Source organism: Amphiura filiformis, chromosome 10 (genome assembly GCF_039555335.1).
Source record: "Amphiura filiformis chromosome 10, Afil_fr2py, whole genome shotgun sequence".
NCBI classification, from domain to species: domain Eukaryota; kingdom Metazoa; phylum Echinodermata; class Ophiuroidea; order Amphilepidida; family Amphiuridae; genus Amphiura; species Amphiura filiformis.
The window spans coordinates 18373859-18435881 of record NC_092637.1 but is presented as its reverse complement, the minus strand read 5'-3'; the positions used below and the strand labels follow the sequence as shown (position 1 = coordinate 18435881).

Sequence of the window (62023 nt, the reverse complement as noted above, 5' to 3'; positions counted from 1 at the left end):
TAATCTCCCACACAGGGTATGTGAATTACAAATGGGGTTACCTGAATGAGTGACTCCATTTGAAGTCTACACCCCATGTGTCAGAGATTGCAGTCATGTCTTCCATAGGGGGTGTATGATACATTGGTTTGTTAAAATGATTGTGCCTCGAGTCTGCACTGGATAGTAAAATTAACCAGCACTCGACTTAGCTATAATTTGGTTCACCTCAAGTTCGGTATTGACGTCAATGCTCTTTTGCGGTTGCGCCACCAGCGTGCTGACAAGCCACACCTGTACGCGTGTGTGTACATTCAGGGTGCTTAACTTTAAGCACACGATTCGATACTGTCACCAGCACAATATGCATGTGCATCACTACAGAACATGAGATGAACCAAATTATAGCTACATTGTACAACCCTGACTCCCATGTGGATCAAGATGTAATGGTCTAACCTGTTAGAGTTAAGGTTAGTCCGAATCACCGTCATTCGGACTGACGGGGTGTCCCCATTACAGCAAGAGAAACCAAGGGACACCCATTACATCTAGGGAAGATATGGCACCTTCAATCTCCTTCTATTCTGTACCTACATGTAATATGCTCTTATATATTATTACTAACCTACACTGGTTCTCTGCAGTCTTTTGGTTCCTCACCAACTCCTCAAACAGATGCAGGGAAGGCCAGCTGGAAAATGGTACCAGCGACTTCTCAGGAAAAGGTAGGTTCTTGAGACCTTTCTTGAAAATAACTTATCCCCCCACCCCTCGAGAAGCCATCTTAAGAACTAATGAGATCACCAACGAATTAAGAATTTGAAAGGACAGCTAATCTAAGGCAATTTGAAGAGGCCACTTAGGCAAATGCTTTTATTCAAATTTAGGGCACCACAGGGCACCCACAGCAAATTGTCTTGGTGCCTTCGGTTAACTTGAGGGCTGCATGAGATAATCATATCTGGATGACTCCTCATGAATGAAGTTTCATACCACGTAAATTGCTGTACCCAGCCTTTCACCAAAAAAAATAAAAAAATAAAAACAAAACTGATTTCAAGTTTTGAGTTCAATTGCTTCAACAGTTGTGAAGTTTAGGGTTAGGTTAAGGATAGAGTTAACTTAGTTATTGAGTTTCCTGACTATAATAGACTTGTAACCCTGATAATTGGGCCACCCACCTGCTAAGAGTACAATGACAGCTGCATATCACCCTGATAGGATACAGCTGAGTGAGGAGTTGGTGAAGTACAATACCACTGAAGCCACAATCAGTGATCCACTAAAACAGAAAATGTAAATAATTATAAAAACAGGTTTGTGCATTTTTTAAAGAATCTTGTGTGTGCGAACATACTCTACAAGTGATAAGAGTGAAGGCCACCTAATTAGGATACAAATTGATATTTTAATCAATATTAGAGGCTTATATCCACAACACAGTATAGCAACACACAATTGAAAGAAGCTTTCACATAATTCTTTCTCCCTTTTTGTCACTTTTTATATGAAAATTATACCTAAGGCAATGAGAATTTTATATCCACCACAGCTTAAGCTATTCCTACTAATTTCAAAAATATTTTCACTATTTTTCTGGGATCACTGATAGGGCCATTAACCCCCTGAGCACAACCTGCCGATCTAACATTGCCTCTTGATTGGTCAATTACATGATATCTTCATTTTAATCACCAATCAGAATAGAGCTTTGCAAATAATTCACCCCAATTTTTTTGTGTGGTGAAATTATTCTAACAATGTTGCTGATTGGTCCAATTGATAATGAAAACTTTTTTTTGGCCAATCGGCAGGTAGTTCTCATGGGGTTAAAGTACAGAGACAACAGAGTCACAGGTTGGTTACAAGTGACGTTTCTAGTAATACTACCCTACATTAGCTACAGGTCAGCTGTGCAAATCCTATTAATGCTTTATCATTAGGCACTTCGTTAGGGTCATAACCAGAATTCTGAAAAATAAAGAGAAAGAAACAATTACTGTTAGTCATTAATTTATTTAATAGTGTCATATTTGTAGGCATGTTCACGATAATGCTATTACCATCTATCGCGATAAATTTTCATTATCGTGAGCGCGATAATAGTTTGACAGGCCACAATATCTTGATGGTAAATATGTGTCTTGAAAAGCAAGCAGATGACACCGAAGGTGATACCGAGAGTGACCAACCTGACAATGGCGCCAATGACAATACCGGCAATAGCGCCACCAGATACAGACTAACAATATTTAACAATATTTTCTTGTTTTTTCGAAACAGAAACTTGGTCAAATAAAATGTTTTTAAGCTGACCTCATGGCCATTATCGATTATCACGATAAATTTTGCTGGCGATATACGATATTGACGATGAACATGCCTACTTATTTGTGTATGTTTAGACACTATGCAGTGATGCAATTTCGTTGAACTTTGAGCTAATCAAAATTGATTCTCAGCAATTCACCTTCAGGGTTGTTTGATTTAAATCATGCCGATTTAAATCAGTGATTTAAATTGCGTTTAAATCACTTGATTTTTTATAAAAATCACTGATTTAAATCAACTTTTTCATTTTTTACCATTTTTGATAATTGTAATTTAATTTCTTGCTTAAATTGACTGTTTTACTTCATTCTTATTGCTTCTACAACTTTTGGATACAATTAAAATACCTCTATGATGTCACTTTGTTAATTGCTAAAAATTCATATTCAAGGTGCAGAATTCAACAGGTTTTTTCCCATGATTTTACCAAATCTTTTCTTTGAAATTTTCACATGTAAAAACAATTCACCTGGTAGGATTGTGCATATGACTAGCATTCCAATGGTACTCTTTTGACTTTATCATGGGGTATAGCAGTTCTTGGAATCAAAAAAATCAAAAAAATCGATTTAAATCAAAAAAATCCGATTTTTTTTTATTTAAAAAAAAAAATCAAAAAATCAACAACCCTGTTCACCTTGCAAGAATCCAGTTAACTAGTTCTATCTGTGGAATATGCATGAATTTAGAAGGATCGTTGCGAGAATTGATTCTCTGAATCTCAGCGAATTTGCTCAGGGGTATCATACCACTCATCAAACACAGGCAAGATCATGCACTAGTAGGAGGGAGATATCTACAATCAATAGCTAGCAGCTGGTTAAACCTGAATATATTTTCATTTTGCTATATTCTGAAACGAACAATCTTTGTTCCATTATAATCATTTTCTTTTTTTCAATTTTGAGTTCTTGAGTCTGGATCATGCTGATCACATAAGACTGGCAAGATCATGCAGAGGGAGTGAGGTAATTACAATCAATAGCCTGCAGCTAGTTGAGCCTGAACAGGGTTTTGTTGTTGGGGGTTTCCCACAGGCATGCACCACATATTCTCAATCAATTTCAAAATAAAAGATTAACAGTAACTGGTTCGTTACATCATTTTATCTAATTTTGTAAAAAATTGTTTCTGCATTTATCTTGAATATAGGGAGTATCATGCAGAGCATATCACAGGCAAGATCATGCAGAGGGAGCGAAACAAATGCAAGCACTAGCCTTCAGGTAGCCAGACCCAAATAAGGTTTTGTTGTTTTAATAATCCATGTTATAGAAACTAATTTTGACCCTTTATTCATAAACAAGCATCACAAGTTTGTCTATATCCTCTTGTAAGTCCAAAATCAAAATAAGAGATTCACATAATTTGTTTTAATTTTTTGTGGAAAATTTTATTCTTCAATTTTCTTGAGTCCAGTACATTATGCTAAGCATAATATAGAGCACAGGAAGATAATGCAGAGGGGGTGAGATATGCAGCTGGCAAAACCAAATATTGTTTTGTTATTCAGTCCACAATAAAGAGTTTTTTTTTCCTTTTTAATGTTGAATATTTATCAAGTTAGGAATACCATGCTGGGTACAGAACACACACAAAATCATGCAGAGGGAGTAAGGTAACTACATTCAGTAGCGTGCAGCTGGCCAAAACCCAAACTGGGTTTTGATGTTGGGTAGTTCATTACGAGCATAGCCTGATCTTTATTCAAAACTAGGCATGAATTCCAGGGCATGAATCACAAATTCGATATATTCTCAATCAAGTCCAAAATAATTAAAGGATTAAAACTGATCGGATGAATTTTTTACATTTTTTATTTGGAAAAATTGTTCTGAAATTCTCTTTAATCAGGAACATAATAGAACACAGGCAGGATGATGCAGAGGGAGTGAGGTAAATACATTCAGTAGCCTGCAGCTGGCCAAACCCAAACTGGGTTTTGATGCTAGGTACGTAGTTCATTATGAGTACCGTCTGATCTTACTTGTTCCTTTATTCAAAACTAGCCACGAATCTACTATATTCAGGCCTGAGAATACACATTCATGATAAAATCTGGAAAAGCGCGTAAATTGGACAAAAACACCTGAAAATGTGCTGAAAATAAATAAAATTGTGTGAATTTTGACATCACAAAAGTCTTTTGACTTGAAAATCTCATGCCTGTATATTCTCAATCAGGTCCAGTTCAAATCTTTTTCCTAATATGTGTGGTTCTGTTCTTTAAAATATCATTTACAATATTTCTATCATGTCAAGCATCTAGAACACAGGCAAGATCATGCAGGGGGAGTAAGATAACTACATTCATCAACAGCCTGTAGCTGGCCAAACCCAAACAAGGTTTTGTCGTTAGGGAGCTCGTTATGAGCACACCCTGAATTCTGGAGAAATAAATGGTTAGCAACAGTTGGTTAAACATGGGTTGTAGATGTGGCAAAGGTGTGCTTGTAAAAATGTGAAAGAGATGGTTATAAGGAAATTTATCACATGATAGGCAAATCGGGCTATTTCAGTTGAAATACATTTCCTATGGAAGACACAACCCTAATCTCCCACACAGGGAGTGTAGATTTCAAATGGAGTCACCCATTTTCGGTAACCCCAAATGAAATTCACACTCCCTGTGTTGGTGATTAACCATAACCCTTTCTATTTCAACAAAATCCAACAGCATAAAACCACTGTGCATCCCAGGTGAGTGGTTGACACAATCACCCCAAGTCATATATAGTCATGCTTTCGCTGGCTAGGCCAGCAAAAGACCTATGGCCACTCCCTGTGTTGGTGATTAACCATAACCCTTTCTATTTCAACAAAATCCAACAGCATAAAACCACTGTGCATCCCAGGTGAGTGGTTGACACAATCACCCCAAGTCATATATAGTCATGCTTTCGCTGGCTAGGCCAGCAAAAGACCTATGGCTACCGGTCACCGATCGAGTGGTTGTCACAGATGGGTGTCTGGGATTTGAATTCCCAGGGGAGCAAACAATCATAGCCAAAAAGCATGGGAGAAGTTAGGGTTAAGGTCATCATGGGGGGGTAATGGATTTCAACTGTAATACCCCATTATGAATAAGACAGACAGCTGTAAATACCCAAACACATGTATGAACATTCATCCATCACACACACTGAAAGAAACACAATAGATACAAGAACATACCCATCCTAGCACACGACTATACAAAAGCACAATTTTTCACCAATTTCAAACCAGGTGAATTAAGACTCCCACACACACCCACATGCATGCCACTAAATAAGGACTTTTAATTTAAACCAGTAATGTGTGAGCAGTGGCGGAAGCATTAAAATTTAACAGAGATGAGCATATTTTGTGCTAATTCAAGCGAAAAATTTCAGACTATTTTGGCCCAAATTGGAGTAAATTTTTGTATTTGATGGGTCAGTGCAAATTTGTGCAACTGATCCTATTTTTGTGCAATTTAGGGCCCCCTTCTGCTGCCTATGTGTGATATTGTAAAGACACTTTCCCAAAGTTAATAGCCATACCATGTACATACACTTCACACATGAAATCATACTTCTCACAGTCAGTTCATCTCTGGAGTGGATGCAAACACACCCCCACACAAAGTATATCATGCTTACCAGTTTAAATGTACGTGACTTGATACTGGGATCATCCAGAACTTTTTGAAGGTTGGCTGCAACTGAAATATAAAATTCAACATGAAATCAATTTATAATGGCTACAAAATTGGGCGATTTACAATTGTAGAAGGAAAAATAAACAAAGTTAATGCATTTACTTTTGTACAGACTTGGATCTGAATATGAAATACAGATGTTGAGGGAGTGAAGCATTGCAAGTGTTTTTCCTCTCCCTTATCTGCATTTGCATGTAATACTATTGGTGAATTCTGTTTTGTGGGTCCGGTAGTTTGCTCGCGTTTTGGACGTCTCATCTACCGATCGGGGGACATTATTGGTGATGCGGTGTGGGCTGGCGGCACTCCTACTCTCATTCCGGAGTGTGCAGTACTTTGCGGTGGTTGGTCATATGCATGATTTGGTGAGTGTGTCCCTTCATCACCGTTGTTGGCGTTGGGCCAGCTGCCTTCCGATCGGTGTCTTGGTTTTGCTGTGACTCATGGTCTGTGATGGCGGACTTGTTTATGAAGGGACACGATCACTTAGTCATGCGTATAGCTGGCTACTGCGGGGAGCTGTGCGCTCTGGAGGTGGGAGTGGGCGTTGCTGATGGGGTTTTCCGGTCAGGGGATGGGACGTCTGGAGATGTAAACGTTTTTAAATATCTAATTGTTTTTGATGTAGTGTAATTTCCTCTTACAATGTGCTAGTGTGTGATGAGTGGTTCTTCTTTCCCATCAACAAAGGGAGTTTTGGGTCTGACTTTGGTCTGGGATACTGGGTCTAATAATAAGCGCAATGACTTATAGTGCGCTACGCACATACACAACGCCTAGACGTTGATCCACAAGCCTCAGCACACCTTCGCTGACCACTAAACCATTTACGCACAACTTTGGGCTTCTCAGTCAGGATCAGCTCCCCAAGTTTTAGTACGGGTTACAACAAGACAGTAAGTTCGTCCAGGGGAATTTCAAGCTAACTCAATTTTTCCACGAAAGCGTGTTTAACCACCACCAGGGTTCGAACCCGCAACCTCTTGCACCATAGTCGAACATTTAGCGATTGAGCTAACTTGACTTCCATATGATGCAACTCTGTTTTATCTGAAGGGGAACCTCGCCTAACTCAACCATTTCATGTAACGGTGGCGACTTGAACTCACATCACTACACACTAATGTATCGGATATTTAAATCTAAGTTACCACGGTTACTTACCAACTATTACATCTCTACCATCAACGAGTCCAGCAGCAACCAGCTCCTGTGAAACACTCTCTGATGTGTCTGATCCGGGCGTAAAATCAAACCGGATGTCGTTTAATTCCTTATTTGTATTTCTGCGAAAAAAAAAATTACAAATCAGTTATGATACATTCAATGTTTGAACTCAAATCATACAATGGGATGCTTGATTCTTCTATAGTTCAGTGTGTGTGTGTTTTAGCCAAGGCATGTCATTACAGCTCCACTTTAGGAACCACTTAACCAGCGACCAGGAAAGTATGGGTGTCAGACAAGTGAAAATTCACTGTTGGTGTAACACACATTCCCAACTCCTATGGCTTCTTTCTCATCAGAAATACTTCGACTGGACATTTCACAACATATTCGTTACAGAGTTGTTGTTGTTGCTTTCTTAAGTAGTTTTTACTTGGTCCTTGTAGTTTAAGAACACCGAGTCCTTATTAATGGTCACATACCAGTGATTTTACAGCTACGGGAGGACAAGATGTTGATTCAGCTATCAACTAAAGTATTTTGACCAAATACCTCATAATTTTTAATCTAATGGCATTTTTCAAACTGTATACCTTATTTTCATACACACGTACTGTACTCTTTCTTACCTTAACCTGAGAACGAAACTCCTTGTTGGTCCTTCTGCTGCTGGCTGTAAAAAGACATAGGCAAAATATTTTTAGCCAAGAACTAACTTATGCTTTGAAAATATGGTCACAAATATATGACTATCCACCACAAATGGACTGTAATGTCGGAAGAGCTTGTATTGAAATAATTACGGCTCATTGTAATTATCAAAAAACAATAGAAAACAAATTCGAAGGATTTCCCAGCTAGTTAACCAATTATTTACTACCTTCCAAACAAGCAACAGGGGTATGTAATATTATCAATGTAAAGCTTATCTTGAGGAAAATTTGCCTGTCCAATATCTCAAAAAGTGAAAATCTTAACATTACAGCCCACTCTTGGTGGATGGTTTACATATTATGATACAATATAAATTATTAAATAAAAGTGCACAAACTTTGTTACAAATGATTTGTCCATTTGAGTCTTCATTTTCATTGATACATTGTGGGATATTTGATAAATTTTGGGATATTTTTGAGTCCAATACTTTTAATGCTTTTTCCTGCGACAAATTCTGAACACCCGGATATTCAAAGCAAGTTTAGACATGCTGAAAAGCTGGCCAGTGTAGCATGTTAGCTATTCCCATACAGTAAACAGTAACTTACCCAATGATGGAATAGGTCAAGAATACAATACATTTTTTAGGCCATGTTCAAATACCGGTGTTCTTCTAGGCAGTAGTATCGTTTGATGCGCAGTGGCAGCACCAAGGGGATGGGGATCTACCCCCCTAATCTTAAGCTTTGCCCCCATAAAAATTTGTGGCAATTATATTAATGCAAATTTATGCCAGATATTGCAGGCATGAGACTGCACACTTCCCCCACCCCCTCCAAAAAAATGAAAATGTGGGTGAAATTGGGCAAAAAGTACCCAAAACAGGCTGAAATTAAATAAAATTAAATAAAGCTGTGGAAATTTTGATTAAAAAAACCCCGGAAAATACTCTCATGCCAGATATTGATTGTCTGTGCATATGAGATGTTTTGCAATGGGCTATTCCAGTTGAAAACCGTACACCCCTTATGGCAGATGTGACTATAATCTTCCACACAGGGAGTATGAATTTGAAATGGGGTTACCTGAATGGGTGACTCCATTTGAAATCTACACCCCCTGTATGGGAGATTATTAAGGTCATATCTTTCATAGGGGTGGACGGATTTCATCTGGAATAGCCCAATGACACAACTCCTTATAACTATGGAAGTTGTAACAAGTGGACAACATCCCAGTCTCTGAAGTAACGTAAGCTGGGGACATCCCGTCAGTCCAAAACACTGTCAGTCCGAAACACCATCAATCCGAACCCCCTGAAAACTTGTTAGGGTTAACCCTAACCCTATAACCCTAACCAGTTTTTCGGACTGACGGGGGTTAGGATTGATGGAGTTTCAGACTGACGGGGAGACCACACATAAGCTTACCTCAGCTGGGTCTCTCATCTCAGTGCTGGATTTGCCCCCTACCCTCGGTGAGCGCCCAATACTCGCTGCCTTTCCTTCTTCGCTGTTCTCGTCCAGCTCATCATCTGACCATTCCCATCCGCCATCCTGCGTGCGATGAAGCCTTCCGCTAGACCCTGGCACACGCTTTATCTGAAGGTAATGATTACATATATAATATAAAGTCATTGTACTTTTAGATTATTGTAACATTCAGACAAGTCTAGTAAGACAACAATAAAATGGTACAATCATTTACAACAATTATGGGTATAAGCCCAATCACCATTCTAACTTCTGGTTTTTGAGAGCAGTTTTGGGACACTTTGACCTCTGACATATCGGGAAAATTGACGTAATTATTATTAATTTTCTTATTATTGTCACAATTTTGATCATTAAAAATACCAAATAATTAATTTATAAAATACTAATATTTTTTATATTTGTTTTAGTTATTGTAAAACATTTTACATTATATTTTGTACGTACAAAAACCAAATATTTCTGAATTTTCTGAAAGGTCAAAGAACAAAGTGTCCAAAACTGCAAAAACTGTCCTACAATGCATTGCAAACTTCCAATGCCGATTGGGCTAATTGCTTATTGGACAATAGGGCACCAGAACCAAGCTTATTTGACCTTTCGATCGACTGTTGATGCTGCTTTGATGGTTCCTTTTAATGAACTATCACCTAATTAATCAGAATTAATGGTAAATTTGTATTGGTCAATATCATTACATGCAAAGATTTGTAATGTTATCACAATTAACAATAGTCAATTATTTGATTTTATTAAACAATAAGAATCAACCAAGCAACAATAGTCGATTGAAAAATCAAACTAATTTGGTTTTATATACCTCATATAAAGATTCCTGTCATCTGATTGGTTGAAAGTGCAGTCATTGAATTAACTATGCCCGCAAAATGAACTATGGACCGGTCCATGGAAATGAACTATGGACCGGTCACGTGCGTCCGCGATCAAACTGCGCAGCGTTTTTCCCAGCATAAATGATATTACGCACGCGTTAATGTTTTCACGCGCTATAATTACGCAGAAAGCGCAGATTGTAATCTGTGTGCCGTTCGCATTGAAACTATTAATTTCTCTTCCCAAAATCGATGCTTTTAACCAAACAGGTGACAAGAATCTTAAGATTTGGTATATAAAACAAATATTGACTGCTTTTTATTCGAGGCATGGTTAAAATTATAGGCCCGCGGTGATCTCAAAACCATGGCTACGCCTCGGGCATAGTCATGGTTTTGAGATCACCTTGGGCCTATAATTTTAACCATGCCCCTCATAGCAGTCAATATTTGTATACTATTGCCTAGACACCAAAAGCAAAGTGTGAGGAGACACAAGTGGTCAACGAGTATATGGAGGGTCACACAATATGCATTTATACTCCTAAAAACTTAGGTCTTGAAGTCATAAACTGCAGAGGAGTCTAGCCTGGAAGCTTCCACACAAAGATGACCAGACTGCCCTGTGAAAACAGGCATAAAATTTACGTCATAACTTATCGGCTTTGTGCACAAAACAACTCTGCATAGGGCCATTCCAGTTGAAATCCCTACACTCCTCAATTGGCAAATCCATTGGGTCTTTCACACGCAGATACAACATATCGCACCACGCTGACACAAGAGATACACATACCATGTTACATGCCACGCAAACGACACATTCACATACACATATTCAAGAAATGATGAAATTGGATGGGCGTTATAAGGCTTTATAGCCTTCCAAAAGAGTGCCCGAGACGACAGGTAAACCCACGCAGTTCAACAATTAACACACACCCAGGTCTACTGTCTCAAATAACAATTTTAAGAACCAATGAAATTAAGGGGAGAACAACAACTGTTAAAAATACATTTTACAGTTCTACCTATAACAACAGTTTTACAAGTTATGGTCATCATTTGCAATCAAGGTTATACATACAAGATTCATAGTTAGTTTTGAATATTATACATAGTATTACTATTTGGGTTACATAGTTCAGTAGGGTATTAACTATCACCTAATTAAACTATCACAATCTTTTCTACAATTTGATACTGGTAGCAAGAATGAATGCCTATAGATGAGGTGACTGGTGGTTATGTCCATGTTTACATTCAAAACACCCTCTGTTGATTCCCGCAGGGCAAAATAACACACAGTATCTCAGTATCTATGGCAGAACACAAAAATTCATTTCCAAACCCAACTTTCAAAACCTTTGTTGTTTTAATTTTGTGATATGTACCTTGTGGCACCTGTAATAAGATTTGATAACAATTTTGGTATTATTTGCTTTAAAAAAGTTAATGCAAAATATAAACTTCCTCCATGCCTGGCAGTTGTCTACCTTTGTTTGTTTGTTTTTCTTCTTTTGCCTGGGTTACTCATTCAGTGGATGTTTTAAGGTATCCTCTGTTCTTCCATGAGGCCCAGGGAAAGACCTCAGACCAACAGAGGGCATACTAATTGTAAACAAATGTCACCACATCTATAAACATGCAGGATTTTGTTGCAGGATTTAACAGACACACTAGTCCTGATATCAGGTGTATAAGATTAAACTAGGAGAGTAAGGGTCTTTCTGCTCTTCTCTGGACCCCAGACCTTGGCAACTAACCTTGTCACCGACTTGGACTGGAAGTTCCTATTTGTAATATTTATGGAAATAAGCAATAAAGATAGGTCAGCATCCTCGGGTTTAGGATTTTTTAACCTAATGAGAACTACCTGCCTATTGGTCAAATAGAAGTTTTCAGTATCAATTGGACCAATCAGCAACATTGTTAGAATAATTTCACCATGCAAAAAATTTGGGTTGAATTATTTGCTAAGCTCCATTCTGATTGGTGATTAATGTGAAGATATCACATAATTGCCCAATCAGAGTCAATGTTGGATTGGCAGGTAGTGCGCAGGGGTTAATTAATTATTTAGCATATTTGCGTTAGGGTATTGGATTAGGGTTAAATAAATAAATCATATGGATTTGCCCTACATTGTTACTCAACCACAGGGGGGTTATCTTTAAAGGCCCATTCAGCGATTTGCTCATCCGGACGATCGTAGAAATCATCAAAATTCATATTTTTGTACCTTTCAGGGACAAAAACAAGTACTGACATAATTTCCTGAAACTGCTTTAACATTTCCTGAAAATGTGTATTTCCCTATACTTTGTACAGGGAAGATCAAAGCAAAATTTCCTGAAATCAGGAAATTTCCTGAAGATTTACATCCCTGTACCTTTGTCATTGTCAATGATGTACTAACATAGCCTGCTAGTGGTTCAGTCGAAAGGCATGTATTTGAGACATAAGGTATTTTACATGAATCTGTAATTTATACTGACCAGGCATGTATGTGGGGTGGGGCGAAGGCGACTCCCCGGGTAAAAAAAAAGAGAGGGAGAGAAAGGGAAGGGGAAAGAGAGAAGGAGAAAGAGAGAAGGGTGCAAACATTGTGAGTATTCATAGGCTATGGTTGTTTCAGCACTTGCCGTCCTTGAGTTAAGGGCAATTATATCAAACTGAAAGTTTTGGGCATTTTCCCCTTCACAAGAACAATCATGCACACGGGATTAAATGACACCCCTTATATCAAAGTCTAGGGATCTCCTTTATGCATTCCTCTTGTGTGTCAGCTTTATTTATCTGAATATTTGGGTGCAAACACTGCTAGGCCATGCTAGGACTGCCTTAAAGGTAGCATAATATTTGTTACTGGCCGTGCATGTGTGCCTACAAAAATGAAATCAACGCTGGCTCCCAGATATTTGATCTCACACCATCTTACTGTCCAGAAATGCCGATATCCGATACTGAAATTTGGCGGTTTTCCGATAATGTCTTCTCAACTTGTGTCGACGTTATGTTACTCCACATAAAGCAATCATTAACAAGGTTATAAGTTTTTCATGTACAGAGGAATTCTAGGTTCCACAGAGGCTGAAAAAAACTATAAAAAAATCCTGAAAAATGCTCAATTTGTTACTAAATTTGTCTCAGATATTTCTTAAACCAGGTAAGGAATTGTTTGCATTGCCTTAGGGATGCACCATTAAATATTATCGGGGGGCTAGGGAGTTTTTGAAGAAAAACAATTTTTGCCTCACTGATGAGTAAAAAAAAATTTTGCTTCACTGATGAGTAAAAAAAAAAAATTTCCCTACCCAGCTCTGTAAAGGTATACATTAAAATTTTAAAAAGACAACTTCGCCGCTCGACAGCGAAAAAAAAAAAATTCTGCCTGATCCCAACTCCCTAGCCCTCCGATAATATCTAATGGTGCGTCCCTTAAATGCTTTAATTTGTTACTGTGTGGAATAATAAAGCAAGAAAGGTCAAACCCCACTGAACCCTTTTGACCCCAACCTAGTTTGCAAGGGAATCCCTCTGTAGTGCAAACTATTCCTTTTTCTACATGACGAACAATTTGAGACAAGTTCTGTTACAATTGGAGCCATTTTCATTTTCTAGCTTGGAGCCTCAAATACGAAATTTAAATAATGATGCTCGAAAAGGTCATGTTCTCTCCCATTACTCTGGCCTTAAATGCTTTAATTTGTTACTGTGTGGAATAATAAAGCAAGAAAGGTCAAACCACACTGAACCCTTTTGACCCCAACCTAGTTTGCAAGGGAATCCCACTGTAGTGCAAACTGTTCCTTTTTCTACATGATGAACAATTTGAGACAAGTTCTGTTACAATTGGAGTGGTTTCATTTTCTAGCCCATTTGTGGAGCCTCAAATATAGCAGCACACCTACTTCTGTTGTGAATGGAAAATTTGACCTCATTATTTAGAGTGTGTTAAATGAAGTGTAGCACTGTGTGATTCTCACAGGATTAGCAACATTTTCCGCCCACATGATGGGGCAAATCACCTTATTTTTCACCCAATTTTTCTCTTAACCATTGGTTTCTATGGGACTTGAAACTATGATATTTTGCGTTATCGGTTGCAATGTCAAGTGTGTGCATAGGACTTTGTGGAAAATAATACGAGCTACACAGTTCACAATTAACAAAATAATATACCAACAACTGCACTAGCAATGTTGAAAAGTTTTTCTTCTTTATTGATTTTTATGGGATAGGAAATTGTGGTCAAAAGTTGCAGGGAAAATCCTTAACAGTTGAATTGTGAGTTTGGCAACCTGGGATTAAATTATTAACGTCTGTTAAAAAACATTTCAAACAATCATGCGTTTAGTATGTTATCAATCTGTTTCACACCTTGCATTTGCAATACTGGTACTTGTTCATCAATAGGTGAAGTGACAAGCACAAACCTGTGTAAGAGACAGTTGATATTTAGCACCATTCTGATCAACCCATGCTTCAAAATGAAGAGCAGAAAAAGTTCCAATATTTTTTGCAAATGAAGGAAGTTGGCAAAAAAGCCTGAAATCAATTAAAAGTAAGAAAACTTGTATCCCTTTCCCTAACCCCGGCAAACCTTGGTCAGTTTAAGCTCTCATGGGTAGAGTAGAAAACTGTAGGGAACCAGCGTACATATCACCTGTGTAAAACACAACTTACGCTGACATTTTTATCCATAAGTGAGATTCCATGTGGTATCAGATGCTCCATTAGGAATGCAGTGTTCTTTGCTTTCTTGAAGATTGGCATTTTCAGAAGTTCAGAAGCTGTGGGCCTGGAGAGGAGAAAAAAACCCCAAACATATCGTATTGTTTGTATTAATTAGGGGTTCATTCATAGGATTGAGGCATAAATCAATGATCATGCCGAAATCCTATGAATGAACCCCGCTCATACATACCAACATTCTGAATATTGTTAGCAATTCAATACAAATGAAAATAATAAGGGATTACAAGTTTAAATAACATTTCCATACCGTTTTCCTTCAAAAATTGGGAGAAAATGAGTAGGCCTACTTGCAGGAAGCAGCTCGGCTCATGAGGTCAACGGCCGGGAGTCAACACGTTAATCTTTTGCGCTCCGCGTGAGATAGGCGCGGTGACATTCGCGTGTACGCAACACTAGCAAATCGTCAATCATGTTAATTGGGTTCCAACGCAGCTTGTTTATACCCTGCATACTGGTCATAAAGCGGAATTTATGACCAGCAAAAAAAACGCCCAAATCCAATCAGAAAGCGTCATTATATCGTGAGTATGTATGAAACGCATTTCATGGAACAATCAGCCCTCATTATCGGGTGATGCTGAGACTTTTGACTGCTTGTACACGGTCTGTTATCTTTTTCATCTATACACAGCGCTACCAGTGATGCACTCGTTGAGGGGGTACTACACTCCTGGCCAATTTTGTGCCTATTTTTGCATTTTTCTCAAAAATTATAGCGCATTGGTGACAGGTAAGATATGTATATTATAGGGGCAAAGACTACAACTACTGCGCTGAAAATTCAGCAACTCAAGGCAAGTAGTTATTGATTTATTGATCAAATATTGGTTTTCCCTCATTTTTGACTGTAACGCATACAACTGTTGTCTGTGCTGAAATAAAATTTCCAGTGCAGTAGTTGTAGTCCTTGCCCTATAATATACATATCGTACTTTTTGAGAAAAATGCAAAAATAGGCATAAAATTGCGCAGGGGTGTAGTATCCCCTTAAAGAAATCTCTTCAAATAATTCGTTGTGATTACGCATACTGCAAAATTTGCAGTGCAGTAGTTGTAGTCCTTGCCCCTATAATATACATATCTTACTTGTCACCAATGCGCTATAATTTTGACAAAAATGCAAAAATAGGCACAAAATTGGCCAGGGGTGTAGTACCCCTTAAGGCCAAGTAGGCAACATATTTGTCCAGTTTTAGTCATTACCGCCATTGTTCACAATTTTCTGCAATTCCTTTTATCAGATGGATTCACCAGAAGAATCTACCTCCATTTTATGCGCTACTAACCAATCACAGCCTGTGGTGAGTTTGATTGACAGGGTCATCAGATCTGAACTAGTGTTTTTATCTCTGGCTGACTGCCTCTGATTATAACATAAATCTGTAAAACATTGCTCACCTTTTTTCTGGTTCTTTTTGAAGACATTTGTTAATCATTCTTCTGAATTCTTTGCTGAATTTTTTAAATTCATCCTTAGTTTCAGCTGCTGTATCAAGACTAGGAGGGTCATTCTGTAGAGTCAGCATTAAAACCTGAAAATGAAGATTCAAAAGTTATGAAACGATGTGCAATTTGTCAATCAAAATAAAGAGTTTTTAGATCTCCAATAGCAAATAAGCTTAATCCTGTTCAGTCCGAATGACTATATTCTTACCACTCTTTGATTGGCTAAAACATGATATATTCCTCTTTGTAACCAATCAAAATAGTTCTTAGAGACTGAATTATTGGAATTATCCAATAATTCAGCAGGTTGTTTTTCGGACTTTTTGTTTTTGAAGTTTGGTAAAATTATGTAACATTAGGGCAAGAATCTGGGTCTCATAATGGGTCAAATATTCTTGGAATCTGCAGCAACTTGCCTATACATACCTTCATAGGAGGGTATTTAGCGTATGGTGCCTTCCCTGTGGCTAACTCAATAGCTGTGATACCCACACTCCATATGTCTGCTTTAAAGTCGTAACCTTTGACCTGAATCGAGATAAAAAAAACCCATAAAAATATGAAATAGAAATCGAAATAAGACATTTGGCAGAGATGCCAACATTAATATCCAGAAAATAGCGAGGATTCAAACAAGAAATAGGGAGGTTTTCAAAATTAGATGCAACTTCAATGGCACATAACTTGTCAGAAATAGGGAAGTTGCCAAAACTGGGTGTCAAAATGGACAAAAATGTTTCCAAAAATAGAGAGCCTCTCTCTAAAATAGAGAGGGTTGGCATCTCTGCTTTTGTGTAAATGAGCAGCTCCTAAACTGGATATATGTTTTGGAAAAAGAAAATCCTTAACAGGCACAAACATGGACTGTCTTTTGGAATTTGCATGAGAGCATTAAATAGCTCTTCTGGAGCCTTCAAGGAGAGCTGTTATTTACAATACATGTACAGTATGTAAGAAGAGAATGAAACTATTAAGGGAGATAAAAATCACTCTCCTATATCAGATTGAAGGAGAGCAGTGCTCTCGCTCTCATCAAAAGGCTTCACAAAGGACCAAGAATTGGGGATGCTGAATCACATGTCAAACTCAAAATACACATAATTATTATACACACATTTAAAAATTAATGTTAGAACCTAACTTGTTTGATCTTTGGATTGACCGTCGATGCTGCTTTGATGCTAGTTATTAATGAACAAAGTATGAGAATTAATGCAAAATTTATATTAGTCAATATCAATACATACTAAGATTCATACGTTATCCCAATTAACAATATTCCATTAATTAATTTCATAAATAATAAGGATCGACCGACCAAGCATCGATAGTCGATCGAAAGATCATACTAATTAATTTTGTATCTATTGCCTTACAGAGCAAGACAAATTTTTAGTAAAAGTAAATTAGTTTTAAATCTATTAAAATCATCACAATGGCATTACTACTCAAAGCTACTTATCGTATCATTAAATCTGCTGAAGAGCCAATTGTGCTGCTACATGTATATATAATCCACAACCATGGCAATACTACTAGTAAACAAAATAGTCATAAGAGTCCAATCTGGCTATAAAACTGGCAACACTGTGAGCTATAAAGGGAATTTAAGGTCAACTGGGGGGAAGTTATAGTTAAGCCCCACTATCCTGTCAAGGTACAGGATAGCAACGATATCTTACACTCCCCATAAAGCATTTCTCCAATTTCAATTTTCTATACTGATTTGCTGTCTAGCGCACCGGGGGGAGGGGGGTGATTCCTTAGTGTCAATAGTGAAGAAATGTATCTCAATGAACAAAGCACATCCAGATCTACCAAAAAATATTTCTTTGTTGACTATTCTGTCGGTCCAACATGTGGCTCACGGTTTGTTATGAACAACAGAAACCGACTGTGAAGGAGGCTACATAGCGATGTTGTTGGAGTGACATTCAATTTCGGAAAAAACAACACTCGACCATGGAATTTAATTTTAAGTTTGTCAGTATATAAACGGTAAATCAAGTAAGCTTCTTCCACTCTGAAGACTTAGAAACGGTTGTGTGATTCCACTGACTATTTGCGGTCGAAATTTACATAACACCAATGACAGAAATCATCAACAAAAATCGAATCAGGGACTTGTTTTCACTTTCGAACATCATCAACCGGAAGTGACGTGACACGGACCGACAGAATAGACCAATTTTTAGCCATCTATTCTCAAAATGAAAACAAGGGAACCTGTACAAAGTAATGAGTTTTGTTTAATGAAATGAGCGGATGTATCATGTTGCAAAGGATTCTGGGAAGGGAATGATATGTTCTATGGTTACAGGAGTACCCTATAAAAACAACAAAATGCATACTTTAAATGCTCTTATTTTCACAGGGTTATATTATTGTGAATTAATATAGGAACAGTAAAATGACAATGTGGGAAAATGACAATTTGAAAGCTGTGAAAAAAATCTTATGACATCATATATACATGTACCATGTTAAAGTACATTTTCACTGTTGACACACACCACATGGAGTGGAAACTCATATTGGTTTTAGCAAAGGTTGATGAATATTTGAATAATTTCAAATTGCATCTAAAAATCTGTATCTACACTGCAGTAAAGGAAAGGTCCACAGGGTATTTTGTACCATCTAATTTTATATTTGCTTAATATGCACTGGTAGGGTTCAAATTACGCAGGGTTCAATATCTTGAGCTGCGAAAATGTCAATCTTTGCAAATGTCAATCTTTGCAATCTCTCCAAATAAGTGTCGACTGCAGACGACAAGTTCTAAATTTGCTTTAAAATTCAAAGAAGTTCAGAATTGTTAATTTCCATGACCACATTAGGAATCTGCAAAATGCATAAAAATGAGTACAGACAAGCCCGGTATCGGTATAGTGGTTCTTGAGTTAGTTCTTAATATTTTAAGAAAAAAAAAATATCTCAAGATTTTTTATGTTGAAGACTATATGGCCATCAGCATGCAAAGCATTAATATTAAGAAGCAGAAAGCTGATGAAATTTCTTGATTAATTCAAAGGTTAGAACTAGGGTGTCCCAAAAAAAGGCTACATGTAGATTTTTGAAAATAATCTAAGTTCGATCTTTTTTCAGAATATACCTTTATTTTTTTCAAACCAATTATTTGGCATATTTGTAATACTTACACATGTTCCAACTTACATCTATGAGCAAACTGTCAAATTTGCCCTATTTGTAGTAAAACGGGATGATTTTCTGTTGGTCCGACATATTATCATAATTTTTCAGATTATGATAATATGTCGGAACGATCGCAAATCGTAGTCTCCTACAAAGCCAGTTTGGTTACGCTCCCTCCACACATGCGGAGGGAGCGTAACCAAACTGGCTGTGTAGGAGACTAACTCTGAGGCCGCACTCGCCGTAATCCAAAAAGTGTGACATATTTTTAATTTCGAGTGATAGAGGTGAAGTTTATGATGTTGTTTCTTTGCAAATTTCCAATGTTTTTCAAGCGTCCAAATGTATTGGGAACTTTCATAATGATTGCATATTATCATTTTGGAAGAAAAAAGAAAAATCTAAAAATTTAAAAAGATTGTACATTATTAAAGGCTTTAACTAACAATGTCAATTTCCTTTTCATGATATAATCTCTGTAATACCTATAAAGATTGAGATCAGCTTTTTGAGAATAACACCCACAAAAATTGATCTCAACACACACCCACCCCTTCCCCACACACAAACCTGTTCCATAACTTCTGGTGCCATCCAGCATGGTGTGCCCACAAATGTCTTGCGTACTTTGTCCCTGGACATATCCCCACCTGTAGCTAGCCATGAGCTGACTCCAAAATCTCCCAGCTGAACAGAGCCATCTTTGCCTAGAAGAATGTTACCTGCTTTGATATCTCTGAAATGGGAAATTGAACATAAAGAAAAAATGGTAATTAGACAATAATAACTGCGCACCATCTATTTTGAGGTCATTGTGTGAAATCGGAGGGTTTTGTTTTGGGCTGAGGTATTTTTCCGAGGAAGCGGTAGCTTCCCGAGGAAAAATACCGAGGCCCAAAACAAAACCCGACAATTTCACACAATGACCACAAAATAGATGGTGCAAAGTTATTATTGTCATTCATTACCGTCGTATCTAATATTTTGAACAAATCAAAATGGCATTTTATGTTATTTTATGCCATAAAACGCTGTTAAATATAACCAATTTTAATCATTGTTGTAACCTACCCTACAAAAAAATCAACCAGGCGAATATAACATTCGCGCCAACAACAAGAGCTACCAATCACAGAAGCGCTGACGGCATCGCGTAGGGCGTTGCCATAACGTGTAGCTTATACGCATGCCGCTGCAGCTATCAGAAGTCATTGTTGCGCGTCCGGAGTCATTGTGAGTTATTAATGACCTCGCAATTAGTGCGCAGTCAGGCAATCAATTTCTTCTGATTGGATCACAGGCTTCGCGTATATTAATGAGGTTATGAATTAAGGGTAGACGAGGTATTGTTGGTCGAAGCAGCAGCAAAAAAAAAAGAAAAAGATTTTCATTATCCAAATCAATATTATTGAAAAATAACATCTTGATGTTTTGCAAACGTTCATTCTACAAATCATATACTTTGAAAACTTGCTTGATTTATTGTTGTTAATGAGTTTATGTACGTTTTACAAAAGTGTTGTTGTTTCAGCCCTCTTACAACATCACTCAAGAATCACAAGACCTACAAAAGTATATCTTTGATATTTGAATTCTGCTACACACTCGCTATGAAATGATCAATGCAATTTTAGCCAAAGCTCACTACCATTCATAAGATGCTGTGAACTACAAATTCGCAACAGTTTAAAATAGTTGCTAACCTTAAGGGTGCATATTTTGCTGGATTTAGAATTGTATTGTGCACGCGTATCCTGCAGAGCATACACAACAGCATTTAGCAAATACGTATTACAAAGTTTGATTACTGGGGTGTGTTTATATATCACAGCTAGGTGGTTTTCCTTGTTTTAGCATTCCTCAAATCACAGCGAACAGTCACTTTCCATTTCAAAACGATGCACATCCAGGTACGTACATTTGTAAAAGTCAACAAAATATTATTGCCGACTATAGAAGGCATCCTACTTCATTTTCGCAAGACAGATCAGAATTGGGATTGGTATATTCAAGAAGAAATTATCGGTGATCGGCCGATTCAGAACTTGGGGTGATCGGTTCTTACTAGACCCTTAGATCCTTTCACATACGTACCTGTGTATTTGGCCATTTTCATGCAGATATTCCAACCCTTGTAATGTCTCCTTTATTACTGTAGCTATTATGTTTTCATCCAACACTCCACCTTTTCCATGGCCACTTTTTATCAAATGTCTGATGATATTTAACATGGAACCTGTAGGAGTGAAAATAAGAATGGGTCAACCTTGAATAACAGGAACTCGGGTACCCGGGAAATGGTGAGAGCCGTATTTCCAACTTGGAATTCTGTGAAATTTCTCTGTTTTCTGTAAAACTGAGCACTTCAGGCTCTAGTTTAATTACAATTATCTTATTAATTAATACATACATAATATTGTATATGCATGAACAAGTGTAATGCTATGCGTAGAATGTGTTACAGTGCTTGGCCCATTATTGCAGAATAAAGGGCTTTCACAATTCACATCAGGCAGTGTAATTTTAAACAGTCGCGGCAATAGAATATTTGGTATACATTGTAGCAATTAGCATTAACTTTTAGGCCTGTTATCGACACATGATTTCTAATTCAACACTTCGTCAGGGAAAAAAATACGACAATCGACACATGTCGAGCAAACTCATAATCGTAATGAGATTTAAAAATGCTGCAAAAAGTCGATAGATAAGCTTAAAAACACGCCGATACGAGTTACGATTGCCGACTTCTGGTGTAAACATACTTCCTGGTTCGTTCTACTTGCGGGTTCGGGTAAATTTCAGGAGGTAATTTTTGACTTTCTGATGAAAACACGATCGTACGGTAAGCTTATTTGGACAAAATAGCATGGAAATTTCATTTTTTTCCCTTTTTGATATGTGTCGTAAAGTGTCGAAAAAGGACAATTTATTTTGACATGTCGGATTTAGGGTCATATCGATGATAATACGACAGTCGATAACAGGCCTATTAATTTTGTTTAATAGCATTGTCCAATTCCAAAGATGAACCTCTCATATTAAAGCTCATGTTTTTCAGGATATAAACTTAATTTTGTGATAAATTATTTGGTTTTGTAACTAGTGTTTGCTTCCAATAAAACATCATAATGGAAGCAATTTGAATGAATCATAAGTTCACATCACTGCTTCAGTTCAAAACTTTTACAGGAATATTGCTGCATTTAAAATGGTGCAAATTTGTGTGACTTTGTTACACTTTATCTAATGTAATATGAGCAAATTATTATGGAGGTTTTATTTTCATGAATTTTGTAAATTAGTGGTTAAGGTTGCAAATTTAATAACACACTTAATATACGACGTTTTGTCTATTACATTGTTAAGGAATTAATTTTGTGAACACATGCACGATGGTCCCGTTGTTGGAAATCACAAAAAATTCTATACCGGTACATGAAAATAACTAATTATATGCAGTTTTATTTAGCACGGAAATTACAAATTATACAGTAGACTCTTTTTGTTTTTAAACAACGACTGACAATATGCAATAATAAAATATACCAATTTTAAAAAGAAGCAAACCCAATTCATTAACATACGAAAAATAAAGTTTTATGAAAATTACACTGTAGAAGTTATGTTTGTGAAAGGTTTTCTTCAAAAGAAAAAAACCCACAAAAATATCTTAGAATACAAAATTTTGACCGGTGACTCAAAGTTATGATTTGACAGGAAGAATCACCATGGCAACAGTCAATGAAAATTCCCAGAGGAATGTTTAAAAATAGGTTAGTGTTATGAAGAGCTCTTCTCATACATTGTACATGGGTTTTTAATGTCAACACACAAAAACAGTTTTTTCTGAGGCATTTTTATCATAAATACAGTAATCAGGTAAAAAAAAACCCATTATTTTGTGACTCCATACTGTATGTTATAGCTAAATGTAGCATTTGTTTAAGACTAATTAAATGGTGTTTTATTAGATTTATTAGATTTAAGTTTACGACATGGAACAGCTTTATTGGAATGGTGTTAATGGCACATATTTAAAAACACTGGGCGCAATCGCAAATGATTTTTGAACTGAGTATTCCACGCACAAAATGAATGTGTATTAAAGTCAAGCCCTCACACAAAAGTGAGGTCTCATGTTTTATAAATGGTGAACAAACAAACAAACAAATATATATCTCTTACTTTTGGGTAAAAACCTAAAAAATCAACCCAAAAGATTAACAACACTGTATAACCAAAAGTGTCTGCTTTTGGCCAACCTGTCTCGATTTTAAGAAACAAAAAGATCTATTGTTCCTTCTTTGTCTCTATGACATGTTATTACATTAGGCAATCGTTGTAATTCACAAAACGAGACTAGAAGAATAGACCAAAATCAAGACCACCGAGTCCAATCTTCACTTGGGAGGCTCTACCGGGATAAAATTAGAACAATTATTGTGGCCTAAAACCAGGCCAAAAGAAGATGTACAAATTTTGGTCAACCTTCCCTCCCCCAGTATGCCTCTGACTACACCCCTACCCCCAGGGAATAATTACCTGCTGCCAAGAGCTTCATCACTATCCATAATTCATCTTTGACTACAAATGATGTGTAATAAGTAGTGACATTCGGATGGTGACAACCTTCCCCTCCCCCCCCCAGTATGCCTCTGACTACACCCCTACCCCCAGGGAATAATTACCTGCTGCCAAGAGCTTCATCACAATCCATAATTCATCTTTGACCACAAACGATGTGTAGTAAGTGGCGACATTCGGATGGTGACACAGACACATCAACTGGATTTCTCTCTGTAAAAAATAACACAAATAAACATACAAACATACAGGGTTGTAAACAGCTTTTGAAAAAAAGCTGGGGATCGGAGCACTACATGTATCTTTTTATGGACATTCCTGCATTTTCGTCACTTGGCGTTTATTAGAGGGGGATCAAGTAGAGAAAATACAGTAGGGTTAAAGAATTCTGGCCAACTGTGTTTCACTGTCTGTGGCTTTATTGGAGTTGGGAATGGACTAGTAGTCTTTGTTGGCACTGGAAAGCCAGATGCATAAAATTTATTTTTTGTGTACATGCCTTTCATTAGTTTCATACATGGCCACACGTTTTGAACTCGCCACCCAAAAATGGTGGTTTTGTTACGCTTTTCCAAATCGAGACTCGTTCAAATTGTTATATCTTTGCTTAAACAAAAGGTATTGAAGTGTGTTTGGTGTCATGTTGTAGCTAAATGTGTGCCCTAACTGACCTCCAAAGGAGAATTGTTTATCAGCTAAGATAGTGGAGTTAGAGTTGTTTGAGTTCAGAATGACCGAGGTGGGGGATGAGGCGGTGGCGGATGAGGCGGTGGCGGTATGTGCAAAGTCTATGGGAAATAAAGATTTTGTGTATGCGCGTTGAATCAACTGATCATATCTTTGCATCCATATGGACTACAGACATGGTTAAGAGCTCTTTTGAAAGATTATTTATTCTGCTAATTGTTTTTAATCATTTTGAACTCTTTATGATTGGTTTAGTCTATGAAATGCAAACTTTTATGTGCAAAAAGTACCTGTTTTCATATTAAACACTGTAGTAAGCAATGCGGATGTCTTCAAAATCTAAAAGTTGCCCTAAATTTTTAATTACTTATCCTATCATAGTCGAAGTTTACAATTTCTGAGAGGAAATTTGATGAGGAATCTAAATATGGACTTACTTTTTTTGTATGGGTTAGGGGTAAAATGTTTCAGTTCAAAATATGTTGAATTGTAAAAAAAGTTGAACATATTTTGGGACACCCTGTATTCCGAGATTAGCAAACAGCTGTGATTTTATTTCTTCCAAAGTAACCTCTAACCAAATCAATGTTGTTTACTTTCAGTTTATAACTGCAAGTTAGTAATAAGCAATGCATTAAGTGACCCATTTTTTATTTGAATTTTTTATTCCACCCTGTATAACTTCAAGGTCACCCTGTACAATGAGTTGAAATGTGTATATTTAAATTGTTTTTGCCTTCAGCTTTCCAAAAATGTATACTTTTGCTAGTTTAGGGTTGATAGTTGTGGAGATATTCTAATTTGAAACTTGCTTTTGGTGTAAAAATTCATAATATTTGTGATGTAACGCTAAGGGTGGCGAGTTCAAAACACATAGCCACATGTACAATGTAGGCATGCTTTGATGACCATGTACAAACTGTATACCAAACGTCATGTGAAAACATTTTGGCACATTGTACACTAAACTATGTGAATTCATTGGTTAAGGGGGTACTACACCCATGCCCAATTTTGTGCCTATTTTTGCATTTTTCTCAAAAAATTATAGCGAATTAGTGACAAGTAAGATATGTATTATTGGGGCAATGACTACAACTACTGCACTGGAAATTTTATTTCAGCACAGACAACAGTTGTGGAGTTACAGTCAAAAATGAGGGAAAACCAATATTTGATCAATAAATCAATAACTACTTGCCTTGAGTTGCTGAATTTTCAGTGCAGTAGTTGTAGTTGTAGTCCTTGCCCCTATAATATACATATCTTACTTGTCACCTATGCGCTATAATTTTGGAGAAAAACGAAAAAATAAGCACAAAATTGGCCAGGGGTGTAGTACCCCCTTAAATTAGTGCAAGAAAGGAAAAATGGCAGATCGGTGTAAAGGATCAATTGAATCACATGAATTTGTCAGCTTACCGTGAGTTCATCTACAAATGATGGTGAGCCTCCTTCCAGGGTGATCACTTTGATTGCACACTGTTCATTATCACGTGGGATACATTTAGCCGTGTACACAACAGATGTAGCACCAGAACCTATAGGGTGAAACAAATACAGAAATAAAACAAATAATGTTACTTATAATGAACACTGTTCATTATCACGTGGGATACATTTAGCCGTGTACACAACGGATGTAGCACCAGAACCTATAGGGTGAAACAAATACAGAAATAAAACAAATAATGTTACTTATAATGAACACTGTTCATTATCACGTGGGATACATTTGGCCGTGTACACATAGCACCAGAACCTACATATAGGGTGAAACAAAATAATACAGAAATAAAACAAATAAAGTACACTTAAAGGCTTATCCAGTGATCCCAGCACCCCTGAATCTGCTGCACATCCCCATGTCCTCTATTCCATTAAGAACACCCCGGGACAATCTCCATTACTTTATAATATACGCAATGCACAAGACCCAATCAAACTTGTTTATTTGACAAAACACAAACGCGATGCGCGGTTAGCCACCAAAAAATCCATGACGTAAGAGCAACAACATTTGTTGATTATACATTTGTAGCATGCTGGTCTGTAAAGAGAAAAGAACCAGATGGCAGAACTGAAGGCAAAGAGTGAAAGAAAAGAAAGAAAAATTTTGAGTTCTTAAGCTGAATTTATACTCGATCGCGAAAACGCTTTTGGAAAGCGATGGGCAATCGCCGAATTTTGCGATGCATCGCTTGTCGCTTTTGCATACATACTTATCACGGCTATAGCGATTGCAGACGATAATTAAAATATTCTAAATGCCACATTTTTAAAACTTACTTTGTTTCTAAAATTGTTGTGATGAAAAGACAGAAGTTCTTGGTTAACATTTATAAACACATTGCAAACACTTTCTACAAGCTAGGGGTAGGGGTTGGGGAAACAACAAAAATATTAGGGTGCCTCCCCGATTTTATGATATGAATGGTAAAAAAATAACATCATAACAAATAATAAGGACCTCCCTCACCGATTTTTACATGTTATTTTTTTTACTTGGCTTGGCCTTTTAATATTTCTTTTCGTTTGACTGTGGCACCATTTTTCGTATTCTCAGGAAGACTTCCATTTAATAATGAAATGTAGGCCTACACGTTTTAAAGTGCATTGACCCCTGTAGGCGTACAGTTAAATGGCAGCAATCTATGAAATATTCAAATGGTTGCCAAAATCAAACCATAAGGCATATATTTATGTCTATCCTTATGCAAACCGCTCAAATTTCTTGAGCTCTACCTATGAATATCCTCATACCATTGAAATGTCCATTTTAAAGACAAACCGCCCTCACATCCAAATAGTGCAGAAAGGCGAAATATTATAATACAATCACATGAGCACACTTGAAATGCGGCATAGACCTGAGAATTATGCCACCAACACGTACGTACATGTAGCTAGTATTCAGAATGGCAGAAAAAATTAAAGATATTAAAGGGGGGGTAACCATATTGGTTTTGGATATGGATTGTCTTTAAAATTACATAATATCAAATATTGTCCCCTTTATGCAGCTTTGTGACAAAACGAGAGCACTTTCTGCGTAAATGTGAATAAATAGCGAAATTTGCAATTGATCCAATACTTGGTATGCGTGAATTGCATTCTGGGAAGGCAAGCAACAACATGCGCCGTAATTCCCGTTCGTCATGTGCCGTGCGTGCGTGGTTGCACTGACAACATGCAAGCTCCACTCCACTAGGTACACGTTCCGATACTATGGTGACATTTCCCCCTACAACCAGTTTTTTCATGTTCTTCTGTATATCGTTCATGATAGATTTTTGTGTATAAATTATGGCAATAGAGCTCAATATAGCAAAGCAAAACAGAAATGCCCTGACGACAATGCTGGAAGTAATGCCCGTATTGAACGGAAAATTTTGATTTTTTTTTAAAACTCTTTTTCGTACCGGTTCAGAAAAAAAGAAACAAAATATATTTCCCCTTGCAATATGTAAATTTCAAATGAATGTGAAAAAGTTTTGGTTTAAAAAATGGAGCAGAAAAAGAAACTTATCACTACCAGGATTTGAACCGGGGACCTCTCGTACAAAAATATGACGCTCTAACCAACTGCGCCACGGAGGCAGCTCACAATACGTTGGAATTTTTAAAAACTTTATAGTATCGTCGTCGATCTGAAGTCTCCTCAGCAGTTATTGCGGTTCGCTTTTTTCATACAATGTGAATGACGCGAAACCAAACTAGCTGTTGAGGAGACTGAATATTACGATTGCATATAATAATGCCTGCCCAGAAGTCCGAAGTGGTAGCCTCTAATTGAGCATGTTTTGCGTGAATTTTCCGGAAATACATCGACCGTGAATGTCAAATTTCAGGATAGTAGGCCTAATGAGAAAAATATTATCTATTGTGTGATACCAAAAACTCATCGCAATGAAAAAAATCGGGGATGATGTTGTCGATCGGGTTACGGACCTTTAAAGTAGGACTAGGCTATACGTAAGCCAAAGTGCCTTTTTGTGGAATTTTCATTAGGGCTTAGTTTTTTTGTCTTCCACCGAACCTATCTCAACATGAAATGAAAAAAATTTCAGCCTGAGGTCCAAGAAGTGTGCAGCGCCCTCTTGTGTTACCAGCCTTACATGTGAGAAGAGTGGATTTACATACAAAATCCTTTAAATCACTGCTTTTCTTGCATGTTGGTTTGTGTTTGGTGTCTAAACATAATGTAAATGAGCTAACAGTATCTAATTCTGAAGGTTACAAGAAAATTGAACTTTGCGTTTTCTTAATAATTGACTTTTTTGGTTAAATTCAAGCATGAGGGCACTTTTCAAGATTTTTCGCAAATTTTCTTCCGCTCACTGTTTTTAAGTTATTATACAGCTGTAAAGAAGATCACAAGAGCGACATGTTCAAGAAATTTGAGCAATTTATCACAATTAATTTGGCTGTAGTACTCGTTTGAATGCGCCTCACTTGCTCCTATTCAAATGCATAGGGGTCAACGAACTTTTCCCGTGTACTATTCAATGGTGGTATCCAAATTAGCATTCTAATGAGCATTGCGGGCAAACCGCTTTTGATGAAATTCTCAAATTTCTTGAGCGGGTCACACTTGAGGTTGCCTCCATCACTGCAACTTAAAAATAGCGTAAGTGACAAAACCTGCGCAAAATCTTGAAAAGTGCCCTCACGCTGAATTTTGATCTTAAATGTCAATTTTCAAGAAAACGCAATGTCCAATTTTCATGCAGCTTTCAAAGGAATACTTTTTGACCTCATTTGCATGTATCTGGACACCAAAATCAGAACAAAATTCTGAAAGGGGGTTAATTTGAAGGATTTTGCACTCTAATCCACTCCTTCCTTAAATAATAAGGTTTTGTGACATAAGAGTGCGCTGCACACTTTTTTCTTGGACCCCAGACCTAAAATTTTGTCATTTCATGCTGAGATAGGTCAAATTATAGAATACAAAAAAACTCAGCCCAACTTGGCCTAAGCAAAACAAGCATGCAAGAGATGACCCATTTTATGCCCATTCCTATAGGGGGTAATTTCAGGGTATGTTTATCATGCATTTATGTGGTCTTACTTTAATACATGTATAAATGTATGTTTACCCCCACCCCCACTAGGGTGCATCAAACGCCCCTCATGTCACAGAATTTGTTGTCCCTAGTCTTAAAATGTGCCAATGATCATAAAAGTAAGCTGTGCAAAATTTCAAGTGAATCTGAAATTGTCTAGTGGGGCCTCCGAGAGCCTAAAGTTATTGCATTGGATCTATGTATTAGAGTTTGTTGACCCCTGTGTAATTTCAATTAGAAGCTACTGCGAAGTTTTAAAATATCTGCTATCTGCAAACCGATTGGTCTCATAAGCTGAAATTACACGAGCTGATAGTCCAGGGGGGGGGGGCACTCACATAAATGGTATACACATGCGGGACCAACAAAACAAGTAAGATGGGGCGTTTTTTTAGGCAAGGTAAGTTACGTGTGTGATGCATTTAGGGTCTAAAAACACTGATTTTCAAGAATAAGGGTAGTTTTCTGAAACTGAACAACTTGCATTGTTTATGGGCTTTTCACATTTTTCAAAAGGGTATGGTACATTTGCTGCATTTTTACTAGCCAAAATCTCATTTGGGGGTAAATTCTATATTAAATTACCTAAATTTACCTTATTCAGGGGCTAAATTTGCTGGTAGGGTAAAACTCGTTTAGGGAGTGTTTAAAAAAAATATGGTCATGCATGTGTACACTATCATATTTGAGTGACCCCCCCCCCCCCTGGGCTGATAGTATGAATGATCTTCTTCAAGACAATATTGAAATCTTGACTAATTATCGATACAAGTATGAAGACGTGCCTAAGTTTCAGGGCGCACAGGTGCAATGCATGTTTTATTTAAAATGCGGCAAAAAGGGTTGTGTGACACTGTTCTGAACGCAGTGTTATTTATAATTACGGGCCTATTTCAATATTATCTCGAAGAAGATCATTAATTCATATATATACCATCAGCTCATGCACTTTATACAGCTGGTGAAACCAAACGGTTTGGATTTAGCGGGTATTTAAAAACATCGGCTAGCTTCTAATTGAAATTGTACAGGGGTCAACGAACTTTTATACATAGACCCAATGCTACATGTATATACATTGTATAACTTTAGGCTCGGAGGCCCCACTAGACAACTTCCGATTCACTTCAAATTTTGCACAGCTTATTTTAATGTTCATTGGCACATTTTAAGACTAGGGACAGAATGATCTACTGAAATTAACCAAATTGAGGGGCATTTGATGCACCCTACCCCCCCCCCCACCAAAATTTGATAGGAACGAACACTAGCCACGAATCCGCGAGCAAATTTGTTGGTAGTTTCTCGAGTAACATGACAATGCATGAGCAATACATGACATGCTATGCTCCCTAGATACATAAATAATATCATGCATGCTTGCTTACATGTCATGCATTATAATTTACAGTATATTTTAATAATTATGTGAACTGTGTATCATGTATCATTGTATGGCTGGATCATGATCAACACACATGACATGCAGGCACACACTGTGTGACACAGTCACAGACTGTGCATGTACCGGGGTACGTCAGTTTAATGCATGCTTTTTTCACAATCTGTACGCATACCTAAAGGCTCTCCTAGTTCGTAAGCGTCCTTATTATTTGGCCATTGTCCAGCGCCATTTGTAGCAGATGATGCCGGAGCACTTTCTGTAGTTTGCTTGTTTTCTGTACTTTGATCCGCCATGGTGTTTCTCTTGTATTGCGCACACACATACAGAGAAGATCACCGGTAATGACAGGTTGATCAGCCACTCAACGGATGACGATGAAATATTATTTGGAGACGGTAAAAGATTTGATTACACTTCATCAAGTCTCGCGAAATAAAAGTCCGCTTTGAATTTGATCATCATCATCGTCGTCATAATGGTCATCGTCATCATCATCGTCATCATTATCATAATCATCATCATTACCACCATCATCACCGTTATCTTCATTGTTGTAATAGACGTCATGGTTATGATCATGATCATCATCATTAGGGACCATTCACAAACACTTGTTAGCAGTGGCGTAGCTGCCGGGGGTAGGGGGCGATTAGACTAAAGCAACGTGAAGGATTGTGGGTAATAAAAGGCGCCGCAATTCTGGGTCTGGAAGGATTCAGGCTAGGGGGCGATTGCCCCCATCCCCTGGCAAAAATTGCCTATTTGGGGCCCCGCCCCTAGTGCAAGGAAAAAGAGGAAAAGGAGGGAGAGAGGGAAAGAGAGAGGAGAGGAGGAAAAGAGATATTGGAATCCATACGATATGTAATACCGGTACCGGTACCGGTACCATACGATTATTATCAATAAGCCTGGCAAAATTGTCTATTTGGGCCCCGCCCCCCTAGTTTGGGCCCCCGCCCCATACAGGCTCCCCCCTGGAAAAATCCCAGCTACGCCGCTGCTTGTTAGGGGGCCTGATGCAAAAACATTTCATCGCGAAAATTTTTCGTGGCCCAGCTTTTCAGATCTCAAAAATTTCATGCCCCCCCCCTTTTTGACATGAAATTTATGGATCAACCCCATAGAAAAGCACATGATATAAACTCAATTTTCCCAGGAAAAATTGTGATCATTTTTTCAGCCCCCCCACCTTTGTTTCATAACCACTAAGGTATAGGACATTTTTTGTTTTAGCTATAGCCCCCTCTCCAGAAGTATTTAATTATATTTGTACTTGCTCAAGTAGCATTTTGTGCAAATTTTATTACACAATTTGTTGCCGTTATTTTTTTTTATGAGTATTTACAGGAAGTGCCTAAACGTCCTAAAATGAGGCTATGGCGCCCTTTCCAGCCTTGTCTAATATTAATCTCCTTAGACTTGACATGTAAAATGAAAATGTCCATAAAAAAGAACGGCAACAAATTGTGTAATAAAAGTTGCACAAAATGCTAATTGAGCAAGTACGTATGCAATGCACTAGTTTTCGTGAGGGGGCTGTACGAAATATTTTTGTATGTATTGTATGTATGGTCTTTTCAAAAATAAAATGTCCATCTGAAACATAGGTGCCCCCTTAGGAGGGTCAAAACTTTAAGGCTCCCCTTTTGCATCAGCGCCCCCCTAACAAGTGTTTGTGAACGGTCCCTTATTTATATCATCATAAAATGCAACTCTGACTCTAAACTTGTAACTCAAACTCTAAATCGAACTCTAAAATGCAAGTCTCATTTTAGTAATCATGTGTCAATTATAGGGGGTTGAATATTTGTTGGCAGGCTAAAGAGGGGGCGGGCAAGCATTTTTGGTAGATCGAAAGAAGGAGGGACAAGCAATTTTGGCAGGTCGAAGGGGGGGAAGCGATTTTTGGCACAGATGTTTTGTAGGAAAACGGGGGGGGCAAAGATTTTGGACACATCAAAGGGGTGGGGAAGTTTTTGTGGCACGACCAAAGTTGTGTTGGGGATTTTTGGCAGACCATTTTGAGAATTAACAAGCCAACAATTTTACGTTGTTACAACGTTGTATAAAAGTAATCTACGTTGTAAAGTCCATTTGCCCTAACTGTGAAGGTTTTTGATAAAAACTAAACCACACTACTGCGCACTGGAGAAGTTTTCTGTCGACAACTTATAAAATGGCATACCGGTAGTATTTTAGACTAAACCTTGACGAGATGACGTCATAAATGATGACAAAAGTGACAACATAATTTCGAGATGATGAGATAAATTACAACATAATTTCGAGATGATGAGATAATTTCGAGATGATGACATAATTTCGAGATAAATGACGACATAAATGACAACATAATTTCGAGATGATGAGATAAATGACGACATAAGTGACGACATAATTTCGAGATGATGAGATAAATGACAACAGTATTGACGACATAATTTCTAAATGATGATGAGATAATTTCGAGATGACGACATAATTTCGAGATGACGAGATAAATGACGACATAAGTGACAACATAATTTCGAGATGATGAGATAAATGACGACATAAATGACAACATAATTTCGAGATGATGAGATAATTTCGAGATGAAGACAATTTCGAGATGACGAGATAAATGATGACATAAGTGACAACATAATTTCGAGATGATGAGATAAATGACAACATAAGTGACGACATAATTTCGAGATGATGAGATAATTTCGAGATGACGAGATGACAACTTATTCAGAGCTGCCTCTATCTAAAGAGTTACCGACAGCGTGTCATCCATTAGTGAAGACTGAACATTGCGGGTAACGAAGAAGTATTAAATAAATAAATAAATAAGCTAATAAATAAACAATTACACTAATAAATAAAAAATATATTAAAAATAAAATAAGTAAAATAATAAACCAATAAATTAGTAAATAAATAACTGAACAAATAAATAAAATAATAATTAAATAAACTAAAATTAAATAAACAAAAAATGTTTTTAATGTTATTTTTATATTAATTAATTTATTATCTTATTTATTCATGTATGTTTATTTATTGTTTTATTTATTAGTTTATTTATTTATTTATTTATTTTATTTATTCAGCATTACTCTGTTTAGTGGGTACCCCACACCGGCAATCTTCTTCCAGTTATTGGTAAAAATGTATTTATTTTAAATTTATCCAAAATTGATGTACGATTGAAATGCACGATGAAACACTTAAGTTGTCTCTAGTCAAGTTCATGAAATCAGTGATTTAAAATAATAAATAAATAAATAAATAAATGATGAACTAATAAATAGATAAGTAAACTAATAAATAAACTAATAAACATACATAGATAAATAAGATAATAAATAAATTAATATAAAAATAACATAAAAAACATCTCTTCATCTCGAAATTATGTCGTCACTTATGTTGTCATTTATCTCATCATCTCGAAATTATGCTGTCATTTATGTCGTCATTTATCTCGTCATCTCGAAATTATGTCGTCATCTCGAAATTATCTCATCATCTCGAAATTCTGTTGTCATTTATCTCATCATTTATCTCATCATCTCGAAATTATGTTGTCATTTATGTCGTCATTTATCTCGTCATCTCGAAATTATCTCATCATCTCGAAATTATGTCATTGGTTGTATCATGCCGCGCCGCTTGCCGCAACGGCAAGCGGTAGGGAAATCTGGCAGGGGCATTAATCAGTTTACTGAGTGGTCCAAGGGTAATTTGCTTAAATCCCTCCAAATGTCAGGCCCTCCAGATTTGCTTCAGTAAAAACAAACCCAAGGCTGGCGACTTGAGAATCGGTACAGAACCACCGACGTACGTTTATCTTCAGAACAACCCGCTTAAAAAGCCAATAAGATGTTGTTTATGCTGAGGTACCAGGCCTTGCCGTCTCGATTTTAAAGGCGAGTGGTTAATCATTCGCTAGCATGATTCTAGGCGAGTGGTCGAATTTTCACAAATATCACTAATGGTATAATCAAGTAGAGCTTCGGTCTTAAAATTGTATAGCGCAAAGCACGCTAAATTATTTTGACTTTCTACGCTTGGAGGGGGCACAGAATTAAATAAATGCTGAAATGGCTGATTCGATGGGTGATTTTGGGAGATTCGCAGCGAGTGATATTAGAAGTCAATGGTGAGTCTATGGCGAGCGGTGGCGAGCGAGAGCGATTGCTCGCCTCAAACGGCAAGGCCTGGGTTGGGTTCCTTAAGTGGATTGGCTTTGATAGTGAAGAGCTGAGTGTCGTTTACAGTGGTTATGTAAGACCGATTCTTGAGTATGCCAATGTCGTGTGCCATTCTAGCATTTCGGTCAAACAATCCAAAGAACTTGAGTCTATCCAAAAGAGGGCTTGCATCTTGGGGGGAGATAACAGTTCATATCATGATGTTCTGCTTAGTTGTAAACTTGACTCCCTGTCTGATAGGAGGATGCAATACTGTCGTAGGTTTACTGAACGCTGCCTAAAAATGAGCGAAAAAAGTTATGAATCCCCTCTTAGACTTGAGAAGCATGGTCTCAAACTCCCACTGCTTACTTACTGTTTGCTTATTTCGGGTGGTTTTCCCGAACCATGACAGCTTTCCATATCCTGCTGTCCTGCATCGCCGTTCCCAGGTCAGATGCTTCTAGTCCAGTGTCCTGCTTGAGTACATCTACATATGTAAGGGGTGGTCTACCAGGGTTTCTTATTCCATGTTTGGGTGTCCAGGTTATCAGATTGGTTACAGGTTCGCACTTACTCCTGAAGCAGTGTCCAGCGAAGCGTGTCCTCCTTTCTCTGATCTTCTCTGAGAGTCTCGGAAGGTCTCCATACAGCTCTTTGTTGTTTATGTGCTGCTTCCAACGGATGTTGTACACTGCCCTAAGCATTCGAGTGCAACAGCCGTCCAGCTCTTTAGAGTTATGGTCCAGGCTTCGCATCCAAGCTCATCCATATGTTGACACAGACTCCACTGTTGCACTGAAAACCCGCAGTTTTAATTTCTTTGGTAGAGCAGATTTCCAGATCTTGCTTAAGCTGTTGCATGCTCTCCAAGCAGCTGCCTTACGTGTTTTGACATCATGCACTGTGCTAGCCATCCACGCTCCGAGATATTTGATGTCTTTCACTTCATCTAGCTTTGTGCCATTATTTGTGCTGATGTTAACCTGCTGATCTTGGTTAAAAGACATGAACATTGTCTTGGTGGCATTCATCTTTAAGCCGACTCTTCCGACTGATGTTTCGACCCTTTGCAGCAGTTCCTGAGCTTGTTCAATTTCTTCTGACAGGAGGGCGATGTCATCCGCGAAGTCCAGGTCGGTTACCACTTCTGGCCCAACTCGTCTGCTCTTTCTCCTTACTAGATGAAATCCAAGTGCTTCTTCCTTGCCATCTATAGCCATTCTCAAAGCGTAGTCGAGCACTATCACAAACTGATAGTGGGCAAGGGTATCGCCTTGTAGTACTCCGGCTAGGATGTCAAACAGCTCAGTTTCTCCATCAGGGGAGATCACTTGGGCTCTGGTTTTCTTGTATGTCCTTCCAATAGCATCCACAATCTGTTTTGGTATCCGATAGGCTATGAGGATCTGTAGCATCTTGCCTCGGTGAATAGTATCAAGAATAAAGATATTCACAATGTATACATGTATCGCCCTTGTATATTTAAATCTGACTTAGCAAGAAATACCATCAAGAGACAGGGCCCTCTGTTATGGAACTCTATTGACGATATTTTAAGAAATGCCTCGTCTCAATATGTTTTTAAACGTAAATTTAAGTTACACTTACTGTCATCTTATATTTAAACTTTACTTATTTACCTTAGTTTACTCATTCACTGCTTTGTGCTACATTGCTTATAATTCTGTTTACTGCCATCACGCGTATTGTCAATTTGTCTGTCTGTCTGTCTGTCTGTCTGTCTGTCTGTCTGCACCTGTTTTGTCGGTCGTCGTTCTGCACTCAATATTCCGTCCTGTTATTTTTGTAGATTGTCCTGAGATTATACTGAATTATGTTAATTTAAGGCTTAAGTACCTCTGATTATGTACATAATTTAAATAGGGCAACCAATACTTCTCGAGCTGTGCTCCTAATTGGATTGCCCTCCATCTTTATTTCATTAATCATATATTATACTTTTTGTATTTGATAAATGATGGTAAATAAACATGAAACTTGAAACTTGTATCGAAGGCTTTTCTGAAGTCAATGAATGTTATTATAGCTGGTAGATTTGTGGCCTTCACTCCTTCTATTATCCTTCTAAGAGCCAGTATGTGGCTGACAGTTGTTCTTCCCACTCTAAAACCATTCTGGTTGTTTCTCAAAAGTCTATCAACTTTGGGTCTTATCCTGTTGAGTATCATCCTATTGAAGGTTTTGGCTACTATTGAGGATAGGCTGATGCCACGGTAGTTACCTCCTTGACTTAGGTCTTCTGACTTCGGTATTGGGATTATATTTAGAATAGACCATTGATCAGGCATTATTTCTTTCAGCAATGCATCATTGCACAAACCTAGCATCAGGTCATCCAGGTCACATCTCTTTAAGACTTCTGGTGGGATGCCGTCTTCTCCACTACTCTTTCCTTCTGCTATTGCTGTCTTTGCCTTTGTATATTCTTCATGGCTAAAAGGGCCAACCTCAATCGTGAGATCATCTGTGATGGGCTCTATTATATCATCTTCCCCCTCTATATCTGGGGAACTTCCTAGCAGATCTTAGCAAACTCCCACAATTTCTCTCAATTTCGCGCCACAGGACCGAGCGCTTTCAGCTTAGCCCAATCCCATATTTTGTTGATATTTTAAACCAGTAATCTCCAGGAGTAATCTCCTCTTGGGATTGTTCTCCAGTGCCAAGAATGACTTACCTATAGTCTGGTGCAGCTGTTATAATATTTTGGTCATGTTTTGAAATATCGTATTATTATAATGTTTTTCAATCCCCGTGCAATTATAGTATTTTGGTTAAAGTCAATATTTGTGGGCAATTTGGTGATTTTCTAATTTAATACATAGTTTTGTCCTACAGATGCAATGTTTTAAAAAGTTCTTAAAGTGTACAATCTTTTTAATGTTTTTAATATTTGTGTTCAAATTGTAATTTTACCGATTGGCCACGATTATGTTGAATAATAAAATACCGATAATATTAATAATAAAGTTATTGTTGTCTGGTACATGATGCTTTAGTCGGAGAAATGAGTTACCACCGATTGCCTTTTCCTGCAAGTCTTGGGTTCTTAAAATACCGATAAAACAAACTTTGTTAAAGCTTCTTGTGACTACTACAGCCTACTAGCACTACATTTAGGCTTACTGGCGGTTGGAATAGATGCAGCTGATCGGGGTTTCTTCGGCTTCACAAAACATCCACAAAATGCTTCTTTGAAAGCGTCCCGATAAAACGAACTGATGAGGTTGTATACAAACGGATTGAGAGAGGAATTCAGGTACAACATGCATCGCCCAAAAACCAAAAAAATTCCGTAGGTTTCACTTTCCTCTGATTTAAAGATCTGTTTCCCGAAAATTCGCGATATAACGTTGTTTAAAGTATTTGTTCGGATCCAAACTTGACAGATGAAGAATAAGGTACCATTGATAACCAACATACGAGCTACTTGAGTGCGTACCCGAGCGGCTTGAACCTGCAATTGCTTTTGTGTTTCGTCTCCCTCTCCGTCTTTTTTCGTCGCCATTTCTCGATGGCCAAGACTGTACAGGATTCTAGCGAACATATACCCATTCCAAATCAATGCAATAAAAAATGGGAGAGTATCCGTCAAGTCGCTGATAATACTCACTTTCTCACTGATTGTGTCACAGAATTCATTTTTTTGAGGCCATCCGATGAAATCGGGAATTTGAGGCCAGATTGTGCAATATCGAACGAGTTTACTGTATTTGAGAGTGCGAATGGCGCTCAAAATGAACGCAATGATCCATGCGGTGCTAATGAGCTTCTTCGTGCGACCTTTGCTTGCGACTGCACGATGTTGCAACGGGTAACAAATACCATAGTACCGTTCAAGAGTCACTAAGCTGACAAGTCCGAGAGAAGCGTAGTACATTGCATTTGCTATACCAAAAGATAGGGAACATCCGATGAAAGTGCTATACGGTACGTCATGTCGAACTGGGGAATCGTAAAAGGCGTAAAGGTACGTACTTATTGATGTTACAATAAAACCAACATCAGCAAAAGCTAAGTTTGCCAAGTAATAGTTAGTAATGTTATGAAGTCGTGGTATTTTTGCCACTACGTATAAGAAGGCGCCGTTCCCAAGAGTGCCGATAATAAGGGCTATTGGCAAGCCGATGGTAAAGATTCGAACCTCAGCGGTGGAGTACATCCAAGTGTATGCAAACCAAACAAAACTGGTCAGGTTGGAATGGAACCGGGGATCATCACATCCTTCTGGAAATGTTGTTAAGTATTCCATTTTGTGCAATTTTTGAGAGAAAAAGACTTACGTTTCTTTCACATAAGCACCTGTCACTAAATGGTAGGACTGACTTTAGTCTGTGCTACAGACCGTGTACCTATATTACCCATAGGGAGATAAACTACTGGGAACCACACACTCTTGGAAACCGTGGTGGGTATCGCTCCGCTCGTTGCTCGCTCCGCTTAGCTCGCTATTCGTGTGGCATCGCGGTTTGTGACTCGCGGCTCGTGTCCACATATAAATCGCGAGTAGTCTTTGACAAAGACTAGACTGACTTTGGATGACAAAATGTCAAGAGCTGTTTTTGATTGTAAAAACTACACAGTCGCTAATGACAAGCGACTTGTGGTTAACTAATAAAGTGGACTGCAATGCAATGAGAAACGATTCACCTGATTGGTCAGAAGATACAATGAGAAACGATTCACCTGATTGGTCAGAAGTCAAATATTCATAGCTATCATCTGACGTTTAATCCAGGCGTATTCTATTAATTTTAAGACGTACACTGCGATTTTTAGTTAAATGGCTAAAACTGGAAAAATACTTAAGTGGTTCCTGCAGGCTTATGAGATGACAATAAACATATATAAAAGTGGTTATCGGCTCAGAGTCCTTGACTCATTTTTTATAAATCAATATTAAGAGGTACACTGCAATGTTTTAGTTTAATGGCTGATGCTTTTATTTCATGCTTTTATTTAATATGCAAAATTCAATTGAAAAATTCAAAGAAAGTAAGTCACCAAACATACGTTACCATGGTTACCATTAGATGAAACGAGTACTGCAAGCTCCTTTGTTGACAATGCATAAACTAATTGTTTTGGCATAGAACAATGCAATGTCGCCTTTTAGTTCAGAAAGAAACTTTTGTTAAAGGGGAATTGATGACCTCAAAAAAGAGTTGAAAAAGAATTAAAAATGTAGATGAAACTTACGTTACAGATCATACTTTTCATTGAGCCTATTTTCTGTAATGCCCATTTCCTAAGTACTTATAATGCATGGTGGCGTTAATAAGAAAACAATTCACGGAATACCGGTGCGGTTAATTTTAATATGTTATTAAAATTAAAAGTAACGTATGTTTCGGTCACGTAGGTTACATTTTAACTTAAAAATGCCCGACAAGAATGTTGGAATTGCGTTAACGAAATAATATTAATAAAGTTGATCAAGTACACCTGCGGCTATAATTTGCTGAACAGTTTATGGTCACTTTAAAAAAAAAAAATTCTGCACGTATGTTAAATTTCTTAACCATAGTCGGTCTGAACCTTCGAATTTCCTAGGATTTCTTTCTCAAATACATAAATCTTGTGGACTCATTAATATCATATAACTCGCATGATAAACTGTATATCGGATACTTTGGTTCAATTTCAGTGTTTGCAACCACTACTAACATGACTAAGATAAGTGTTAACATATCGGGGTAACGTAGGTTTTACGAAACCTTGTGACATATTTCGATGGTATTTTTAATGACTCAAAGTAGGCCATGGCATTTAAATGTTCGCTGCTTTGTATCAGTATAGATTGTTACTTCAAATACGAGCCATGTTCCAACTGAATGCATGTCTGGTTAGGAATGAGGAACATTAGATATCAAAAATATTTCATCTGCGACGCAGTGTTTTGACCATAAATCCCTCAAACAGCCTGCCGTGGTTTATAAAAGGAATTAATGACAGATTAAAAAACATAACAATTTTTCTGAGTGTAGTCTGGTTGTTTGATTATTATAAAAGAGATTAACAATGGAACTAGGGAAGTTAACGCATTCGTGAAAATTATAATTCAATGTTTGCGACATGATTTTTCCCAGTATTGTCGATTTACATGATTTATCGGTTTTGACCCATTTATATTGAGTGATCATTTCATTGTGAGCTTTGAAGTCGTCCAAGTCGACAATCATTACATAAAATGCATTTAATATGGGAAACAATTTTGGCGTTACAAATACAAGGTCGTACTTATGAAGTAAAATCTATACTATAGCGAGATAATATGCCAGGGCTGTCAACTCTCACGCATTGGCCGTGAGTCTCACGCATTGGCCGTGAGTCTCACGCATTGGGTCACTTTCTCATGGTCTCACGCCAAGGTAGTATAATCTCACGCCAAGGTAGTAAAGCTCACGCAAAAAGCTGGAAAATGAGTAAAATCTCACGCATCGTCATGAATAATTTGTTGCTCATACCCCCCCCCTCCCCCCCCCCCCGCTTTTCACATTCTTGAGCGCCGTGACTCAAATAATCATGGTACAAAATGAACATTGGAGTCGGCAAATCCCGGTACGTCTCTGTCTCACGCCAAGGAACAGCGACAGCAGTTTAATAATGAGGTCACGCTTTCAAACTAATTTAAAACTCACTATTAATGTTTTAAAATTTTGGATTAAATCTTTTACTGGAACTTACTTTTACATCAGTCTTTTAACGATGCGCGCGACAGCTTAGATAACTAATCATGAAATTCGTGTAGGATATAATGGGATATTTTACTCCCGGGATTTTACTGACCTTGGCCGTTCCCTGAAAGAGCCAATTTCTTTATCAACAGTAAGATTCGTAAGCATACGATCACACGGTAGACTGTAAAATCGCACCAGCTAAATTTGCACGCTACAGAGCCTGAAGAAAAGATCCCGCGAACCACACATTGGCACACGTATGGGCGCTGCCATGGGGTGCTAGGGTGCTAATGAACGCGTCGCCAGCACAAGCGTCCAACGCGATCAATAACGCGTATAGGGCGCATGCAGTGCGCCTACGCGGCCGGTAGTTCCAGGATACGCGATTACAGGGTCAATGGCCGCTTCCACGCAGTAAAATACTTCTGAACTGAGTGTCAGGGCCCTGATACGGTCTACTCCCATTGCGTGTGCAATATGAAGTTTATATGACATTCCGTTGTTGAACTACGAGTTCAAAACAAAAGGTAAGCCTCCAGCATACTTTCCTGCCGCTTGCATATTTTGCATTCGCCTCAGACAATCAAGGAAATAAATAGTTGGCACACTCTGACAATAATGTTGGAATTCTTCATTGCTGCTCCGAGAGTTCAGTGAAATTAGTATAACCAAATTTGGTATAACAATGTTTGATGAGAGGTTCAATCCTTCCCATTTCTCCTCCCCCCCATTCCCCCTCAACCAATGTTGGGGGAGATTGGAGAGCCCAATGGGAAAAGTGCTTTCATCAACATTAAACTGGGGGAGAGGGGTGGCAATTTACATTTTATATGCCAGAGTGTGCCAACTTTAATATCCTTGATTGTGGCAGTGCAACATTCTGATGTGTAATCGATCAGCAAGGGCACGGTGGCTCAGTGGATACGGCCTTGGACTCATAATCTGAGAGCTTGCTCGACGTGCGTGGGTTCGAGTCCCCGTCCCGCCACCGTGTTGTGCCCTTGGGCAAGGCGCTTTGCCTCGCTTGCCTCACCCCACCCAGGTGCAATGGGAAGCTGTTAGGGGTAGTCACAGTCGTTGTACTGATGAACCCTGTGCCATTTGTAGGCTGCAAACGTGGTTCCGATTATTCTAATGACGGCGGAATAAATGTGAAGCGCTTTGAGGCTGTTTACGGCATAAAGCGCTATATAAATATCTACATTTAAATATCTACATTTATAAGAGTATTCAATTTATTTGAATGAGGCGCCTAAAATCAGGTGAGTGATTAAGAAGTGTACACTTAAAGCATGCTATATAGACTTCAGACCCGCACAAACACACCTTAGGGATACACGTGAGCTGAGAATGATTCAATGGTACCACTTTCTTAAACAGTGCGCTTTATACTTCCTTTTTGATACCAGCCTTCTGTGCAAAACCTCAATATGCTGCCGGATCAGCGGCCAATATAATCACGAAGCCCATCTGTTCGAAAAAATTAAGGGATATGGACATAGAAATAATTACTAAATGAACATATTTTTTTTATCCCATGATATTGTAGTATTTTAATACTATCACAACTTCCGCTGCATAACTTAAATACATCCCTGCTAAAAAGCGGTTCTTTTAATTTTAGAATAAATTAAAAATTCACTTTGGGTTTTTTGTACTGACCAGAATATAAACTATAGAAATATATAATTAATTCCAGGAAATAGGACAAACCTAATTATAGAATTCGAGGCCATCAGTAAAAAAGAGCGTGAGCACATTTTACTATGAACTTGGGACATCACAACACATTTTAATTGGTGTCAGACCTATTATAATGATACGATAATTATGCCCCAAATAATGGCTTTCATTATTTGTTTAACTGCTATTTTTAATTTTTGAGATATTAATGAATTTATCAAAAAACTTTTCGGAGATCACTACCTTAATGGTCCCACCCATTAAAAGTGAAGTTCCAAAATAAACTCTCTATCAGGCTCCTCTCACGCATTATATGAGACTTATCCAAGACTAAACCCGTTTAAATATACCGTTTCCAAATAAGCTCAGCACGTCTTCCTCGAAGAACACACAGGTCGGCGAAATTCCCTTCTTGTGTATGCGTGTATTTATGTCCGATTCAGACTCCGCATCGCAGGGTGATGCGATGATGCTGCGATCTTTTTTTCTGAACGATGGATTATGTCTCAGCCTCTAACTATAAACCGGGGGTGACACTCACCATAAAGACCCGGGTCAATATTCATATTTTTAGGTCCTTTTCATATCTCGATATGCCAAGAAGGTAGGGGGCATAATCCCCCCGAGTGGTGTCAGACGAAAGAGAAAAAAGTAAAGAAAAAAAAAATGTCCACCAGGGATGGCACCCCACAAAAGACCCGGGAGGCCGGGTCAATAATATTCCTTTAAAAGATCCAGGTCAATTCATATTTAGGGTCTTTTCTATTTATTAAATATCTCGAAACCAAAGCAAAAGTGTGACACCGAAGAATAAGACGTAGGCCTACATGTATATATTACGTCTATTCTTCCACCTGCGTCTTATTCTTAGGGGTGGTGCAATAATTATGTGTACCCCCGGGGGGGTGAATTATAGGGGGGGGCAAAGATTTTTTGGCAGGCCAAAAAGGGGGGGCAAGCATTTTTTGGCAGGTCGAAAGGGGGGTCAAGCGATTTTTGGCAGGTCGAAAGGGGGGGGCAAGCAATTTTTGGCACAGATATTTTGGGCACCGTTTCTATATTACACCCTAAAAGGCGTAGGAAAACGTTACGAACACGTTCAAATATGCAAAATTTCCTGCTCGCTGCGCTCGCATTATATGTTAAGACAATTTAAGGTTTTAAATTCGGGTTCCCCAAAATCTTGCATGTGCAAGGGGGGGGGCAAAGATTTTTTGGCACGTCAAAAGGGGGGGCAAAGGTTTCTTGGCACGTCGAAAGGGGGGGGCAAAGGTTTTTGGCACGGCCAAAGGGGGGCAAGCGATTTTGGCAGACCATTTTGAGAATTCACCCCCCTGGGGTACACATAATTATTGCACCACCCCTTAAAGACGAATATAGCGGTATGCAAATTGAAATGATATATACACATCATCACACGACGTGTTAGCCATCACTTGATCAAGCTCTTCATTTGATCATGATCGAACTCCTCCGGAGGTTTTCAAACTTTGAAGTGGGTGGGAGGGGTAGGCCTATAGGCCTAGGCCTACTTCTACAAAGAACAGAATAATTATGATTCTAAAAAGGTTAGAAAGAATAATTTGAGGCCTGCAAGGGTTCTGGAAAGGCCAGAAAGAACCATTTTTGAGGTTCTTTCAATTTTCAAGAATTAAGGGTTGTAATATGTACGGTACATGATATAGGACAGCCAAGAACCCCTTTTTTTCTAAGAGTGTAACATTATTCGACAATTAGCAGTGGCGGCACCAGGAATAATTTTTAGGGGGGGGGGGGGCCGTGACTTTGGGGGGGGGGGGCGGTCGACAAATTTTGCTACTGTAATTTTTGTGGTTTTCTAGCGCCGCCACTGCAAATTAGGCGGAACTTAATTATGTTACGGCAGTCTTGCTATAATCACATGGCTGCGTAATAAATTATGAGCGGGTGGGGTAAAAAAAAACCCGGCATGCCCTCTGTCTTGGCCTGCCAAAAAATATTTGCCTCCCCCCCCCCCTAGGCCTTGCCTTGCATGCACATGTAGCCTACATATCTAGGGTACCACACCAGTAGCTCTAGACCCTTATGAGCCCAACAATAATTTTTTGGCCATGGGCCCCTCCTATGCCCTCAAAGTACCATAACTAGGGCCCTATACCAAAATTTAAAATCTCCCGGAGTCTGCAAATATTAAAGTCCTCTTTTACATTCAACGTGTATTTTATATCGGGATTTTATAGGAATCCTCTGGATGGAATGACCCATGTCATAACGTCATAATTATGTGTAGGTCCCTCCCCCCGGGGCGGTGAATTCTCAAAATAATGTTCTGCCAAAAGTCGCTTGCCCCCTTTGGCCTTGCCAAAATCCCCCTTTTGACGCGCCAAAAAACCTTTTCCCCCTCTTTGATGTGCCAAAAAATCTTTGCCCACCCCATATACACATGCAAGATTTCGGGGAACCCGAATTTAAGACCTTAAATTGTCGATCATAGGCCTATAATGCGATCGCAGCGAGCAGGAAATTTTGCATATTTGAACGTGTTCCTAACATTTTCCTACACATTTTTAGGGCGTAATATAGAAACGGCGCCCAAAATATATGAAACAAAAATCGCTTACCCCCCCCCCCTTAGACCTGCCAAAAATCACTTGACCCCTTTCGACTTGCCAAAAATGCTTGCCCCCCTTTTGGCCTGCCAAAAAATCTTTGACCCCCCAATAATTGCTCGGTTAAGTTGACGGTAATTTCGTTAAGAAAATGGCCTGGGGCACAAAGTGCTTTTTTGTTTCATTAAAATTTGTCTAGGCTTTATACAGCAATAGTTTCAGCCACAGTATTCGTTAGAATACTTTGGTTTTAGTCAATAAACTTTTCCTACGTACGTCAAGCCAATGTGACTTTTCAACGGGAAATATTTAACCTCTGCGAGTGCGAGTTCAGTAAGGTGAACCGCGCCCCGCTATCAATTTCTGTTTGTGGTCGGTGTTGCAGATACCACAGATAAAACGCACAATTGGGCTGTTAGAAATGATCCGCTTGCCTTATTATAACTTTAATATTCAAATAACTCAGGACAAATTAAAATGCACAATTTCCAAATTTTAGTTTTGTTATTCTTTACCCAAAATGCCGAAATAATAATTAGTAGTAACAACCCAGCAAACACAAAACGTTTTCGACATCATTCGCAAAAGGTTATAAAAGGTTGTCAGAAAACGTTTAAATGTCGGGTTATATAAAGGGTACATTAAATGGTATAAAACGTTTTCATAACATTAAATAACATTTGTTGGTAATTTACTGCACAGCAAACACAAATGTTTCACAGAAAACATTAAAATGTCGGATTATATAAAGGGTTTAACGTTATAAAAACGTTTTAATAACATTCCAAAAACATTTTTGAAAACTTGGTACAAATCATTCTAAACAGAATGTTAATTTGGGGTTGAAAAAATATTGCAAAAAATGTTTGCCCAAAATATTGACAATAACGTTTTTAAAATGTTTTCACGACCTTTATATAACCCGACATTTAAATGTTATTAAAACGTTTGTAAAAAACATTTAAAGAACATTTCTGTGTTTGCTGGGTGCAAATATTTTAGCATAATGTTATTTAAGTGTTGACAAAATATTTGGCCGAAAATGTTTGCAAAAATAGTTTACAATGACATTTCGAAAACATTTAAAAAATATTGTTGTAGTGTGTTTTCATACAAAACGGTTTGAAACGATTTCATGACCTTTATATAACCCGACATTTTAATGTTATTAAAACGTTTTTACATAAACCAAAAACCAAAATATAACTTATTTAAAACGTTTTAAAAACATTTTTGTGTTTGCTGGGAACTGCCGGGGAGGGTTTCCGAAATAAGAAGGTAAAGTGAAAGAAATTCCCTGGTTATTTTGGCAAAATAACATGGAGTTCATGGGGGAACTTTAAATAATATGACTTTTTGTACAAGTAGGGTTCATTCCTTTATGCCTAGCCAAGTAATAGCGTTTTATGTTAGATGGACTTGACACGATTTTAACATTCTTTTGTTGACAATAATCATTATTTCAGGTTAGAAGTACTAAAATATCCTAAGGCAGTTGTTGTTGCATTTCCAACAAAATTAATTAACCCAACTTAACCTTTTATGAATTGGTCAAAATGTGACCACTCCGTAACACTGAATTCAGCTTTATAACTTCAGTTTCGTACGCTCAATTCATATGGGAACCACTCTTTGATGCAGCCTTGCTACTGCCACACTCAAATTATGTTGTGTGAATTAGATTATTAATGATGTAGGCCTACTGCTAAAGTGCTAACCAAAATAATGATCATGTGTCAGCATACTTAAGTATGTCATAGGCCCTAATTAGAAAATTTGAGGCAGACCTCCAAATTTTAAGTAGGCAGAGAAAATAGAGTTTGATATGCGAAATGGAACCAAGTAATATTCTTTTCATTTTTAGCTATTTTTGTGAGTCCGAAGGGTGAATTCTGAGACTTGAAGAAAGAAGAAAGAAAAAAGAAAGAAAGAAAGAAAGAAAGAAAGAGAGAAAGAACGAACGAAAGAAACGGAAAGAAAACGAATCTTCACTAAGAGAAAGGGAAAGGAGATATTGAATGTGAAAAAGAAGGAAAACTCGTTCATAGCTATATAATCTGAAATGTTAAATTTTACAGTAATCATAAATTGAGCTGCATTCAAGAAAAGGAGACATAGAAAAATGAAGGAAGGAAACAAGGAAGTAAGGAGGAAAGAAAGAAAGTAGGACGAAAAGAAAGAAAGGAAGAATGAATGAATGAAAGAAACGAATCATAAGAGAAAGGGAAAGGAGATATTGAATGTGAAAAAGAAGGAATATTTACAACAAAAATCGTTATAGGCTATATAGCTAAATTTTACAGTAATCGAAAATTGGGCTGCATTTAACATTGACGCACTGCAGTGTTGCCGCACCAAGGGCGGGAAAAAGTTTGCCTTATAAAAAATTACATAAGTTAAGTTCTATTTTACGCGCAATTGGTGCTGTCAGTTCGGGTTGATATCACTGCCATAGGAACACTATCAGTGGGTTTTGTACGTGTAGTTCAGGTTTATTATTGTCACTACAACCACCTGTTTCCGTGTATCTGTGCCTATACTTAGTACCCGCGCTTCTAGCTTCATTCTATGTCAAGTTGGATTTCTTCAGTTTTCCGAGAAAAAGTATTTACAAGTCTGTAAATTTGTGTTTCGCCTTATTGCGCCGTTGATTTGAGTTACTTTCGAAGCTTAGGTAAGTAGACTTATTATGCAATTTGTTTTTCCAGTTTTGACATCGTATATTTTGTACATGCTCAATATTGTTTTGTATAGTTATACAGGCCTCGGTGCCTGTCACCCTGTCACACAGTAGCTGTTGTTTACGTTTTTAACTTGGCATACTTACCATGTTGTACACTGTAAAAATATTTTACTCAACACTGAGTAAATAGGCCTAGGTCACAGCTCAACAGTTGAGTAAAAAATTACTCAACATTGAGCTCATTTAGGTCACAACTCAACTGTTGCCTGTCACCCTGTCACACAGTAGCTGTTGTTTACGTTTTTAACTTGGCATACTTGCCATGTTATGTTGTACACTGTAAAAAATATTTTACTCAACACTGAGTAAATAGGTCACATCTCAACAGTTGACAATTACTCAACATTGAGCTCATTATAGGTCACAACTCAACTGTTGAGTAAAAAATTACTCAACATTGAGTAATTTTTTACTCATTTGACCTATATATGAGCTCAATGTTGAGTAATTTTTACTCAACTGTTGAGCTGTGACCTTTTACAGTGGATACAGATATTTAAATTGTATAGACTTGCAATTGTTAGGGGCTATCATTTTCTTCGGAAGGGGGGTCCCAAATTTACAAAAAGTCGGCGTCAATAAAATTGCGACTCCCCCTATTTCGGCACCAAAAATTTTATGACCCCACCCCACCACCGATATACCTTACCCCCTACAGTCTAAAATTGTATTGAAATCATTTTTTTGAATAAAATAAACACACTACCCAGCAAACACAAAAACGTTTTAAAAAAGTTATATTTTGATTTTGGTTTAGGCAAAAGCATTTTAATATTGTCGGGTTACATAAAGGTCATGAAAACGTTTTAAAACGTTTTGTATGAAAACACACTACAACAATATTTTAAAAATGTTTTCAAAATGGGAGGCCTTTTGTAAACTGTTTTTTGCAAACATTTTGTTGCCAAATATTTTGACAACATTTGAATGACATTATGTTATATCAAAAAATGCTTTTTAATAATGATATGAACACGTTTTATACCCTTTATATAACCCGACATTTAAACGTTTTCTGACAACCTTTTATTAACCTTTTGCGAACTATGTCGAAAACGTTTTGTGTTTGCTGAGTATCTGTGGTCATCTTGTGACTACATTTTGGTCATCAAAAATTCATGACCCCCGGGATATTTGGGACCCCCTTCCGAAAAAAGCGATAGCCCCCTTATTTTTACTCGATGATACGCTGCACACAGAGGCTCCGGAAGATTTTAATATTGGGAGGGCCCATCAATACGAGGCCTGCTCTGAGACACGAAACGCTGAAGGTGAGGGTGGGGTGGGGTGGGGTGGGGGGGTTTGGGTTGTGTCATGAATCGCGGAAGATCTTGAAATGCATACATACATTTGTACCTAACATTGTGACATATACCGTAAAATTATTTTTACATTGAAATTATGAATTTTACCCAAAAATTATGAATTTTACCTTTAATTATTGGGGGCGGGTGGGGGATAGGGTACTCTGGCCCCCACCAAAATTCTTCTTAAAGCTACTACTTTATATACCACTGCAATTATGTAGTTGGCCCTAAAACTAGTAAAATAAAATGAAAGGTCTTATCGTACGCCGCTTCGACTCTCGATATCGGGAAAATTTCCAGTTACTTTATTAAAAACGCTAATTCGCAATATTTTACTAATCAGCGTTTGTCTGTAAAATCCGGCATTGTTGTTCATTGCGTTTTAAAGGGACACATGTCACGCAAAAATAAACTGTGATTCGCATGGTCACTGAACAATGCTGAAGCAAAGGTCAGTCGACGAAAACCGTGAGAAAGGATCCAAAACAAATAACTTGTTTTGTTTTCTATACACTGTAAAAAACCTAGGTAAGTTTGTGCACAACTTTAGTTCAATCAGCTATACATGTACATAAACGGTTCCAAAAAAGTAAGTCCCCCCTAAGACATTTAAGGATAATCCAAAAACGACTTGATCAATTCTCTTGTTTTAAAGTTTGGAACATAGGCCGATTAGTTATGCATCAAGTGAGCGGATTTTGTTGCTACTTTTTATCATCTTCATTGCAAAATGCAGTCATTTACGATATTTTTTTGGAACCGTTTATCTACACCGCTACTTAATACATGGGTCAGGATTCTTTTGGGATCCAGAATTATGTGTATAAAATATGCCAGTGGTTTTTTCTGGGGTATATTTCTTATCTCCGTAATAAGCTGAAGATATAAGAATCACACCAAATGGTAGTTATTGGTGAAACTATAAATTCCGCAAGCCGTTTAAATTTCAACCATTTTGCAACATGATGCGGAAGGAATGAAAGTTTATTTACATATCTTCAATTGAAGTGATGCTTAACATTTAAGCGACGCAATCAAGAATTTATATCGTATACCACTGTGATCGTATACATCCCAGTGGGCACAATTGGTTGCTACTATGTTGTGTCAACGTCAATATCTAACGTTGGACGACGGTTGCCTGGAGGATGGATATGAAAGTTTTTTTGACGCCAAAATAGAACGTTGGTGCGACGTCCACATTCAGCGTTGTGCAGACGTTAGCCAACGTCGATCCAACATTGACCCAACCCTAATAAAGATGTAATTTGTGACGTTGGGCTAACATAATATCGTTGATGTTGGGCCAATGTTATTAATCCATCCATTGACCAACGTTAAACCAACCATTAATCCAACGTTAATCCAACCATTGGCAAGAAACCCCAAAGAGACGAAAAATCATGAAAAAAAGAAAGAAAAATATTATTTAGTAGCATATTCTCTGCTTACACAGAGTCTTACACTTAATACTGTCTATATTACAACGGAAGCAAATTTCCTAGCTTAATTTTATACATAACACTTACCTTGATGTACCTTCCGGGATTCGAACCCATGACCTTTGGATTATGAGACTGATGCCCTACTGACTGAGCTAACGGGGTTTACATATTCGATGAAGTGTTTTAAGTTAATATAAGCAATATTTTGATGGCTAAACCTGCTAAAGTGAATTATTTAAAGGATATTGATCAAATTTACTGTAAATATTGATAACATTTACTAAATTTGTTGATTTTTTTTTCTTTCTTTTTTTTTAAATAAAAAATCTTACTGACGATTGAATTCCAAAGTTTTATTGTTATTATAAATATAATTATATATTTATTAGGTTTATATATTACATTATCACTAAGCATTATATTCATCACCATCATCATCATCATCATCATCATCATCATCATCATCATCATCATCATCATCATCATCATCATCATCATCATCATCATCATCATCACCATCATCATCATCATCATCATCATCATCATCATCATCACCATCATCATCAACATCATCATCATCATCATCATGAGTTGCAACATCATCATCATCCTCATCATTATTATTATTATTATTAGTTTATCTAGTGGGCTTTTATAGTCTTTATTTAATGTTACACTTTAATACGCCTAGTAAATAGAAAATTTTGGACCAACTTGACCATTCCGATGACTTGGAAACAGTAGGCCTGTCAACTGTCATGCTGTTTACCAACGTTGGTCCGATATCGCGGACGGCATTCTGACCGTCATGTTAAGGTTTGTGCGACGTTCCTAATCTCGGCGTAAGAAACTGCCATATTAAGACAATATAAGCCAAATGCAACATATTTATCGTCGGTCGTACCGATGTCGTCAATGAAGTGTTACCGTACTTCAACGTTAGTATTGAGGTCATACGACAACCAGCGTATGGCAGACGATGTCGTCAAAGAAGTGTTACCTCAACGTTATATTGAGATCGTACAACAACCATTGCACGGCAGTCATTATGTGACCTTAATACAACGTCTTTATCGCAGTTGTACCGATGTCGTCAATAAAGTGTTGCTTCAACGTTAGTATTGAGGTCATACGACAACCATCGTACGGCAGACGTTGTTGCGACGTCTTCAATCATTGGTGCACCGATGTCGTCAATGAAGTGTTACCTCAACGTTATATTGAAGTCGTACGACAACTGTCGCAGGGTAGTCAACAGGTGACGTTAATGCAACATCTTTATTGTCAGTTGTACTGATGTCGGCAATGAAGTGTTGCCTCAACGTTATATTGAAGTCGTACGACAACTGTCGCACGGTAGTCAACAGGTGACGTTAATGCAACATCTTTATTGTCAGTTGTACTGATGTCGGCAATGAAGTGTTGCCTCAACGTTGTATTGAAGTCGTACGACGATCGTCTTACGGCCGACATTACCACAACGTTTGTGCGACGTCGTCACTAATAGGTGTACTGACGTCCTAGATTATTACTTGCGTTAACGTTGGAATTTGGTTGCCCGACGTCCGATCTTATTACAACGTCCATACAACGTAGTTTTTCCCGATTGTGCCCACTGGGATGTATTGTAAGCGCTTAGGCAATCTGCAGACTCCATATGTTACATATTATTTTATGTATATAAAATATGCCAGTGGTTCTTTCTGGGGTATATTTCTTATCACACCATCTTGTGGGGTTCAAAAAAACGTACCACTCCGGGGTACCACCATTAGACTAAATCCTCCAGTCCCGAATATACGCACGGCCGTTACACTATGCTGTATACGAGCCGCCGTTAGTTTGTTATTTTCACACAGGCCTGCCTTACCCCTCCCAACGCTCTGCAGGGTCTATTGTTCTATTGTTTCCGATTAGAGCGCTGACATATTGGAAAATGTTGCCAATCAATATTCATGAGAGTGTACATTCAACGTTCAGTTTGCGAAATTGGGTGAGTTGTGTTTGGTCGGTGTGAAATACATCTGACTGGGCGTTTTAATTACGTAACGAATAAAGGCATTGACATCATCGAATGGCTGCCCAGTGCTGTTATGTGTTTAATTATTATATAGGCCTAATAATTATTATTTATGTGTTCATCATTCCTTTCTTTTCCCTTCTCTGTACTTATTCTTTCCTAGGCCTACACTTTATCAGTCCCTCGCTCTCATTGTCACCTCTCACCCTCCCTCTCTCATTCCCATCATTTTCCTTATATTTGTATTTATCTACTTGTCTTTATTATATCTTTTTATTTCTCCCTTCCTCCAGCCCTCTCTCATTCTCCATATCTCCCTCCTCCCCTCCCAAGACTTCTCACAGAGGTGAATCTGCCCCTCCCCAACCCCCTCCCCTCTTTGGGTACGCCACTATTTCTATACCAATCTCCTTCTTAAAATAAAATTAAATGGACATTTCTTAAAAACAACCTTTATAGGCCTATACTTATACTTACATGTATACGTATAGCGATTACCATTATAGTGTAATATAGATATATGGACTGGACATGGCAGCCTTCATACATTCTAATGTGTAATCGATCTAGCAAGAGCATTCAATTTACTTAAATAAAACGCCTAACGTCAGGTGGGTGGTAAAGATGATTGCATCGACAGCTAAAGCCTCCTTATAGACATCAGACCCACACAAGCACACATTTGGGATACGTGAGTACAATGGTACCACTTTACACATGACTGCCCTTACACATGACTGTAGTGTGGTCACTTATTGATACTCACCTGTTGTGTAGAGCGTTAATATGATGCCGCATCAGTGACCAATTTAATGGCGGAACCCCTTTATTCGAAACAATGGTACCACTTTTATGAATAGCCTGTCGCAACTTCTAATCGGCATCAAACGAACAAAAGATTATATAATCTATTGCGACTCTATTTCTATTTAAAAGCTCTTTGACCCCTCCTATGAGATAGGCTACGCGAGTTTCAGGTCTATGGGTCCTAATTTTTATAAGCTATTTTTTTGTAGGATCGTAGCCTTGTTCAAGGCCATCTAAGTTTCCTCCCTCATGACCAGCACTTTAATCCTAGTTTCTATATTAATCTGCATTGCTTTTGGGGCTCGCCAATTCCATGATATATGAGGGCACAGATTGCGGCTACATATGATCATGCGTAAGTTGAACGATCGATATCGGGTTGTGCCTACGAGCCCGCAGGGCTTCGTTTTGACGGTTCGTAGACTAAGCCCAAGTTCGATTTGTCAGCATTACGCACGGTCATTAATAGCCGTAATCTGTGGCCCTCACCTGCCCCACTGACTTCGCGAGCCCCAAAATAGTTCAAGCAGGGAGGAAATCTTAGAAGGCCTTGAACAAGGCTAGTAGGATCCATGATTTATACCTACAAAGAAATTACTGTAGGCCTACTCCACAAGCAAACTATTTTGAATTGATTCAATTGAGTTGAACCACCAACTTTTACTTTTGAGTACACTCTTTATAGAAAGAAGTTCTTGTCTGTCTTGTTTGTAGAACCCTTTTAAAGAGAAAGGGTTCTTGAAAATAGAACACTAAACCAAAAAGGTTGTATAGAACCTTGTTCATGTCTAAATTGGTTCTTTATGGCATTGGCAGAATCTTTTTTCTTCGTAGAACTGTGTTAGGCTCTACATAATACAACACAGATGAAGAACCTTTTCAGAGTTTGCTTGGAACTTTTTTCTAAGCTGTAAAACGTAATTAACAGTGTAAGGATAAGGTGACGATGCACGTTCAAACAGTTACTTGAATCCAAAAGAGGTGAAAGAACCCAGCAAACACAAAACGTGTTACAGAAAACAAATATCAGGTTATATGGGGTCTACAGGTGATGAAAGTTCTACACCTGTAGACCTATGTTTAGGCTATGCCTATCAAGTTCGATTCAACCATGGAACTTGATCCATGATTCAACAAAAAGGTCGTTACACTTTCGGATTACACTTCTGCAGCAACTGTGTCACACAATCATCACATGCATGACATGACATCGATATAGCAAAACCATCCATCCGGTGTTTTATAAATTTGAACTTTATGTTTCGTTTTGTTTGTTGAGTATGTTTAAGGGGGTACTATACCCCTGGCCAATTTTATGCCTATATTTTGCATTTTTCTCAAATATTATAGCACATTGGTGACAAGTAAGATATGTATATTATAGGACTACAACTACTGTACTGAAAATTCGGCAACTCAAAAGCAAGTAGTTATTGATTTATTGATCAAATATTGGTTTTCCCTCATTTTTGACTGTAACCCCACAACTGTTGTTTGTGCTGAAATAAAATTTTCAGTGCAGTAGTTGTAGTCCTTGCCCCCATAATATACATATCTTACTTGTCCCCAATGCGCTATAATTATGAAAAATGTAAAAATAGGCACAAATTTGGGCAAGGGTGTAGTACCCCCTTAACTATGTAGCTTTTAATGTTGCAAATATTAAGTTTAAACTGCTATAAAAGGATAATAATTGAGAATGTCGATTGGAAATACACGTAACTCTAATTGATTTCAAGTAGGTCTATGCATTTGATTATTTTTTCATGAAACCATATCATATTTTCACATCTTCAATCACATTTTTCGCGGTTCATTTAGAATTGTGCAAATGAAACATGAGAAACTCCGTCCTTAGATTGGCATAATTGATCGTTGATGGTATACATGTTTATAATCAAAGACCGAATTAAAAACGACTAGTTTGCGTCTGACGTCATGGCAATCAGGGCCGGATTTACCTTTCTGGGGGCCCTGGGTCAGGCCAAATTGGGAGGCCCCAACTCACCGTGAGAAAGGCATGTGCACTTAAGTGGCATAGTTTTGGTTTAGGTATGGATTGACGGTGTCGGAGAGAGATGGAAGAGAGATGAACAAAATCGTCTAATTTCATACTATTTTAGGTGAATTTTGATATATAACTGGCTAGTGCGCGCGAAGCGAGCAAACTTTTGCAATTTTACCCTATTTTGGTCAAAAAGTGGTGTTTTGGGGTTAAAAATGATGATGCACAGGGCAATTTTGGGGCCCCAACAATTTGGGGGCCCTGGGCCCGGGCCCATCTAGCCCAATAGTAAATGGCGCTGCGTGATTGGTTGCTGACCTGCGCAGTACGGAATTTTCGGTCTACATGTATTTGACAGGACGTCATACGCAAACTAGTCGTTTTAATTCGGTCTTTAGACAAACTGTTTATTGCAGAAACTTCTTATAATCCAATTGCGATGGACGTTTGAACTTGTTAAAACTCAAAAGTTTTGGACTCTACAGAAATGGTAATTTCAGTGATGCATCTTATATTTACAAGGGCACTTGCAATTTGTTGCTAAAATGGTTTGAAGTGCTATAAACGATTAAAATCACAATCATTTCCAATGTCCAAGTAATTCTAATTAATTCCAAGCATATTAATTCGGGAAATCCATATCACATATGAACGATTCAATCACATTTTCGCGGTTCCAAATCTGTCTGAGTGACACTTTATAAAAAAAAAAAAGGATAATATTCCGATGCATTTGTTATAAATCACGTCCTTGATATTAAACAAAACAGCAGTCGTAACATTAACATTATCAACATGCATTTTTAAATGAAGAATAATTGAGAAACTCGATCTACACTCTAAACACAAGTGTCTTGAAATTATACTTTCAAGAAATCGGTTTTATTTAGAGTAAAGTGCTTGTTTAGTAAAGTAAATGTACATTTATGAAAGTAGTAAGTATAGATCTTAAAAACCTATAGAGGCTTTGAGAGATTCAAAATAATGCACTTATTGTCCATTCCTGTGATTATTTGATATAAAATTGGATCGATTGAGCCCATGTTTAATTGGAGTGAGCTATGAGTTTTAAAATATTGGTCGAGACGTAGTCGAGTCCAATATTTTAAAACTCATAGCGAGACCAATAAATATTGGGCGTAAAGCATCCAATTATCATTATTATGTGTTGGATCCAATATTTTTACACACTTGGATTCATCAAAATATAATAATGTCAAAACATGACCCCCTATAAATCGCCGCCATTCAAATTGGTTCGATCTTGCGATTGACCGTTGATCGACGCTCGATCGAGCCATGTACGGTCCATTCCTGAAAAATACAGCACTAAATTTTGGATTAAAAAAGAAACAACCATTATCCTGTTTTGCCAAATGAACCATATAGCGAAATTCTAATCCTAAATAGTTCTAATGGTAATGAAAGTCAAATATTTGGTAAATTTTTGGAAAGAAGGACCAAAAACATTTTTAGGACGTTTTTCGTATGCTCTGATAATCAAGTCCAAAGACTTACAAAGTCCAATGTATGTCTAATTTCAAGTCATGTATTATAATTTTGGGAAAACACAATTTCTAATCTTTTTCAAAATTAATTATCAAAAATAACATAAATTGTTAAAATTATGAGTTAACTGATGCAAATCTTTGCAAGAAAACATGCAAAATTGCATCTTTTTGGCTCATCTTACCTCAAATAACAAAAATATTAGTCAGAACTAACTAAACGATTAGGATTTTTAGCTATGTTTCATTTGGCAAAACAAGATAATATTTTTCTAATTCAAAACAATTAGTGCTGTATATTTCGGGAAATTTTAGAGTAGTATTTGTGAAATATCAATAAAGACTGTTGTTAGTTCTGCAAACGTATAAAAGCAAATGCATTTTCCATACTGATGCCAAATATGGTCATGTAAATGTAAATTCTGATTTATTTTTATTATGAATTATTAAAGAAAATACCTGTAACATAACAAGGAGTTCAATGATATGAAGTTACAGATTGCCTCAAATAGACACAAGCCATTTTTGTAAATAAAATCCCACACTAATCCTTTCGTAGATTATTTTTACAAGCAAATCTGGCAAAAAAATTCTGAAAAGTAAAATTTTCTTCTTATTATTTTTTAAATGATAAACGAGTAAAATGCGTTTTTTTGTTGTAGTTGAATTTATCACTAATTATATAAATCCCACGATTACAATAAGCTGAAGATATCAATATAAGAATCGCACCAATGGAAATGGTAGTTATCGGTGAAACCGCAAGCCGTTTAAATTTCAACCATTTAAGTTAAGGAATTAAAGTTTATTTACATATCTTGAACTGAAGTGATGCTTAACATTTAAGCGACGCAATCAAGAATTTATATTTATATCGTATACATGTATAAGCGCTTTACAAATAGGGACATTTATCTGAAAACATCACGGCTTGAATATCGGATGGCATTGTAACACTAGGAGCCACAATAATTATGCTCATCAACATTTGTACATTCATTTGTACATTCATTGAATGACCTTTGAAATTTTGGGTACAAAAACTCATACTCAAAAGGTCAAATTTTGCACTATGATTGTTTAATTGAGGTTATTGAACTATGCCATTGGGATGAGGCCACTGTGGTCCATAGTGTAAAAAATCACCAAGCACGAAATCAGTATCCTTGGCAAAGTTCAACAATTCGATAATCATTATTATAAATAGCTGGAAAATTGACCTGAGATGTTGAGTATTCGTTTTCCTATCCAATACAATCAAAGAGATGTTTTTAGGAGTGTATCATCATTCTGGCAACAGAGCATGGTGAGATGTGTTGGTTACTCGTTTTATTCGTTAAACGGTTGTTTGATAGCATATAAAACTACGTTATATTTAAGAAAAGGTGAACACTGATGGCGCTATTTATCTAAAATCGTGTTTTCATCTTTACAAGGGGTATGCACTGGTATAACGTCATTAAAACATCAGAAAAAGAGTAACAGATAGCAACGAAATTTTCAAAAAACTTTTTATCATGAAATGTTAGGAATAACTAATATTATTTGGCTAAATTAAATTAAAAATATATGTAAATAGCGCCATCAATTTGCACACAAATATACAGTTTATAGAATAAAAAAAAAAAAAAAGCAGAAACAGATGAATAAGTTTAAAGAAACGAAAATCTGTGTTAAAAAGTGCTGGAAATATATGTACATAATTAGAGTGATAGTTGTTGGTATTGTCCAGCTCTAGAATTGAACATTATATAATGTTTTGTTAGAAATTTTAATAAATGATCACATCAAACAACCCGGGTCAAACAACCGTATCGACTACAGTCATGCATATTTGGGAGTAAAATGAACACTATATTAGCTATTTCGCTTCTTATAATATGCTAACATGATTTTAAATTTCAAAAATCTCCTTAACAAATAACCTATTTTTAATTTGATTTTAGAGTATCAAGTTTTTTAACAAAACCGTCCTACAAAGCAGTGGATAATCTATTTAGGTTTCTGGAACAGGCGATCCATGTATCATATTCGCTTCGCATAATATTGACGGGGAAACAATTTGATAATAAAAACATGGGATTTGCTTAAATACCATATTACGTGATTTTAAAGTTTATGGACCATTCAGGTATTTTATTTAGTTTGCATTAGAAAGTAGGCGTAATTTCACCCACACTCAAAATAATTACAATATTTAATGATTTAATAATTATTGATTCTAATTTATAATCATAGTGGAAAGTGTTTCTAGAACATTTTATTTTCTATTACGACTAAAAATACGAGATACTGATAAATATCCTTGCCTTTTTGCCTTTAACACACGTAACAAAATTTAACCCAATGGCCTTAGATAATATTTCCTCTACAATGTCTACGCTATCGTCATGTTTTCGCAGAAAATGTCATCAATATAAGTTTCGTGTTCACAATCTGTCCCGATTTCAAGCAAGTCAATATTGCAATAATTGCGGTTTATATTCTCATTAGGTTTATCAATCCATTTTGATCCAGATTCCATGATCAAAGTCCCGTTTCGTGTTCACAATGTTTCTGTCCTGGTTTCAAGCAAGTCATTATTGCCATAATTGCGGTTATTCTCATTAGGTTTATCAATCCATTTCGATCCGGATTCCATCAATAAGTCCCGTTTCGTGTTCACAATGTTTCTGTCCCGATTTCAAGCAAGTCAATATTGCCATAATTGCGGTTATTCTCATTAGGTTTATCAAGCCATTTCGATCCGGATTCCATCAATAAGTCCCGTTTCGTGTTCACAATGTTTCTGTCCCGGTTTCAAGCAAATCAATATTGCCATGATTGCGGTTATTCTCATTAGGTTTATCAATCCATTTCGATCCGGATTCCTTAAGTCCCGTTTCGTGTTCACAATGTTTCTGTCCCGGTTTCAAGCAAATCAATATTGCCATGATTGTAGTTATTCTCATTAGGTTTATCAATCCATTTCGATCCGGATTCCTTAAGTCCCGTTTCGTGTTCACAATGTTTCTGTCCCGGTTTCAAGCAAGTCAATATTGCAAAAATGATTGTGGTTATTCTCATTAGGTTTATCAATCCGGATTCCTTAAGTAACGTTTCGCGTTCACAATGTTTCTGTCCCGGTTTCAACTAAGTCAATATTGCCATGATTGCGGTTATTCTCATTAGGTTTATCAATCCATTTCGATCCGGATTCCATCAATAAGTCCCGTTTCGTGTTCACAATGTTTCTGTCCCGGTTTCAAGCAAGTCAATATTGCCATGATTGCGGTTATTCTCATTAGGTTTATCAATCCATTTCAATCCGGATTCCATCAATAAGTCCCGTTTCGTGTTCACAATGTTTCTGTCCCGGTTTCAAGCAAGTCAATATTGCAATGATTGCGGTTATTCTCATTAGGTTTATCAATCCATTTCAATCCGGATTCCATCAAAGTCCCGTTTCGTGTTCACAATGTTTCTGTCCCGATTTCAAGCAAGTCAATATTGCAATGATTGCGGTTATTCTCATTGGGTTATTCAATCCATTTCGATCCAGATTTCATCCATTAAGTACAAATCAAGCTACATAGATTCAGTAACTGTATAGTTTGACCTATCTATGACGTATCCTTTCCTCGTGGGCTCATGGACAAAGAGCAGTGCGAGGCCCTTTTAATATCCCTTTTATCAGCCCTATTCCTGACACACTTCATTTTCGTTTTTGCTCGGGGCCCCCGAACCCTCGGGGCCAATGAACTTCGTCCACCCTGTCCATCAGCTTGCTACCCCCC

The 62023-nt window shown here is 37.5% G+C and overlaps 1 protein-coding gene across 2 annotated transcripts; it reads right to left on the bottom strand.

Moving 5' to 3' along the window:
• Positions 1-1836: 1836 nt before the first annotated feature.
• LOC140162598 (serine/threonine-protein kinase OSR1-like) lies at positions 1837-31616 on the bottom strand. Of its 2 annotated transcripts, XM_072185860.1 has the most exons (14): positions 31429-31616; positions 26205-26323; positions 24200-24308; positions 21603-21744; positions 20079-20244; positions 16779-16880; positions 16305-16438; positions 14835-14949; positions 9250-9420; positions 7792-7835; positions 7160-7281; positions 5937-5998; positions 4622-4700; positions 1856-1953 (listed from the first exon to the last, which is right to left on the bottom strand). In XM_072185860.1, coding segments are annotated over exons 1-14 (1488 nt in total). In that variant the 5' UTR covers positions 31550-31616; the 3' UTR covers positions 1856-1951. The 2 variants fall into 2 exon arrangements, with proteins under 2 accessions (XP_072041962.1, XP_072041961.1); XM_072185861.1 differs by lacking the exon at positions 4622-4700 and having other exon boundaries at positions 1837-1953.
• Between the last annotated feature and the right edge of the window lie 30407 nt (positions 31617-62023).

Coding starts and splice junctions, on each gene's coding strand:
- LOC140162598 (XM_072185860.1), bottom strand. CDS start 31,549: ATGGCGGATCAAAGTACAGAAAACAAGCAAACTACAGAAAGTGCTCCG. Junction 9,421..14,834: donor TTATGGATAAAAATGTCAGC/GTAAGTTGTGTT, acceptor CATTACCTTCAG/ATAAAGCGTGTGCCAGGGTC. Junction 7,282..7,791: donor AGTTTCGTTCTCAGGTTAAG/GTAAGAAAGAGT, acceptor TTTTTTTCGCAG/AAATACAAATAAGGAATTAA.